Source organism: Erythranthe guttata, chromosome 3 (assembly GCF_056151865.1).
Source record: "Erythranthe guttata isolate IM_541 chromosome 3, IM_541, whole genome shotgun sequence".
Lineage (NCBI taxonomy): Eukaryota > Viridiplantae > Streptophyta > Magnoliopsida > Lamiales > Phrymaceae > Erythranthe > Erythranthe guttata.
In genome coordinates, this window is record NC_142535.1 from 2077619 (window position 1) to 2149093 (window position 71475).

Genomic DNA, 71475 nt, shown 5'->3' on the forward strand with positions numbered 1-71475 from the left:
TTACCGCGCCCGCTAGACGAGATGGCGGCTCCCCACGCGCGCGTGTCGTCTACGCGCTGCCAGATTCTTTTTTTTTTTTACCCCCGCGCGCCCCGAGGAGAAGGTTTTTTTACCCCCGCGCGCGTGGGCCGATTTCACCTCGCTTCACCAAATCGCGCTGCCAGATTCGTCTACACATGTGAACTACGCCGGGGGTTGATCCGGCGGAAACCCCTCCGACGCTCAAGTCAGACGTGCTGATCATAGAATTAGTCCAGAGAATACGTATTGTAGTATTGCTCAGTTAATAGGACGTACCTTATGGAATGAGTTCAAATGTGTATTTATAGCTTAAATGAGATTGTTGGGCTCAAACCTTGCTTGAAGGTAATTGGGCCTCAGTAATAGTGGTCTTCGATATTGGGCTCGTGGCCCAGTAGGTAAATAATTTGTAGGCCCATTGGGTTGGGCCAATTAGGCATATCAAGCCTATATGTGGAAAATTTATAATTCAGTCCCCTAACTTAAGGAAGATTAGTGTTTTTTTTCTGAAAGTTGAAGGGACTGAAGTAAAAATGTTGAAAACTTTATTTTGTGGCGTTATTTCAAAAAGAAAATTAAAGAGTATTTTTGTCTTTTCATGTAAAAAACAATCCCCAGTTGTATATACAGCAAGTGTATCACAAGATCAGCATTTAAATTAAAGCATAATATCAATACAAAGGGCGAAAAAATTGTACAAATAGACCAGAATATTTTGAAGTAAGCCCCAAGTATCATTGTTAAATACATTGTCCATATAATAATACACTAGTGCACTTGCAAATTGCAATATATTATAACTTGTCCAACTTGGAGACCAAGGCTTGTTAAGTTATACATAATACAATACCACACATAATCTTCCTCACATCATATCAACATTCATTTACTTTTCATTAGTGAAAAAAAAGAAAACTATGAGAAAATTATCCACCAAAAAAGAACCCATTGTCAAAAGGCATGAAAAAATGACCAGACTACCCCCCCGGAATTCGCCATCTCCGCATCACGTGACCAATTTGGGTTGTACCAAGTCGTGGCTACGTGAGACAAGCCGATGCAAAGCCAATGGAGATAAACTCCGATTATTATGGCCTCAACTTCACCAGTTAGCCGACTCACCCTACAATCCATCCGTAGCTAATCACCACCTCCAAGAATTGGTTATCGACATTTCTACTAGTCGCATCCTTCCGTCAAGAAACGCCAAAATTCCATCTAAATTTTCTCCAATAAATTTTGTCCCGGGTAGATGTGTTGCGTTAGTTCCATATCATATAAACCCTAGTGCTCCTCGTTTGGAGTTGAGTGATGTTTCTGGCCCGACCCTCATGCTATACCGTATGAATCAAGTCAAAGACAAAATAGGGTCGACCAGGTATGAGTATAGTTTGACCAAATACGAGTGCAACACAGTTGACCCTTTTGATGTCAAGAGAAAATGCATGAAATTCACTAGCATCATTAAATTTGAAGGCGTAGTTTTTGCGTTAAGTTTGCAGGGGGCTCTTGCAATTATGCAAGAAATCGACTCACGTCTCACAATCACGGCCATGAGCTCGACCAGAGGTGTTCCATCGGTAAATTCGAGGTTTTTCAAGGATTATTTACTTGATTTGAATGGTGAAATATTGTTGATTTTCTTAATAAATCAAAAAACAACTAGAGAGGTGGACAAAGTCGAGGTTTTTCGTCTTTGTTTTCCCGATCTTAAGTGGATTAAGGTTTCAAGGATTCAAGGCAAGACACTGTTCTTGAATCGTATTTATGTGAATTCAATACAAAATGATAGCATGAAAGATTGTATTTATGTCACTCAGGGCTCAAATAATTGCTGGTGGAAATATGATATGGGGCGCGACTGCATCTCACCCGCGTAATTCGAAAAGTATTCCGAATTGGAATTCTTCCCTTTATTGAAGAATATATTACTTCCTCTGTTTCACAATAACTGTCCATTTATAAAATTATTTTTTGTTTCATATTATCTGTCACTTTACATTTCCAATACTGCATTAATTGTGTAACTATCTCCAACACTCTCTCACATTAATTATAGGCAAGGTCATTTTAGTATAAGAACATATATTTTTCTAAAATTAAGCAACATTTATTGAGATCCTTAATCCTTGTGTATAAGCTAAAAACGACAATTATAAAAGAACGGAGGAAGTACTTTGTTATCTACATATTAGAATCGGTTGTATCCTAGTTTGATCAAAGTCAACTGTTTTTACCCAAGTTTAATTTATTATTATTGAATGTAATTGTTATATACACTAGCATTTTTTCCCCGTGCAATGCACGGGATATTATATCAAAAGTGAAAAAAATAATTAATTTAATACATAATAAGAAAATATAGTACACTGACATAGTAAAATTTAATAATTCAAAAAGAAAACATAGTAAAATTTAATAATATAGTATTATTCATATTTTATATAACATTAGTTTTCTTAAATCTAACATATATATTAAGATTTATAATCCAACTATATATATATATATTAAGATTTAACAAATTGAATTTCTATCTTTATTGATGAAAAATAGATGATTGATAACTGTTGAAAATTACAGTTAGAAAATTAGTAGAGAAAAAAATATTAAAAATAAATAATTACAGAAGTATCATTAGGGTAGGATTCTTCACAATTTAGTTTTAATTTTGATAATTATTAAAAATTATAGTTAGAAATTAGTAGAGAAAAAATATTAAAAATAAATAATTACATAAATACCATTAGGGTTTTTAGGGTTGCATTTATATATATATATATATATATATATATATATATATATATATATATATATATATATATATATATATATATATATATAAAAGATGTCTCAACGTCTCATTAGCATAACGAATAGCATGGGGGAAAATACAGTTTTCATCCTTCAAGTTTGCGCTGATTTCACATTAGGTTCTCAATGTTCATAAAAAATACATTTGGTCCCTCATATTTCAAAAATTCAACACTTTTTAGTTTTTTTTGTCGATTTCCGTTAGTACTAACGGAATCAAGCTTGTGCCCATCAATGCACTAAATGACTAATTAACGGTAAATTAACGGAAATGACCAAAAGTGTTAAATTATTGTAACATGAGGGACCAAATGTGTTTTTTTTGTGAACATGGAGACCAAATATGAAATCGGTGCAAACATGAGGAATGTAAACTGTAATTTTCCGAATAGAAAGTTGACCAAATAAATTCTAAAAATGCTTTCCATACTAACCCTCCAACCATCAATGATCTTTGTCTTGAAAGTAAGATCCACACATTATTCCGTGACACATTATTGCCACAAGAAAATGTCTGGTTCATTAATAAGAGTTTCAAAATTACGTTCAAAGTCAAACCAATATTAGTAAAATTAAAATAACATTTAACATTTCAGTATTAGAAACATGGATAGTCTATAAGACACCGGAATATATTGATAACACATAAAAATCCAAAAAAAAGAACAAAGAAATCAAAATTGAAAATAAAGTCTATGTGGGCTCTATAATAATTATTTCTATCTGAATGGAAAATAAAATAAATTCATGTAGTGGCCTTTCAATAATTATAACGTGACACCCATTTGTGACCAGGTCCATGTGTGACATGTACGTGTGCAATTATGTCAACTTCAAATATTATAATGTTTGTAAAATGATCATTTTTTTTTTGTCGAATGTATTGATTGGTTGGTAGTTCTCTAGCTCTTTTTTGTTTAGTACTGTGTTAGGCTCAATTTGGATGGAACGATTTGATTTAGGCAATGATCGATCTGAAATGACTTTAATATGAAGTAATGAAAAATTAGGATTAACTATAATTTCATGTTAATTCTATTATTACATTTGTCATTATCAATGTTATGTCAAAATTGTTTTTAGGGCAAATTTCGAGAAACCCCACTAGGTAAGGTCTAATTTCGAAAATTCTCTCATGTTTGCATGGTTGCGAAAATTTCTTTGAGATATGTTGTCGTCTAAAAGTCCTTCTACGGTGTTACTTCTAACGAAATCTTTTTGATTCCATTGAATATTGCTCTGAAAATGTCATCTTTGCCCTTGGGGGTAACTGTAAGCATAGTATTTATTTAGAGGGTAAATTGTAATATATTTAAAAAGTCGTGGTTATTTATAATTATAGAACTATAATGTATTTCTTCAACTTACAATTATAAAAAATAGAAAACATATACCAAAATGAACTAAATATATCTTGGAACATTAAAACTTTTTATTAGTTTTGTATTTCTTTATGTTTATATTTTATAAATTTTTATTCAATAAAATTGATTTTACATAGTTTGGAAATGTTCTTGTATTTTTTTATTTTAGGTTACAAATATTTTAATTATTTTTTAGTAATCAATTTTAATCAAATGAAGTGCAAAAGAATCTATATTCAATATCAGTAAATCATTAAAAGAAAAATAGCAACCCAATACGATCAGAGAAGTCATCGTTTTTACTTCATTCTTCCGAGGGTTATTAGGGTATTGTCAAGATATAAACTTTTTCGTCAAAACTGACATCGTAGGGGGTTGTGTAAGACGGCAACATATCTTGGGGGGTTTGGTATACCTCAGGGGATTTCTAGTAATTTACCCTCTATTTTTCAAATTTTTATAACAGAAGGGTGAAACAGACAACAAATATTTTATGTGAATGTAAACGGTCAAACACTGGTTAGTTAGAGATGAATTTTCGTAATTACACAAACATGAGGAAGATTTTCAGTATTAGACTTCACCTCGGTGATTGTTGTAATCTGTCCTTATTTTTAACGTGAAATTTTTTGAGCATTGTAAAACTATTATAGTTCAACATATATCCATAAGTTTAGATTAGATGATGTTGTTCTGTTGGAGGCTTGGAGCTTCTCCTATTGTGTTGAGAAAAAAATGGGGAACTTATAATTAATGTGGGCTTAATTATTCTTTGCACCCCTGAAAATAGTTTTGTGGCATTTGCACTCTTAAAAAACTAATAACAGTTTACATCCTTGAAATAAAATAAATCGTGTATAATGCACCAAAAGTGATTTTTTAAGGCTGATGAAGGTAATTTAATATTGACTTAATCCCTCTTTGCACCCTTGAAATATAGTTTTCTGACATTTTACACCCTGAAAAAATAAATGTATTTTACACGCTAGAAACACAGTATATCATGGATACCCAGAATAATTATTTAAAGCTAATATCTATATAATTTTTAGTGATATTTTTATAGAATGCCAAGTGTCAAATAAAAAATCATTTAATTTTTTTTAATATCATGCATACCCAGTATAAGAAAATAATTTTTTTTGCACCCATGAAATGAAAAACAAAAACCAACAAAATACGAAATTGTTCTCATTAAATTTTTATTTTAATGAAGGAACTCGCAGCCAACCATATAGGTGCCATGAACACTAGGTAAACCGGCACTTTTGTATATCAACTTGCGAATCATAAAAGAGACATAAACTAAACTAGGCAAACCATGTGTGACAAGAAGCTCGACTTAGCGACTGTTAGCAAAGGAATTCGAACTTGAGTCAATGGACGCAAACTTACTTGCTCTAACCGCTAGACATCCCTTGGGGACCTAGTTTAAAATATTCAATGCAATTGTGTATTGTAAATGATTTATTATATTTTGAGGGCAGAAAGTACTGTTAAGTTTATTCATGTGTGCAAAGTGGAATTAAGCCAGTTAATATGAATATTTTTATGGGGCAATTTGCTATAGGTCCCTCTATATTATAATTTATGTGTATAAATCCAAGTCAAAATCTTCACATTTTAATAAATTAATAATATTTATTCTGTCAAAAATACCCTTAATCAAATCAAATCAAATCCCCTAAAAACCTCTCTATCAAAATAAATTCCCAGACATCTCTCTTGCAAATATTTAAAAAAAAAAAAAAAAAAAACTAGTAAAAAAAAAATACTATTTATTTTACAAACTCATACCCTAAAAACGACACCGCCTCCGTGTCGCCGGAATTTGCATTATTGAGTTACAAAAAAAATGATTACCTATGACTTCTCCAAATACAAACATCAAACTGAAGAAAAAATTCAAAACGAGAAACGATATGTAACATGAAATTGCAAAATGCAAAATGAAAACAACTAAGGAAAAAAAAAACTGAGGTACTCACCCCAAATCCCTTGCCACCAGGCGCCAGTACTAACTCCGTCACAAATCCTAGAGTCGCCGCCGCCGTAATGAACCCAATCAATTGAGTGCAACCAGTCAAAGCTCTCGGCGAGGATAGTAGGGACCGAGACGGAGATATTGTTGGGGATGAAGCAGAAGGTGGATTCCGAACGCCGGTGAAGAGTTGCATCAAAATCTCGTGGATCAGTTGCCGTAGACCCACCACCCAAGATCGGGGCGAGAATCTCCTGAATTGCCTTCCATCGTAACAACTGAAGAAGTAAAAATTAAATACGAACAACAAATAAGGTCTCCAAAATAGCAAACGAACACAAGCAACATGTACCACAATCAAAAAACAAACGAAAAATAATTGTTTATAGTTTGTTGAAGGTTCTACCTATGGCAGGATTCAAAAGGAAAGAAAAAAATCGGAATAGAGAAAGAGAAGAGAGTAAGAAATTGATCAGAATTTTTATTCGAAAAGATGCTTATCGAAAAAAAAAATATAAGGGAAGAGAGATAGGATGGAGGCACGAGATAGAGAGAGATGAGAGATTAGATATAAGGGAAGAAAGAGACGTGAGATTGGAGAGAGAGGGAGAGTAATATATGTCAATGTACTAATTATTTTATTTTATTTATATTATTTTATTTTGTCAAAGGACCTAGACTTATATTCATCTAACAGTTAGGATCTCCACCTATATAAGTCCAGAATAAGGGGTGTTTGAGCCAATTTTCACTATTTTTATTTATGTTATACATGAAGCTATTTATTTATTTATTCATTTATTTATTTTTAAACTAACTACACTCTAAAGTGTTTAAATATTTCAACTAATTAATCATGAAACTTTTCAACTCGGTTTATCGCACTTATATAATACAAAAATAGAAAAATTCTATGCATTACATACCAAACATTTTCCTTGACAAAGTCAATTGTGTTTGAAAATTAGTAAGATTTATAACTTGTTTAAAATCAATTTGTTATATTATATAAAATATACTAAAACATCATATAATGCTAACTAGTAAATTTAAACTCAACTGGTTCTGGAGGTGGTAAGTTAGTGCAAGGTCCTAGGATCGAATTCTGGCAGCCGCAATGTGGGAATTTCAACTCCAAATGAGGGTTGGTTCCTTGTGGGCACCAGGTCCGGGTCCGCTACCTTAACGGGCCGTTGAGTTACCATGATTTACATCATCCATCAATCCTTGTCGGGCCAAAGGATGGGGGCCCTTGGGGCGAGGGATTCGCCTTTTAGTAAATTTATACTTTGCGCAGAACTTGACCCAGACTTTTATATAGTAACATATTTAAAACTTAGGGTAAATTACAACCATCTCTGAGGTATGGTCAAATTACGAAAACCCCCCTTCTGTTTGGATAATTAAAATCAACCTCAACTATAAGTTTTCTACACATCCACCTTTGCGGTTTCAAATTTAGTGGAATCTTCGAGATTATGTGGAATATTATCACTTTTGTACCCGTTTTATCCTATTTGAACTCCACATTTTGAAGCAAGATGATCATAATATGTGTTTTTTGGCTTGTATATATCAAATTGTGGTGCATCAGAAACTGTATTATTACACAAAACGAGTACAAACTAGAGCACATTCCACAAAATCTAGATGATTATGTTGAATTTGATACCATAAGGGTGAAGGTGTAAGAAAAAATCATAGTTGAGGGGTAGATGTAATTAATCAAACAAGAGGAGTTTTTTTTGTAAATTAACCTTACCTCACGGGTGGTTGTAATTTACCCTAAAACTTAATATATTTCGAACTATATTAAATTACACACACGCTGACACTCTTGTTCCTAGCAATTTTTTGAAGTTTCGCTCTAAAATCATTTATTAGGCAAATTACGGACAACTCTGAGGTAATACTAAATTATAAAAAAAAATCTCATGTTAGGGTAATTACAACTATACCCCTCAACTATGAATCTTCTTATACGTCTACCCTTATAGTGTCAAATTCAACATAATGTTCCAGATTTCGTGGAATGTTCTCTAATTTGTACTCATTTTGTGCAAAAGTGCACCACAATCTAATAATTACAAGCCAAGAGACATATCTTATGATCATCTTGTTTCAAAATGTGAAGCTCGAATTGGATAAAACGAATATAAATTAGAGAATATTCCACATAATTTAGAATATTCCAGTAAATTTAACACCGCAAGGGTTTAACATATAAAAACATTAATAGTTGAGGGGTAGTTGTAACCACTCAAACGGGAGAGAATATTTTTCACAATTTGACATTATCTAAGGTGTATATCACCGCAGTTGTCCCCACTGGAATTAACAGCGGAAATACTAGTTCTAGACGGCAGAAAAAATCAATCAAGCAAGCACGCCTCAAATCGGTTATCTTTTTTAAATATTTTTTTTACATTTTTTTAAAATGTTAATATATTTTCAGTTTTACCGGTACCAAACCAAAAACACCGAATTAATTCGGTTAATAACCGTATTGAACCAAATAGTTGGTTCGGTAATTAGTACAAATTTTCGAAATACCGAAATTTCAGTTTACCAAAATTCAGGTACGGGTATTACCGAGTGAACACCCATGTATCCTAGCATTTTGTTTGAAGTTTTACTCTCAAATCATTTCAACAAGAGATATATATACATATGCTAAACTTGTCCGAACATTTTGACTAAACTGCAAATACACAAAAATACAAGGGTGTCAATGCAATTTTCCGAGTCAAATTTCTCCAGCTCCAAACCTCGAATTGTTCTACGAGAAACAGTAAAACATGTCTCAATCAAAACCATTAATGAATTCTCCAACCAGATTCAGGTAAAAGAATCTCACTCCGACCTCTTCTCATTTCCATTTTTAATGATTAATTTATTTCTCTATCTCCAAACAAAAATTAATAATTCATTTATTACCACCGCCCCTTTCAGTTTGTCAAAACCCCTTCTGTAATAAACTACCAACCTTAATAATTTCTGCCCGAATCTTCAAAATCCAAAAAAAACCCATCAAAGTTGAAATCTTTGCCAGTTTTTGATCTGGGTTCTTGGAGATATTTGCAGCTGAGAAAGAATATTCCCTTTTTTTGGTTTAATTTTAAGTGGGTGTTTCTTGATTTCTCAATCACCGGTCAAATGATGTTTTTTTTTCTAGGTTCTTGATCTGGGATCTTTATGTATATATGGTCTTACTTATTGAATTTTTAAGGTGACTTTTCGAAGTTTTTTTCGTGGTTTTGATTTGTGGGGTTTTTCAAGAATTGTGAGGTGTTATAATTTATAGATTGTAGTATATATTCTATATACAAATATCGAGAATTTTTCGATATGGCTACGGATGAATTGGTTGAACTGAAATTCAGGCTTGCAGATGGTAGTGATATTGGACCAAGCAAGTATAATTCTAGTGCAACTGTTTCTTCTCTTAAGGAAAAAATTATTGCACAATGGCCCAAAGGTTATGATGATTCCATTTTTTTTTTTTTTTTTTTTGATGTATTATATATTTCTTGTGTTTATGTTGATTTTTTGATTAATTTGTGTATGTTATGCAATAGTTTTATTATATAGCAATAGACGCAGAAACTCTTTATGTACTCATTGATTTTTGATCTAGCCCAACCGCACAACCCTCATCGAGTTTCGTTCTTCAAAAAAAAAAAAAGAAATCGACTTGTTTGTGATTGTTTTTTTTTTTAAGCACTCAATATTAGTTTCATTGTGTGCTCACTTCTTTTAGTTGTGATGAGTTTAAAATCTGTCGTGTAGTTTTCAGACGGTTTCGTTTTGCTTATTTATTGTTGTTCGTTATCTATTATTTTCGTGAACCAATCAGTCAATTGTTCAGAATTTACGGCTATTTTTAGATTATAAGTTTTTTTCTATCCTTTCAAATGCAAACAAAACTATTACTTGGATAACAATGCTCTTTAATCTACGTAGGCCTCGTTTGGTTAGGCAAATTAGCGATGATTAACTGAATAATTGAACTTTGCTTGATGTTTGGTATTACTCAATAACTTTTCGGGTCAACCCGTAAAAGATTATATTATCATGGTTTATGTAGCCTTCTAGGGAGCTTTTTTTATTACACATTATCTTATCTTGACTAATCCTATTCTGGCAACCAAGCGAGGCCTAAGACGATATGTTATCTTGCTTGAATTCTCTCTTTTCAATTATGTTATTATCCTACAATCTTTTCTACATATTCTGATGGAGATTTTTTTTGTTGTTCCTATATTGATTGCAGAGAAAGAAAACGGGCCAAAATCGATAAACGATATAAAATTGATAAATGCCGGAAGGATTCTTGAAAATAACAAAACAGTGGCTGAATCGAGACTCCCTCTCAGTGAAATTCCTGGAGGTGTTATCACAATGCTTGTCGTTGTTCGTCCTCCGGTTCCCGACAAAAATAGTGGTAAACCCGAGAAATCTTGAACTGCAGTACTGTTTAATTTATTATGGTCTCGTTTGGTTGGTAAGATAATTCGTGATAAATTAAATTAATTAGCTCTTATTATTTGATGGTTGGTTAGTGAAATAACTTGCTGGGGTTTATTGCATTCGGCACCTCCTGTATTTTTTTCTAACTGTTAACAAACCCCTCGTGTCACTGAGTTGTGTGCTTAAAAAGAATACAATTTAAGGGGGGGTTTTGATAATAAACTAATATGGGAGATTTTTAACAATTTGATGTAACAGAGGGGTACTAAATGCAATAAACTCTAACTTGTTGGGGTGTCCCGCAATTATGGAAAAATGAGCTCTTACTTATCTTCAAATTATACAATTGGCATCTTGCAAGATTGCATAAGCTTATCTTGGCTAATCAAAATAATTTGTAAATTAACAATTGAATCTTCCTTAATATTTGGTCTCATCTTTGGAAATATTATTATCCCTCGCCTTCAATTTATTGGGGTTTTTTTTTTGGGTAAATCACGGCCAACTCCTTGAGGTAAGGTCAAATTACGAAAAAAACCTTATTGTTTTGATAATTACAACCACGACCTCAACTATGTATTGTCTTACACATCCACCCTTTAGAGCAACTCCAATGCTAAATACCAAAATTGAATTATCAAATATTATTTGATATTTGAGTTAATATTTTACTATTGTTTAAAATTCATCTACTCCAACCCTGGTTATCAAATTAATTATCACTTGGAAGTTTATGGGTGATTTTATTTGTAATTGCCTCGTGTCCACTTTTGATTGGATGTTTAGATAGTTACACTTCTGATAACTCAATTTCCAGCAAGTATTTTTACATCCTAAAAGTTGAATTATCAAAATAGAACCCTAATTTGATAACCCCATTGGAGTTAAAAATTTCTATTTTTTGGTGTATAAATAGTGGTTAATGGTTTGAATACCATGTTTGATAACCCCATACGGTGTCAAATTTACCTACTGAAGGAGGGGGTTTTTTCGTAAGACAATACATAGTTGAAGGTTGGTTGTAATTACCCGAATAGGAGGGGTTTTCTCATAATCTGACCTTACCTCAGGGGTGGCTGTGATTTACCCTTGTTTTTTTTATCTGATTTACACCCTTCAGCATTACATTTCTAATATTTCGGAATTTGACCTTACCTCAAGGGTTGGCCATAAGTTACCCATAAAAACAAACCAATAAATTGAAGGCAAATCAATACACAGTTGAGGGGTGGTTGTAATTACCAAAACACGAGGGGTTTTTTCGTAATTTGACCTTACCTACGGGTGGCTTTAATTTACCCTTGCTTTTTTTAGATTTACACCCTTCAACATTACATTTCGAAAGGTCTTAGATATTTCAGAAATTCTCTTAGTTACGAATCTATATACGCGGGAGTTTATTTATTAATTTTGAAAATGCAATATTGTCGCAGATAAATTGCAAGATAATTCCAAGACGAAAGGGGGATGCTGTTGCTCCATCTTATAGCATATTCCGTCAATAATCTGCTGCTTCGAAAAAATTCTTTTTTTATTTTCTTTTTCTGCTTCGCCGTATGTTTGCATTACACGTGGTTGCATATACAAGATTCATTGTTTTGTTCTTGTGGGGTGATATGATTGTGGATGAATTATCGAAAGTCAAAATCGAGAAGAGCGTTCGATGTCCAAATCAAGGAGCAAAGAACGAGAAGAAAAAAAAAATCAAATGGATAGCGCTGCATATGTCAAGGAATCCTGTTTGTTTTTACAGTAATTATGTGTGTGTGAATCTTTTAAGGTTTATTGTTGTGTATGTATAATGTATGTATGATGCAATTTGGTGTAAGTTTGTTTACATTACATACAGATTGGAAATCTTTTAATACATTCATTCTAGTGGGATATTGGCTTGGCTTAGAGTTTGAATCTCTTCCAATGCATGTGTTATAATTTGTTATTTTTTATTTTCTTTTTGTAAAAATATATCTCCAAACAGTGGGCTTCACTTCACGTGCCACATACTTATTTTCATCAACTTTAACTCTATAAAAATAGATTCCACTTTTATCACACTCTTAAATGAAATTAAATTGCTCGAATGGGTATATTTTGTTTCTCCCTAAAACAGTTCTCCAAATATTTGCCCAAAAATAAAAATCAGCTCTCCAGATATTAAACTATAATAAAATATTCATTATTAATATAAAAGAATTCAATAAAATTTCATAAAAATTATATTAAATTAATAAAATTAACATAATTAATATGATTCTGAAATTATGTTATTTTAACTCGTTGTTTAAAGTATATAATCATGTTGTGATTTGTATTAGTTTATTTATTTTTGTCTATTTTATGTAATATATAAAAGATAATTAAAAAAAGGGAGCCTTTAGCAATAAATCCCTCAGACCGCTAAGAAATAGAGATAAACCCAACTATAAATTCATCATTTGCAACACCCAGTGGCGAGTCCAGGAATTCGGTTAAGGGGGGCTTCAATTTTCGGGGGTTCAGGGGCAACGCCCCCGAGATTTTTTTGGGATTTTTTTGAAAATAGGAAAAGGAAAAACGGAAAAAAAAACAAATTGTAGAGTTTTTTTTTGTATTAATTTGGATTTTGGGTCGGCTAATTAATAAAATTTGGGACTTTTTTGTATTAATTTAAATTTTGGGTAGGCTAATTAATAAAATATGGGGCTTCTTTTGCATTAAATGAAATTTTAGGTGGGCTAGTAAATAAAATTTGGGTGGGCAAAATAGAAATATGGTATAATATAGGGGGCACATTAAAAAAAAATGAGGGTGGGCTTGAGTCCACCCTTGCCCAAGGGTGGACTCGCCCCTGACAACACCCCCTAGCTTTTTTTATCTACAATACCCCTCATTTACCTACTGCACCAGTAATTATGTGTACTGCATTTAGCAATTTTGGACTGCATTTTATCAATTTCGAACTGCATAGCATTTTTTTTATTATATTTTTTTTAACAAAAAATTTAAGTTGTTCCCGATAAGTTTACTACATCGAATATAACTATAGTCTAATATGACTATATGTGACTATATCAACTGTAGTTATATTCTTTCTTTATATTGCCTGTTTTTTACATTTTAAACTTAAAAATTTCGATTATATAGTGTAATACAGTCATATTTACCAAATTATATAAAAAACGAAGATTGCCTATTATTTACGAAAACAATCCAATCAACATCCACACACAAAAAAAATCACAACTTGTTATTATAAGTCAACTTAAAAACAAAAGATAGAACATATTTGAATATGACTTCAATCATATTCAACAATAGTCATATTCAAATATGACTACAGTCATGTTACTGTTGCTGCTCAAATTTGAAACTGTATGTTCAGATCTGCAGAAAAAAAAACTAAAAATAAATAAATAAAATCGAAAACAAACAGAAAAAATGACAAAACTTAAATATGACTATATATGTGACCACATATGACCATGTATGTATATGACTATAAAACTGATTCTACTCATTTGGCTTGCAACTTGCTCCACTTTCATTAATGTAATAATGTTCAAACTGCATCTTCTCAACAAAAAAAAAATCCTAATTAACAACAATTGGAATATCAAAATCAGACACAAATGGTCCGACCAAATTTTAAATGGAAAATCTCTCAAAGTGAAGAGTAAAAAATGAAAAATAAAAATAAAAATTCACCAAATTGTGACTTCTTTCACGATTAATATCCGAAGTTAAGAGGCACTAAGTTCAATCTCGTCCGTATAGAATATAAAAATATATGCTCGGAATACTCTATCCAAATTTAGGCCACATCCAACGGTTCAATTGCACGAAAAACGCGCCCAATCTAGCTGCCCTGAATTATTCAGTAACAAAAAACAGTAGCAACTATTTTAAGATCCAATCTGTAGTAGAGAAGTCTGATTCCTATCTACACCTTTCAGAACATATATTGATGTGTTAATAATGCTATATAAAAAAATCAGTCCGATCTAACGGTTAGATCTTCTGATATGGCTTCTGGTACGAAAATTGTTACGTCTCAAAAAAATGATTTTTCTTCTCTTTTTTCGTCTACTCTTTGGAAGGAGAATCGGAAGCCGGCGTCGGCGCCGCGTGCGGAATAGTGGTCTCCATCGGTAAGTGGTGGTTTGATGGACAACGTGGATGTGAGAAACGGAGAAGAATGAGTGGGAGGAGAGAATGCCAAATAATATGACAAATAAAAAATAGAAGACAAAAAATGAAATAGGATTTAAGGTTGTGTTTTGTGAGGGTATTTTTGTGTTCTGACAAAAGTTCAGGGGGGTCTCACTAATTAAAAGTGAGATTTGAATGAGAGAAAAAGTGTTTAAAGTCAATTGGGTTTCAAAATATTTTCGAATTAAGGAGGATATTGCATATTATCCCTTAAAAAAATATGAGATATTAACTAGTAACATAAACTTTCAATACATATTAATAACACAAAATATTACAAAAGACTTGAACAAGATTATTGAAACATCCCTCCGACTAATAGAAGACATCAATAAAAATTACGAGAAAGCTAGTAGACAAATTATTAGGCCCCGTAAAAGTTGACTTATTTTTTCGTGCACGAATTATAATTTCTCTTTGTTGTTCAACGATCCAAGTTTGTTGTTCAACAATCCAAAGTTAATTACCATCTGTAGGAGTTGAATTGGATTCATCATCGTTACTTTTTTCTCAAATCGTTTTCGTTCTTGTTCTTTCATTGTGCAATTCTCATTTGCTCGGGTTTCTTTTGAGCTTGTTGCTTTCATTTTAGCTTATAACCTGTTTTGTTCTATTGCATTTTTTCTAATGCCATCTTCTTGAAACCAACTTGATGCTTCTTATCTCATATAAGAATTTTTTTTTTGCAAATAAGTCCATGCCAGTAAAATAATTCTTCTTTCTACCACTATTTGCACATTGTTTTACCAAGAGGACGTGCTAGACCAGTTGAACCATCGTTAGATCTTCCATCTTCAACGTCAAGAATAACAAAGGTTGGAGTCCAACTGAGGGTGGATTGCTCACTTGACGAAGTCTAGGTATTGCAGGAATCTCTAATATCATCATCATCAAAATTTATTTATGTCCTCTTAAATGAGACATAGTTTTTTTTTTCTTTTCGTGTAGATCATGGGTATTATTGTTTCATTTCGATGTGTCTTAAGAACAAGTCAACAAGTCTCCCACGTAAAAATATGATTCTCTTTCTTGTAATAGAATTGTTTTTATGTTGACATCTGTAGATAAAGATTCAAATACTTATTTAAAATTATATATATATATATCTTAAACAGGCACCGGGATCGTTGCCGCAGTAGCCACCATAAGCACCACAGACATTTATTCATCCAAAAGTAAATCACTCTTTCATGTCCTCAACGTGATTTTGAAACTTGGTATATGTATATTCTTTGAGAAATTGATTTTCTAGACAATATCTTTTTGAACCCCTAATTTTGTAACACTGTCTTCCAGACATATCCGATCATGGGGAACAATTTGTGAATAATAGGTAAGTAATTCCAATGTTAAATTTTTTTTTTCCGTTGCATGCATGATGCATATATGAGATATATTATTTATTTAATTAGTTCTCAAAAAGCAAGACGTACATCATTTCTAATAGTATAGGAAGAATAGAAGGAAGAGAAGAAGAGAAATATTATTATGTAATAGAATAGAAACCCCCATTATGTTATGGGTTGATTACATGGAATATATATAGAGAAATATTGCAAGGTAATAGAGTTTGACTAGGTAACTAAATCCTAACTAATCTAGGTAACCGAATCATACTAGAGTCCTAATATCAGGAGAGTTCTATAATACAATATTCTCTAACACGCCCCCGCAGTCGAAACGTGACGAACGTGAAGACTGGGCAATCACTTGCTAGCACGCTCCCGCAGTCGGAACGAAGAAACTCCAAAAGTGAAGACTGGACAGAAGTCGCGAAACACAACGCTAGAGAATTCCTCTGTTGAAATATCTGCCCAATTTAAAATAATAATAATAATAATAATAATAATAATAACGGGTGAGAGAAAAAATAAGCAATTTTTTTTTTTTTTTTTTTTTTTTTTTTTTAATCGAGATAGAGAGAAGAGATGAGAGAGGGGGGAAGAAGATTGGGTGGTGTTCGCCGGCCATGGAGAAGAGAAGAGGCGGCGGCTAGGTTTTAGACCATGGAGAAGAAAAGAGGAAGAAGATAGATAGATAGAGTACCACCACCGGGAGGGAGATAATTGATTTGGTGGTCGCCGGCCATCGAGAAGAAGAGAGGCGGCGGCGGCTAGGTTTTAAGCCATGGAGAAAAAGAAGAAGAAGAAAATATAGGAAGAAGAAGAAGAAGAAGAGATAGAGAAGATGCACCACCGAGAGAGGGAGAAAATTCGGTTTGGTGGTCGCCGGCCATTGAGAAGAAGAGAAGCGGCGGCTAGGTTTTAGGCCATGGAGAAGAAGAAGAAGAAGAAGAAGAAGAAGAAGAAGAAGAAGAAGAAGAAGAAGAAGAAGAAGAAGAAGATAGAAAAGGATGCACCACCGGGGGAGGGAGAAGAAAAATTGGGTGGTGTTCATGGAAAAGATAGAAAAAAAAAATAAAGAAAAATATTGGGTGGTCACCGCCATGGAGAAGAAAGGCGGCTAGGTTTTCACCGCCATGGAGAAGAAAGGCGGCTAGGTTAAAAAAAACCTAAACCTGGTGCTCTGATACCATATAGGAAGAATAGAAGGAAGAGAAGAAGAGAAATATTATTACGTAATAGAATAGAAACCCCCATTATGTTATGGGTTGATTACATGGAATATATATAGAGAAATATTGCAAGGTAATAGAGTTTGACTAGGTAACTAAATCCTAACTAATCTAGGTAACCGAATCATACTAGAGTCCTAATATCAGGAGAGTTCTATAATACAATATTCTCTAACAAATAGAATTGTTCTAAGGAACAGTCCAACAACATTTATATTTCCCATCTGCAGCAATATTTAAAAAAAGTTTGTTCATTTACACGAGATTTTATATTTCATGTTTTTATTGTTGTTTCTTAGAGGAAGAATCGAAGAACCAGTACACACATATGCTTTTACCATGTAAGTATGCAAAGAATGTATTTTTGGTGTTTTAATATTCAACATTTTCAGCATTCTTGGAAAAGACATTCTTGGCTTTTTTTGGCTCAAAATCACTTTTTAATGTGTTTGCAATATCAACTTTTGCTTCTAATTCTCTAAAAATAAGTTATTTTAAGCTAAAATATAAAAAGAACATCCATGGAGCAACTTCTCTTAAAATAAGTTGCTGGAATTGATTTTTTATGGAATTTGCAAACACACCAAACTTCTAGAAATAAACACTTGTCTCTAAATTAACTTAGAATCACAAACTTCGGGTTTTCTAGAAGTTTCTGCAAACTACCTTAATATGACAAGGTTTGCATTGTAAACTAATTTGCGACAAAGATTACTATTACTACCCTTTATATTTTTATTTGATTTTCAGTGTTGATGTTGGTGTTTTATTTTATTTCCACTATACATATTGTCACGACACGTGCAATGCACGTGCAGGTGCCTAGTATATATATATGAAGCAATTGAAACATAATTTTTGTTCTATTTACTGACATTATCTTCTGCATTTTTTTGGTTATTGGAGTTCGTTCAATCAGATTGACATATGAAGAAAATTTACTGATGCTTGTTTGAATGATTGACCGCCGATTCATTAGCCCATTTGAGTTCTATCAGGATCGTCTTTTAAAAAATTTATAAATTTCGCGCTAATATGGTCCCTCAACTTGCCTCTTCATTGATCTGTAACTACAGATGCATCTTCTGAAATATGTAATCAAGTTTTGCATAAAGCTTCATCTTCTTTCGCACTTCAGGTTGGTTGTCCCCTTTGCACACGTCCTTCAGAACTCTTTACTTGATGTATTTGGATTATGCATTTGCTCTTAAGTTGGACATTGAGATGCACTTTCAAAAACAAAATGATTGTATGCAAAATAAGAAAATAGTTGAGATGTGAATTCATAGAGTGAGAATTAAATGTTTGAGAATCATTTTGTAGTAGTGACTGAAAATTATATAGTGGATTCATATAAGAATTAAAATTATTCTACGGATCTATAATATCACTATAAAATAAAGTGAATTGGTGAGTTATAACATTAATATATAACTACTATTCAACATATTGGAGCAAATTTAATTGTTTGTTGATATTTCATACCTTGTCATTTGAAGAAATTATAAGGCACTTCCCCAAAAACAATATCATAACATGCATTTTTCCAAAACAAAAAAAAAAAAAAAAAACAATTAATTGTTTATTTTCATGTGTTGTCATCCTAAGAGATTATTTAAGAGAATTTTACCAAAAAAAAAAAAGAATATTATAACATTATGCTAAAAGAAAAAAAAAATAATTACTTGATGACATATCTTGTCATTCGAATAGATTGTTCAATTTGGCATTTTCTCAAAAAACAATATCATAATATTTTGTTAAAAACAAAAAAAAAACAAAAATAATTGTTTGACGACATTGTCATCTTGTCATCTGAACATTCATGACATTTTTCTCGAAAAATAATATCATAACATTCTGCTCAAACAAAAAAAAAGAATTAATTGTTCATTGGAACATCTTGTCAGATGAAAAGATTATTCATGGCATGTTTTCCAAATTTTTGAAGTACCGAAATTTCGGTTTATCGAAATTTCAGTACCCTATTACTGAATGAACACCGCTAGTTGCTATTACTCAAACAACACTGTTAGAATCTAATTGGATTCTAATAAACAAGGGATGAGTAAAGACTTGTGCAACAAGTCCTTATGTACCGTGAAACACAAAAGGGAAGTCTCCTTGTTTACTCTAATTCTTTAATTTGTCATTAATTGTTTCTTTTATATAGGAAACTATCTTATTAATTAAAAAGATTTATTCTTAACTTAATGACTTGTGTAGAAGTGTTGTGAAAGAAGAATTCATTCTTGCCATATATTACACACATACGTGTGATTGTGAAAGAGAAACAGATTTCTTTTATATATTGATATTTTTCTTATTTGTCATTAATTAAGTATTATTTATTATAAGGAGTCTTCTATTAGGAATAAAAGTCAAGAATTCCTCTTACGTATTGTCATCTATTTCCATGCATTAGTATTTTGTTAATTGTGGAAATTAGGTTAGATAAGGAATAAATATTTAGTTTTCTATATTATTAAATTCCTTTTCCTTCTTGACCATGACTTTTTAACCTAATTATTTTTCTTGTACAGGAAGATTCAATCACATATAAAAGGGACGACATTACAACGTGATTGCGTGCGGCTTTTTTGGAGAGAAAGATTTTCTCTTTTCTGTGTCGCTCTTCAAGCGTTTTTTTTTATCGAGAGAAAAATTCACAGAGAAATTATTATTTGTTCTCGTTTTTATTGCTCCATCGTGATATGTGATTTTCATAGAAATATATCGACTTCAAGGCTTTGTGGTGAAGACATCAAGATTCAAGGAGTATCACCAGTTTGCTTCTTCTATACAAAAAGAAGATCGGTTCTTCGGGAGAGGGGCTTAAACAGATCTCGGGAGGAGATCGATCCGCCGACTGAGGGATTCAGCGTTGAAGGGAGTTCAACCGTGCGGAGCAAGAGACGTGCTGCAAATTGAAGATTTATAATTCAGCGTAGTATACAAGAACGGCGTCAACAAAGAGGGAGTCTTTGTATTTTGATTAAGTCCTATTATTGTATTCGTAAAACTAAAAATTAGTAAATTTTATTTGCAGGTCCCCGTGGATGTAGGGTACAATTGTATCCGAACCACATTAAAATTTGTGTCTCGTTTATTTCTGTTTTTACGAACTGCTTCACGAACTGTTGCAACTCTTCACGCAACAGTAACGAAAAACTGAATCTGACACAAATAATTTATATCTGCACAAAATAAATTCTAACAAACACGAACATATGCTTGCTTATGGAAATGTGTAAAAGCTCCATTTGCTCCTGTTATTTGACAAATCTCTTCCTTTCTGAGTGGGGCATCGCCACTCCCTTTGGCAACATCTACTAATTTCATAACTTAATTTGAGAAACAAAGGCATCGCCACTCCCTTTGGCAACATCTTAAGTTTGAAAGCCATGTTTCGAACAAGAGGTTTCGAGATTCCAATTAAAATTATTTAAAAAAAAAAACAAAAAAAAAAGCTTGAAAGGGTTGCAAACATATTTAATAACATTACAACTAACTATGATAAGAGTTATTTGCCAAGTAGAAAATATGGCACCACTTGCAATAGTTATTTACAATGAGAACTACACATTTTTGGTACTTAGCCCATTTCATGTGACTAGTACAACATGCTCTTTAACCAACATCTACTTCTTGAGCTTCATAAGAATTTAAAAAAAAAATTAAAAATTAAAAAAAAAAATAAAAAAGAAAGAAACCCGCGAAAATGGAAGACAAAATATGTTCCTATGAAGTATGGTCCACAATATTAGCAGAGGACGATCGATTTAAGGTTATTTTCTTGGATATTCGGACATTCTTTAACATCATATCGAGTTTCTCTCTCTCACCTTCCACCTCAGCAAATCGGAGGCTGAGCTGAGAGAAACGGTTATGCATTTCTCTCAGTTCCGCCTCCACGTCAGCATTCCTTCCCTTTAGTTCCAACATTTCTTTTATCAACTCATTTATGTCTCTAAAACTCTTCAAAACCGCCTCCTCGTCACTATGTTGTTTCAAGAAAGAACTAAAAAAACAACAAACAATTAAGTGTTAAGATTTTTCAGACAATTGAAATTATTACAGATATTGTGAAGTGCTTTACCTCTGGAATTGGATGTTTGATTTATTTTTCGATTTTAATGCTTCTGCGAGTTCAATTTCCAATGCAAGTACCCTTTCTAATGCATTGCCACCACTCGAGATCTCGTCGAACAATGGAAACATGTTTCTTAACTCTTCGTTTGCCTTTTTAAAGGACAACAAATAAAACATAGGTAAGAATCTGAATCGTCGATATTTGAATATTAATTATTAATTGAACGAAACATTAATGAGCTCACTTTTTGCAGTTCCGTGATTCCCGTTTGTGGAACTTGACGATCCGGGCCCACATCATGGCCTATGTTGAAGACTATATTTTCGTTTTTCATCTTTTCCAACTTCAAGAAACGAAGACGAAAAAATTCCGTAAGAATTCCATTAGACATAATAAATCAGAATTTAATCATTTCAAATGGACTCCATCCTTCCCATATTAGCTGTCAATTTTGTTTGTTGAGCACAGATTAAGAAAAAACATAACATAGAAAATTACTAATATACCCATGCCATTAATTTTTTTTCAATTAATTAAGAGAGATAAATGCAAAATTGAAAAAGTGCAATTAATGATTCATTGGAGGGAATATTGTTTATTGAATTCTGAATTCAACACCCATGTATTTACTCTAATTGTAAAAAAGACTCCTTTATTATTAATATTAGCCAAAAAACCCCTATGATTCAATTTTTTTTTAGCAAACTACCCCTAAAAACTCACCATTTAGGAGGGTGTATGCTAAAAAAACGCATCATAGGGGGGGTTTTTGCTAATATTAATAACACGAGGAGTCTTTTAGCAATTTGATATGTAACAGGGGTATTAGAAATATATCGACAACAATATTAGACTCTTTCAAGATTTAGACACACATACATACCTCTTCATGTAAATGTTCCAAGCTGAATCTCAATTTTTGCGCACCCAAATGTTCGTTGTTAATAATTGAATTATTGCCGTTGCTCTGTGGGGAATCTTCCGTGACAAGTAACTCGGGTATTGGGTCCGTGCCTATAGGTGCCGTTTCCTGCATGATGGCAAACCATAACATGTGTAAGAATTTTCCTTAGAAAACTGTCTATTCATATTTACGTAAGAAACATCTATCTATCGAACCACAAGTTCGATTTAGTACGGAAAGTTTAGATTATCAATATTAATGCATGGTTCCTATTCTTGGAATACAATTATCAATATCTAAAAAAAACGGTCGTAAAACGGGACTTTTCGGCATGAGGATAACTTGTCAAGCTAGTTAAAATCCCGATTTCGATTAATCTTCAGCAGTTTATTCAGACACTCAACTGATTCATAGGCTAAACAAAATCAACAGAATCGCCTAAAAAATGTCGAATTGAAGAATTACCTGTGCAGACTCGTCTGTATCATCAATTTCACCATCTTGAATCGATTTTAATTTTCCTGTTTTAACGTCACGCGTTAATTCATCCTTCTCCAAATCCACAGAAGATTTCAAAATCTCCAATCTACCCTTCACCGAGCTAAGTTCAACAGCAAGCCTCGATTTCTCCTCCTCAAATTCTCGCAAAGAATCCGCAACTTTTTCTTTTTCTTCCTTACAACATTCTAAGCTCAGCAAAGCGCATTCCAGCTCAGCCTTTGTCCTGTCGTAAGCGTTGCTCTTCTCACGCTTCTCCAAAATCGCCGCCTTCAACTCTTCTTCCAAATTCGACATTCTAAGCGCCAGCTCGTCGCTCTTCTTCAAGCTCACAGCTTCCGATTTTTTCCTGCTCTCGATTTCGTCAATAGCATCCTGCAGCTTCAAAAGCATCTCTTCCCCGTGTTTTTTCGACATAGAAAGCTGCTGGTTCAGTTCTTGGACCGTACTTTGACACTGCTCTTTAATGAAAGCAATCCTCAACGAATCTTGTACTTCCGGTTCTCGTTTTTCGCGAGCTGTAAGAGATTCGGCCTTGTCTTTGAGTTCCTTCAAATGAATCGATAAGTTCTTGAATTCTTCGGTTTTCAGAACCTGTTCAGACAGCTTATGCGAAAGCTCGTCTTTTTGCTCCTCCAAAGAAGCTATGTTCGAAAACTGTTCGTCGACTTTGTCTTTGAGTAATATAGCTAAAATTTCGAGTTCCTCTTTCGAAGCAGTCAGCCCGTTTATTTCTTCCTCCATAGCTTTTATCCCTTTTTTCAGCCGTTCTATCTCAGAATCTCGTAAAATGGTATCCGAGGAAAAACGGGTTTCCATTATTTTTAGGTTTTCCTTGCAATTTTCAAGTTCGTCACTGATCGAAATAGCGGAAACCGAAAGAAGCTTGTTTTGAGCTTCGGAAGCTTCTAAATCGGATCTTAAGCTTTCGAGACTTGTTGATAAGATAGCTTCTGTCTCAAGAAACCTTGCCTGAAGATCCTCGGTTAAGGTTTCGTAATGGTTTGCAAGATAAACCAGTTTAACATCAGCTAAAAGCGAATACTCGTGCATCTCTAACAACTGGCTTTCGAAACTAGCTCGATCGGAATTATTTCTCTCTTCGAACGCATTTAGCTGACTCAAAAGATGGGATTTTTCCAATTCAAGATTCGATGCCAGTTCCTTAACATGCATCAATTCGGCTTTTTGCTGTTCAGAAGCTTCTAAATAAGATCTTAGCTTTTCGAGACTTATCAATAAGTTAGTTTTTTCTTCAAGATGGTGATTTAGGGCAGCCTCTGTACTGTGAAACCTTGTCTGAAGATCTTTGACGCACTCTTGTGAGGATACGTGCTTATGCATGAGTTCCTCGATTAGGGTTTCGTAATGGTTTGCAAGATAAACAAGTTTAACATCAGCTGAAAGAGAGTACTCATGCATCTCTAATAACCCAGTTTCGAAACTAGCTCGATCGAAATTTTGCTGGCTCAAAAGACGAGATTTTTCCAATTCAAGATCCGATGCCAGTTCCCTAACGTGGATCAATTCGGCTTTTTGCTGTTCGAAATCGAACAAATTATCCTGATGTTTGTCTGAGTGAAAAGTCAGATCTCTTACTTTTCGTTCCAGTTCATCTTTGCAAGCTTTCACCACATGCAACTCATCGTTCAAAACTTTCGAAGTCTCGTTCAGACAACTAATTGCATACGAAAGCTTGTTCGATTCCTCGGTTTTGTCATGTAAGCACATCGCAAGTTCTTGCTTATCATGCATTAGCTCGGTAATGGTTAAATCTTTCGTCCGAAGTTCTTCTGCCAGAGAGTCCAAACCCGAGATTTCTCGAGCAAGGTGACCGTTATTATTACACGTCAATTCTTGCATTTGATCTTCCAAACGAGCGAAATCAGACAAAAGTACTATGTTCTGCTCGAAATAATTCTCTTCGTATTCAGAACCTAACTGAATTTTGTCGGCCACCGATTCAAGCTGAACTTGAAATTTGTCCACAAGGGCATTCGACAAATCGAGTTTAGTCACCATCTCTTGCATGGCACTTCTGAAACTCTCCTTCATCGTCAGAGTATCTGACCTGGCGGCCCTCATCGCCACGTCAGCAACGTCTCTCTCACTTTTCAGATTTCGATTCTCTTCCATTAGTTGACGAGTTTTCACTACAGCGTTATCCTGCATTTCCTCTAACTGCAAAAGGGCATCTTTTATTCCCACACTCTCCAAATCGGAATCGTTGTGAGATGCTAATAAATCTCTCAACTTTTCTTGAACAAAATCGATAGTTCCCTCGAGATTTTCCTTGGAAGAAACCAATTCATCTGATTCAGCTTTAAGGGCCGTTATAGTTTCCTTCAAAAGTGACGCTTCATTAGCAAGTTTCTCGTTTTCGAATGCCTCGTTTTTCAATCGAAGCGACAGCTCAGCATTCTCAGCCAAACAAGCCACAACGGTGCTCTCCGAATCCTTCTCCTTCTGACCAAGACGATAATTTTCCTTCGAAATATCCGCCAACTTCTCCTCCAAGATCCGATTCTGCGAAACGCTACTATATTTGTACTCGTTGAGTTCGTGAATATCGTCCTTCGCCTTCTGCAACCTCACCATCAACTCGTTTTGAGAAGCGGTCGAGAGTTTCAACTCTTCCACAAGTTCGTCAATTTTCTCCTTCATATTTCTGATTTCAAAATCGGCTTCGATCAACGGTTCTTGAAGTGCTCTAGAGTATATATCCAAGTTCAAATTCATCGAATACATTTCGATGAGTTCTTCTTCAGCCCTTCGATAAAGCTCCTCGTGCATGGAGAAAGATCTTTTCTTTTTCGCTTCATAATCTTCTTGATTCTGAATAGGTACAGCTTGTTTGATGAGGCTTTCGTTAGTCTCGAACATGGAAGTAACCTGTGAGGAAAGCACATCGAGGTCTTTTTGTAATTTATCCACCGCTATCGAGTAATTTAGACGAGCCCTTTTCAGAGCAGCTTCCGAAATTGTAGCCCTTTTCTCGAGCTCTTCGTTAATGGCTTCCAAATCACGTTTCTCTTCGACGAATCGAAGCATTTGCTGACTTATATCTTGGCTGAGTTTTTCAGTTTCGGATTTAGTGACCGATAAATTGTAGAGGCAAGTGGCGTGCTCTTTGGTCACGTGCTGTAATTCACCGAGCATGCGCTTTTGATTTTCTTCCAGCTCGTGAATTAGTGCTTCGTAGTACAGTTCCATTTGATCCATTTTTCTTGTAAGAGATTCCTTTTCGACTTTCGCGTCGTCCAATTCTCTTACAAGATCGAAGATTTGAGCTTTCATTGCATCGATGGGATCAAAGATTTCCGGCTGACACAAATCGAGACCGAGCCCGTTTTCAGACACAAAACGATCGTCCTTAAAAGATGCGGTGTTTCGATTTTCGGTCGTTTTCTTAATCCGGGTTATTTCGTTCTTGAAATCCAGACATTCTGATTTCAAGACAGAAACCTCGTTCGCCAGCTGTTCGGACGAAGACGCCTCGGCCGCCAGCTGGCGTGAGAGCTTTTGCGTTTCGGAGCCTAATTCGTCAGCTAGGGTCTGCAGAGAGTCGACTTCGAGTTTGAGGTTGAAAAATGAAGATTCGGATAATTCCAAACTTGCTCTAAGTCGACTGTTCTCTTCGAAAGCCGTTGCTAATTCGTTGTTATTGTCTGTTGTGGATTTATCTGAACCAACACTCCCTTGGGCCGTGTTTGGATGATCGGGTGTACCTCTTTTGACTTTATGTGGACTAGAAGTTGTACTTTTGGAATCAACTTCATGCTTCTCCGCAGAGAAACTTCCGGAAGTATTCGATGAGCCATCGAATCCAGTAGCCGAGCCTCCATATTCTTCGCTCGGGTTCACTTCTTCTTCGAGCGAAGAGACCTCGTTAGCATCTGATTTAAATTTAATATGTGCACCCACCTATTTAGAAAAAAAAAAAAAAAACATCTTTAACTATGTTTATATTCAAATTTGAAATTCAAATCAATCATTAAGGCTCCGTTTGGATCAAGAAAAAAAATGCTAAGTACAAAGATGAAAGGACTAGGTAAAATGCTTTTCCAACGTAATCAATTTCATTACCATTTTTCTTAGAAACCGAACATACTAACGATTTTCAATTTCTTTTTGTTTTCATTTGCTTTTGCATTTTCTTTTTTCGTTCATTTCAAAATTCATGAACCAAACAGAGCCTTAAAAAAGAGCAACGTCGTTCGATTCTAATGGATAGAGATAATAAGACCTCGTCGATGGTGACCTCTTCAGGATATTGTATTTTGGCAGGGGCACTATCGGCATGTAATCCCTTTTCTCTGAGTTCTCTCTGCTGCTCAAATTCCCTGCATGAAGTAAAAATTATTTTTTCGATAAATATAATAATAATTGCGTAGAAAATCGAGGGCAGCATTGAAGAATAATGTTTCGGTACCTAAATCCAGTTTTTGAGGTAAGGAGCTGAATGGTAACCTGGAAACATATGAATTCAGTCAATTAAAAAAATCGAAACGTAACAACATTAAAAGCGTCGATAAGATACCAAAATGAAATGGGGGAAAAAGAAAACGAAATAAATGATTAATCGATTTTTTAATTTCACTTACATGTAAAATAGTTCCGAAATTGCATCCGTGAAGAGGAAGTGATACATCAGAAGGCTTTAGACCATCAACATAATCGGCAAGATTTACGGAAGCTTCACCGAGGATGCTTGCCCTCGAAGATCCCTGCAATAAAAATCGAAGTCGAACGAGATTTATTTAAAAACGACGAAACATTTATTACAACTGAAAATGCTAGAAATAGCAACATTTTGGATATTTCTTTACGAGGGTTTTCATTTTCGCATGCTAATAAATAGTCGATACGTGGGAAATTAAGATAGAAAGAAAGTACCATGGCCACGACAATTTTGTAGAGCTTCTCATCGTAAAGTTTGGTTCTAGAATCTTGAAGAAGCCTCGTCGTTTCGTAAATAGGATCGGACCATTTACATGTTCCATTTCTTACGTTTGCTTTTGTTGTCTTAGCTGTAGCTTTCCCTGTATCGGCAGGTATGAACGATATAAACAACTTCTCCCATCCACTTTGTGGAATCTGAAAACATCAAACCGTAAAAAAAAAAAAAAAAAAAAAAAAAAAAAAAAAAAAAGACATACCGTTAAGACATAGCATAAATAACCTAGTACTCAGAATTTATTACAAAAACAAAAACAAAAGAAATCTTACATGCGTTGCATGGAATTGGAGGCGAAAGACGACTTTGACTTTATTCTTCTCGAGCTTCCACTTAGAAACCCTCGACATTATTCCACACCTCGTTTAAGCATCATCTATCCACTGGGTATTTAGAAACACTGCTGAATAGAATATCAAACACTTTCAAAACCTAAGCGCGAAACTGAATTTATAATCAAATCAATGAAATAAAGAATTAAAAAAAGAAGATCACGTAAGTGGACAAGTCAGAAACATAGTACTAATAACGATTTTTCCTTTTCGTTTTTTTTCTTTTCAAGCATACAAGCTAATGTGAATCAAATAAAACGGGAATTCGAATCAATGATGCGATCGATACACAGATTGCTCATTCGGAGTTAAATAACTGTAGTCACAAGGGTTTAAAGAAAAGGTTCTTGGGTTTCGGGTTTTCAGGGTTTACGGGGTCTCGATTTCGGGTTTACGGATCTTGAAAATGGACAGCAGCAGGAAATTCATATCGGAACAGGAAAAAAAAAATCATTTAAGTGGACAAGTCACAAACAGAGTACCAATAACTATTTTCCTTTTCATTTTAAGCATACAAGCTAATGTGAATCAAATAAACGGGAATTCGAATCAATGATGCGATCGATACATTGATTGCTCATTCGGGGTTAAATAACTGTAGTCACAAGGGTTTGAAGAAAGGTTTTTGGGCTTCGGGTTTTCGGGGTTTCGGGTTTACGGATCTTGAAAATGGGCAACAGCAGGAAATTCATATAGGAAAAGGAAAAGAAATTAAAGAAAACATAGTTTACACATAAATGGAGCTAAAAGCAGCAAAATACCTTTTCTTGAAAATACAATGAGAGCTCTCCATAGATTTGATTAAGCCAACATAAAGACGGAAACTTTAATCGAAAAAAAAAAACCCGAAAAGCTTCGAATTAATGAACCCCACAACAATAATCCCACAACATTTTCTTGCACAACAGCAACACCAAAGATTCAATCTTGAAAAATTAAAAAAACAAGAATCAATAAATAAATCAAAGAAAAAAAAAGTGAAAAACACAGCAGCAAAACAATGTCACTCTTCAGTTACTTTTTTCAAGAACAGTAGCTCATTAAATTAATTGCAGAAAAGGGTTTACTCCCACTTCTCTTACAATGGTGGAATTTCAGACAGAGAAAAAAAAAAAAAAAAAAAAAAAAAAAGAGCTAGCGCGTCACTTTCACGAGCACAATCATAATCATTAAAAAAAAAAGGGGAAAAAATTCAACAGCCCTTCTGAGATGTTGAATTGTCTGCGTACCTAATTATGGATCTGAGGTGGGCATCTTCAAATGCAAGTGAAAATGAAATTCCGAAAAATTAAAATAAATAAAAATTAATAAATAAAAAGGGAATCTTTGTGTGAGAAGAGATGTTTTTGAACAGTGTCGATACTGTCTGAGTGGCGGTGGCCTAAAATTAGCAAGAACTCAAAATGCAGGAATTTCTTGAAAGTAATTTCTTTTATTTTTTTCTTTTACTAATTTAAAAAAAATAAAATTGATTAATTAAGTGAATAAAGTAGAGATTGGGGATAAAAAAAGGAGGGAAAATTCCTGACAAAAGCCTGTAATGGAACTAAATAATTTTGGAGTTTTTGATGGTAAGAATTTCTTGGTGGCTTACAGCTTTTGGAATTTATACACTTTGTTTGGAAATATTACGAATTTACAAGAATGCCCCTGCGATTTTGATTTTGTGTGGAGCTGATGAGGGTATTTTTGTCTTTTGAAGTGGCGCTAGTGTTGACTTCTCGTGCCAGATCTACCGAGAGTCAAGACTATACCTCTCTATCTTCCTTTTTTTCATATTTATTAATTTGATTTTATAAGGAGATATATTAATTACTGGGGAAAATAAATTCAAATATTAGTTTAATAAGTTGAACTTTTATAAATTAATGCAGTGGGGATTTGGAAAATTCTATTAATTTAGCAGATTATTAAATTATCGAGTTAATAATTGAACATATTTTCTCTATATATAGTAGATACTATTATTTAAGCGAAGTTATTAATTTATCGAGTATTAATTTATTGAGATTCTACTGTATATATTTCGAACACATTATATAGTTTTAGTTGAAACTTTTGTTAAATCCACTAATATGTAAGATTATCATGATTAAAAGGATCTATCAATATGGATGAAAATTATGATAAAATTTTCAAATCTAAAATAATAAATGTAGGACGACTTTTAATAAACGTGGAATATTTTATTAATTTTAAGTTTCAACCATTTCTACCTATTTAATATTTATTTTCTCTTCTATACTAATTCTAAATAAAAAAATCTTACAATACCATATTGTAGGATAGCTATATAAAAACAGTGATTTACAACTATTAGAAAACTGTAAAATAGCTATATAAAAACAGTGATTTACAAATAACAAATTTACAAAAAATAAAAATAACTACAAATGACAAAATCAACTATAAATTGTATAAATCAACACGTACAGAATATCGAAAACAATTATAAAACTATCGAAAACTACTGTAAAGTTATCGACAATAATTACAAGAAAATAAAAATAGCAAAACCCGAAATCAACTACAAAGTAATGGAAACAAGTGTAAAGAAAATTGAAAAACATCATAGCGAATATGATATAAAGAAAATCACAATAAACAAGAAAAAAAATATACACTTTTTGCTTGAATTGAACGGCACCAGATCTGAACTTGGTCGCGAAGCGTTTTGCATCGTCGGGTTTGTTGGAATGACGAGATCCGAAATATGCACTTGTAACCGTGCTTCCCATCGATGACGTTGTTTGATTTCCGTGTTGGATTCAAGCCGGTTGTGGAGGAGCGGCGACGAGGGCGGCGGCGGCGTTGGAGGAGCTGGTTGTGCATGGAGGAGAACGACGATGTCAAAGCCTTAGGCCGACGATGTGGAAGAGGTGGGGGGCGGCGGTGGCGACACAAAGGTGGAATGGGATGGAGGTGGCGGCTGCAGAGAGAAAAAAAGAGAAAATGATAAGTGAAAGAGAAGAAACGTGAAATAGTGTTTTATTTAAGATATCACAAATTTAAAGAAATTTAATTATTTAGGGATATATTAATCATGTCAACTCCAATTTTAATTAAAAAAAGTTTTTTTTTTTTTAATAAATAGGGGGTCTCACTAATAATGAAAAGAGAGATATATCCACCTTAATACAAGTAAATGATTTTGGGGGTTTTCACTAATTATCTTTTTTTTTTTTTTGTGTGTGGTTTGGTTTCTAATTACACTTTGGTTTCCATCTTTGGCCTTATTCCACTTTTGGCCCCTATGTTTGGAGTTATTCAATTTTTGGTCCCCATGTTTGGCCTTATTCCACTTTTGGTCCCCATTGTTCCAAAGTTATCAAAGTTCACCTCAAAGGTTCAATTTTAAATACTTTCGGTCCCCGCTGTCACATGCCCATTAGCATGTAACGGAAAACACTATTTTGGGGAGAGCACTAGTCTTGGGGAGAGCACTCATCTTGGGGTGGGCTTACTACTTAGATGCTTTCAGCAGTTATCCGCTCCGCACTTGGCTACCCAACGTTTACCGTGGGCACGATAACTGGTACACCAGAGGTGTGTCCTTCCCGGTACTCTCGTACGGAGAAATTGGTAGACACGCTGCTCTTAGGAAACAGTGCTATAGCATCTCGGTTCGAGTCCGAGTGGCGGCATGTCATCTCCTAAAAAAAGTAAATAGATCCTATAATGAAAATAATGAAAATGAATTGATGAATTCAATTCCAAATTTCAATTTTATAATTAAGGGAGTCCTTGTTTTTATGATATTTTCAACCTTAGAGCATATATTAATTCATATTTCTTTTTCAATCGTTTCTATTCTAATGACAATTCATTTGATAACCTTTTTTGCTGATGAAATTGTAAAACTATATGATTCATCCGAAAAGGGCATGATAATTTCTTTTTTGAAATTGAATTTTTTTTGCGGCCGGAAAATAATTAAAAATGTAAAATATAATTAATTTTTTAACAGTAAAAAATTAACTATAAAAATTATTGTTAATAATTAGAAACTCTCTAACACCATAAAAACAAATCCTGACCCCTTAAAACTCCTCAAAAACCAAATCACAAAAAAAAAAACATATCCCAAACCGAAAAATTAAATTAATTAAAATATTTTTGGGGCTGGAAAATAATTAGAAATTAAAAAAACTTATAGTTATTTTTTTTAATAATATTAAGTATAAATGAAATTTCTAATTATTTTCCAGCCCCAAAAATATTTTAATAATTTTTTTTCTTCAGTTTGGGATTTTTCTTTTTAGTGGTTTAATTTTTAAGAAATTTTAAGGTTGGGTTTTTTTTTTTTAAATAATTTGTTTATTTAATTTTTTTGATTATTAAAAAATTAATTATAAGTAGTATATTAAAAAAAAATTATTCTCCAGCCCCCAAAAAAAATTCAATTTCAATTTTATCTCAAAATAGTGTTTCCGTTACTTGCTAAGGGGCATGTGACGACGGGGACCGAAAGTGTTTAAAATTAAACTTAGAGATGAGCTTTGTTCACTTTGGAACAACGATGACCAAAAGTGGAATCGTGCCAAACAGCCGGGACCAAAAGTGTAAATTCTCCCCAAACATAATTATATATTTTACCAAAATTGAGTGGGAAGAATAGAATTTTAGAATCCAGCCAAACGTAACGTGGTAATAGTCTAGGTGGGTAGTCTTTGGACATTTTAGGTTGGCTTTTGCAAAACGTGAGGTCAGCAATTATGTCATGGTAATAGATTTGCTTTATTTTTGACGTTTGAAGGTTTGAATTTTAAATGAAGCCAAGTACATCAATACCATAAAACATTATTTAAATAAAAAATAACTCTTTCATCGGAACTCCAAATAATCTGATTCAGGCAGCATTGGAAAGCTTCAGGCTACAACTTTTTAAGTTTTGATATTCTACAAATTCGGTGGGGAACACCGATAAAATCTACTTAGAAGTCATCACCGCGGTGATGAAAATATGTTACCGCGGTATTGGAAAAGAAAACTCCCAAGTTAGCTATGGTTGTCACAACCACCTTAGTGGAAACTTGTTACCGTGGTGATGGATCTTGATAGGCGAAAACGCAAATGGTTTTGATATAGGCACATCCGAATAAAAGAAATGAGAACCGAATTTGATATAAATAACTCAACTTTATGCAAATAGCGGATAATAAGGTAGAGCAAGTCGTGCTGATAACATGTTATAAATCTACTAAAAAAAAAATTCAAGCAAAACAATAATATGGAAGATCAAACATAAGGAGAATAAAACATTTTCTACTTATTATTTCTTGTACTCTCAAGTGTCTTAAATTCATTACAATGCCATCTATTTATAGTTCTCAAAGAGCATATTGAATACATAAAGTATTAATGAAACCGTCTTAAACTATTACATTTTCCTTCTTTTTCTTTTTTTTTTTTAGAAAACTATTATGTTTTCACATCCACACTAAATGCATATTGAATGCATTCATAACATCAAAGATGTAATTGCTCATTTTTTTTTTTATTATTTTGGGTCAACATGAAACTATTTAATTAATTATAACTAATGTTACTGAACATTAACTTATTGATGTATGATGTCTAAGAGGAAACAATTTTGCCAATAAATTATCATTAAATCTAGAAATCATACCCAAATAAATGAGATAAAAAAGAACAAAAAAAAACTTTATAACAAAGCAAACATCAAAAAATACTGTTAGAGTTGGTACATAATAGCGAACACCACCAACCATCTTAATATTATCCAATTACGAAGAGTTGGTACATAACATGTACTGTTAGAGTAAAAGACTAGGGTTCGAATCATGTAGGTCACCTACTCTCCCAATTTGTAACTTGCATGATTTGAATTTTGAAAAGAAAAATCCAAGAAAATTAAACATCATTTAATCATATACTCCTTTTATGCTTTTTTTTTTACTTTTTTTTTTCTTTTAATCAAATCATACCATTCAAGTTTGCCTCCCATATTCACCACCATCAATCATCAGGTACAAGTGAGACTAAACTTTCTGTGTAGACCTCCGTTGCACGAACACGATGATCAAAGTCAACGGTGCGTTGTTGCCTGGCGCAGTTGTCTTTCTTATTGTAAATTAAAAAATCCAATCCGTACGTAAACAGAACCTCGCCACTTGGCAAAACAAACAACGGGGTTACGAGATTATAAGCTTTCGGCAATAAAGGCTCGCAAGAAATGGATGGATACGAAATAGCGACGTATTTAGACCAAGAATCTTCGACCCCATACTCATTCCAAATCCAGATGTCGAACCTAATAATTGGAGCATAGTCGGAAAACACACAAAGACATCCTTCGAGAACTGCCAATGTCGGCTTGTAATAACCCTCCATACAACTAGGTTGTTTCACGGTTCCAAAAGTCTCACTCTTCAAATCGAAACAAACACCTTCCCATTTCGAATTCCTTTTAATATCGGTTATCCAGTGAAACTTCCCACTCACAAACTTGGCTGAACCAAACATGTATACATCCTTAAAGAACAAATTACGTCCCCAAGAATCAGCCTTTAAGCTATACACTCTTGCGATACTCGAACCAATCACTAATATCATATAACTAACGGCATAAACCTTGTAATCACCACTACTCTCATCGAATCCAAAGCCGTATGCACGAATAGAACCGACATTCTTCGGGCATGTCGTTCCGGTAAAGAAGTCGGGCAATTCCTTGAACTCTCTTGTCGAAGGATTCAACAAGAAAAACCGACATGCGTCGACTAGAACGCAGATCAAACCGTTGCATGAATCCACGATAACTATATCTCTCGAAATATTCAACGGAAAGAAATTGAAAAAAGAGGCGCGAGTGACCGGTTCGGTGAACAAGGATGACAGAGAACATGCCTTTAGTCTGCCTTTACAGATTGAGATGATTCTTTTGTCGGCGAAAGATTCGATCTTTTTCGAGCGTTGGAGATGGGTTTTGATGAATTGTTTGCTGGAGATCAATGAACGCCATGATGGGGAAACACACTTAAATCTCAAGAGAGATTTTACCGGGAGTCTGTATAATATTTCTTCGGTGATTTCTTGGGGAAGATGAGTGCTTCGCTCAGCATTGCCGGTCTCCATATGCGGCGGCGGCTGTGGTTTATGATTAGGGTTTAGTTTGGGTTTGAGGTCTGTGTCGTATGAGAGAATTTTGATTAGGAAATCCAAACACAATTTCTTTTATCTTCTACGCCTGTTTTTTTTTTTTGGCAAATTACGGCAACCCCTGAAGTATGGTCAAATTACAAAGAAACTCTCTTGTAATTATAGTCAGGTTTTACATAAAATTTATGTTATTTGGTTATTTACCAAGCCAAATCGTATATTTAGTTTGGTAAACGGTATGACATATTGGTGTTACGAGATTTCGGTTCGGTTTTCTCGAATTAACATCCCTAAATTTTTACCTCCGGATGAGTCTTTTCATTAGATTATACATAGTTGAGGATGTGGCTATAATTACCCAAACATGATGGGGTTTTCATAATTTGACCATAACCTCATGTGTGACCGTAATTTAACTTTTATATATATATATATATATATATATATATATATATATATATATATATATATATATATATTTATTTAGAAGACCAACACAAATTCTTTTTTATCATAGATATAGCATTCCTCACACATTTAAATAACGCAATATACCATTCCAAACCCTAATTCTATTATTTTTTTTTCTCTCTCTCGTTCCCCTCTCTTCTTTCTTCCCGTCTTCTACCTTCTCCGGGTTTTTTTCTCTTCGTTTGGCGGTTATACAGCGATCCGCCATCGAGGACATCGCCGGCGAAGTTTTTGGGGTGAGGCGGTCATTAATATATAGAGCTCCTCTCTAAAAACACTAGAAAAAAAAGTTTAATAATATGACTCTCGTAATGGAATTATATTTTTCTTCAAGAGATTATAAATTATTGAATCAATATCTTATAAATAAAAGTAAGATTGTTCCTGGTAAACTATAGAAAATATTTTACAAATGATTATGCGCACAAAATTCAAACCACAAAGGGGTTAAGTGCTATTCACTTTATATAAAAATAAAATAAAATAAATCTAATTGGTTTTGAAGAAGGCACGGTGTTTGGATGAATTTTCTTGAACATCGATAGAGAAAAGCAGCCACCACCAGAAGCAGAAGCAGAAGCACTTCTCCTGCAGCTTTTCTCCTCAGCTTTTTCATGAGATGAATTCATCGGCTTTTCGGAAACATTATCCATTTTGTTCATCTTCTCCTTGTACACCTTTCGGATCATGTAAGCTTCGGCAAGCCCCACAGAAGCTGTTGAAATGGCTCTACCTTTTTTTCTAATTTATAAATCAAATTAATGTGCTGATCAAAGAATTAAGCTGTTGCAAATATAATAGATAAGTTGGAATGAACTTTTTTAAAAGCTGAAGCTGGATTGCTATATATATATATATATAGAGAGAGAGAGAGAGAGAGAGAGAGAGAGAGAGAGAGAGAGAGAGAGAGAGAGAGAGAGAGAGAGAGAGAGAGAGATTTTTTTGTGAACTTGGGGAGCAAGAAATGTGGTCGTAATGGATGACCTCTGCTGTATGTATTCTTGGGTTCAACTTTTTCTTCTTACTAGGAATTGTGTTTTGACTAGGCTTCCTATTTTTATTTTTATTTTTGATAAATAACTTGGCTTCCTAATTAGTGGGCAAAATTGAAATATTTAAAGTTTTATTATTTTACATTTAGGTTAAATAGCACTTAACCTTGAATGTGGTTATAAGATTTTGCAGATCACTTATTTGTGTTCGTAATATCAACACATAACACCCTTGTGGTTTATGGGGCTACTTCCGTCAGTTTTTCGGTCAAACTTGACCGCGTGTATCAAACTTCTTCAATGGGGTCATCTGCAAAAATGAAAGGAAAATGAAAGCACAAGTGGGTCATTTGCAAAAATTTACTTTGATGTTTGACACACACATTTAAATTTGACGGAAAAACTAACGTAAGCTATTCCACATAAACCACAAGGGAATTATGTTCTGATATTACGAGTATAAGGGGATATCTGCAAAATCTTATAACCATAAGGGGGTTTAAGTGCTATTTACCCTTACATTTATAGAGCGCTGACATAAATATTCTTACCTATTTGGTTTGATAGAGAAAGTAGGCACATTCTTTTAGCCTTCTTTTCAATTTCAAATTCTTTTGGACTAGGGACTAATTAAATTAGAACAGGGCAAAATACAATTTTCATCCCTTAAGTTAGCAATGATTTCATAATTGGTTCCTCATATTCATTAAAAACATATTTGGTCCCCCGTATTTCAAAAATTCAACAATTTTAATCATGTACGCCAATTTTTCATTAGTACTAACGGAATCAAGCGTGTAACCATCAATGCTTTAATTGACGGACTTTCGATAAATTAATGAAATGATAAAAAAATGTTAAATTATTTTTCATGAATATTGGGAACCAAATATAAAATTTGTGCAAACTTTGAAGGATGAAAGCTGTTATTCTCCCAATTAGATAGTGGTGCTTTGTGCTTTACAAAAAAGAAAAAAAAAATGAAGCATTGGAACAACATAAGGGAAGGCAATTCTTTCGTAGCTGATTATTTTGGAGAAACAAAGAACATGATTTTTGAAAGGAAAAAAAAAACGACGATGTCTAAGAATTTGTCGAAAAAATAGTCGATCAACTAAAATATCTTAGTCGAGTAAGCAAAAAAATGAAAAAAAAAACATGTAAATCATGTCTAAAGGATAGATAAAATTTGATTTTTTTTTTAAATCAGAATTAAAATGCTTACAAAAATAATTATATATTTTAAGAAAATTGAGTGGGAAGAATATAATTTTAGAATCCAGCCAAACACAACGTGGTAATAGTCTAGGTGCTATTGTTTGGACAATTTTGGATGGCTTTTGCAAAAAGTGAGGTCAGCAATTATGTCATGGTAGCTTTACTTTTGACGTTTGAGGGTTTGGATTTAGCCAACAATTATTAATTAAACAGTTACACTGAGATTTTACACACCTGGTTTAATAGTTTTCATATTTTCATTTGCTATGTTGTATAGTGTATACTCATAAAAAATATGTTAACACCAAACCTTGTTTGGTTGGGGAGATTAGTCAGGATTAATTAAATAATTGGATTTTGTTTAATGTTTGATATCTCCAATAATTTGTCGGTCGATCCGCAAATATTATGTCATCATGCCTTATCTTGTTTTTTAGACATGTTTTTTATTGGATCTTCCGAGGTCCAATAAAGGAATTGAGTTTCATTAGATTATTTAATTTTATCTTGGTTAATCTTATTTTGGCAACCAAACGAGACTTTAGTATACAAATAAGTGCATGATTTGCAGTCTATTTCATTACTTTTTTGGATGTTGATTATTACTTGTTTTGTGGTTATGTCTATTAAGTTTATATAACTTTGGTGTTGGTATTTCTATAGGTAAACATACGCCGATGGATGAATAATGCCGGAAATATATCAGTTCGGATGCAAAACCAAAACTTGGAGATGAAAATTGAATTACTATTTTGGGAGTGTTTTCCATTGTAATTATAAATCTTTCATCCGAACTCCAAATAACATGATTCTAGCAGCATTGAAAAGCTTCAAAGGACAAAGGACTACAACTTTCATGTTTTGACGTTCTACAAATTTGGAACATGGATAAAATCTACTTAGAAGTCATCACCGTGGTGATGAAAATATGTTGTCGCGGTATTGGAAAAGAAAATGCCCAAGTTGGTTATGGGTGTGATTACCACCGTACTGGAATTCTGTTACCGCGGTTATGGATCCTATTGGGCGAAAACGTGAAATTTCAAGCCCCATTAGATTTTTCTTTCTTCTTTGTCAAGAAAATACTACAAAAAGGATTTCCCTACATGACTAAGGACCTGAGCAACCGACATTTGCTATGAAGGTTGGCTTGTCCGGCATGTTGGATTTTACAGAATGACTTGCCTGCCCATTTGGGATTGAGTTGTTCTTATCTTATGAGAAAAAAACTAAAAAAATGTCATATTCTTCAGTAGCAAAGTCGTGATGTAGGGGCTCTTGATCCCCATTATTGGATGCGAATGCGCGGAGAATCGAGGGTCTAGGAGTTAGATCTCTAGTTTGGCATGAGCGTGGTGCGTGTGTGTCTAAGGTTCAATAATCATAGCGAGTTTGCTTCACATCTTGTTAGAAGCGGAAGTTTAAGTTTCAAAGTTTAAAGTTGGGTTTTAGCTACTACGAACACCCCAGGTAGATTCCCAACTTATAAGCATTTCTGAGCAGTCAAACCATGTCAGCATATCGCTATGTTACTAGCATCTACTATTTAGTCAATCAGGTCTAAAATTAAAGTGGTAACCGAACAAGTCATTCTTACAACAAAGATGGAACATCTCCGCATTAGTATGATATTGTCTATATGGACCAAGATCAGACTCAAACGGTTTTGCTATTGCATTTTCCCACAAAGCCTCACCCTAATATACACCATTAGCTTAAGCAAGAGTTGAATGATATTTAGTACAATTTCAACCCTACAATTACACAATCCTAAGAAGTATATTACCCAATTCAAGAATTGTAACAACAAATCACAAACATAAGATAATTATCACGTTAATTACATTATCGATCACGGACAATATAATCCTATTCAATCAAACTTATCAATATTCCCAAACGAGACTATGGAGGTTTACGCCGTTTACATTGAGGTTATACATATACCTTATAGTACTAATCTATTATTTCGATCTAAAAAGAAAATCAAAAGAACAAACATTCTCTAACTAATTATTAGCAGAGATTCAAAATCGTTACAAACTAATCAGAGACTCGAACCGGTTTTCAAGAATCGGAAGACGACACTGTGTTTGGATGAATTTTCTTGAACATGAACAACGAGAAGCAGCCGCCACCAGAAGCAGAAGCAGCACTACTCCTGCAGCTTTCACAGTAGCTTTCCGCTTTTTCTCGATCAGATGATGATTTCAGCTTTTTCGAACCATGATCGATTTTGTTCATCTTTTCGTTGTGGAGCTTCCTAATCACGTAAGCTTCCGTGAGATAGGCGGTCGACATGGCTTGGCTTTGTTCACTAATGAATCACTATATATCAGGAATAAAATTAAAATAAGTTTATGTTTGAAAGTGCTTATAATAAGTTGTGAAGCTGCAGAAGTTGGATGCTATGTATATATATATACATATATTAGAGCAAGAAAATATATTAATTGGTCCATAATGGATGACGCAACCGGAATTAATATTCTTGGAAGCTGCTTCAGCTTTTCCTTGTTAGGAGTTGTGTTTTGACTACCACTATTAAGTTGTAGAAATAAAAGCTTTTTAAGTCAATAATAGTGGAAATGAGGTCTACACTTGCATCACAATAAAAACGTGTTTTTATTTTATAAATATTTTTCTTTGTATATACTATATACTATATAGTGATTTAAAAAAATCCTATAATAATTCATAAAGGAGTTCTAAAAGGGTTTTGAAACCGGGACCAGAACCAGCCGGCTGAACCGGTTAAACAGCGACCCATTGCCTTATCCGGTTCAGTTTGACCGGTTGAACCGTAATATCGGAATCCAAGTGCAAATCGGGATTTTTTACCCAAAATTTGTGTTTTTTTTAGACATAACTAAATAAAATGGCCAAAACGACGTATTTTTACTGCCCGGCGGTTGGAAAAAAAATAAAATCATAATAATTTTTTTAATTCTAAGACATGTTATTATATATTATAATTTCTATAATATTTGAAATGATTCCCTGTGACATGTGGGTGTTGATATGTTGTGAATGTAAAAGAAAATAAGTTTGATTTACGTTTCAATTGGAATGAGTAATGAGTTAATGTGCGTGTAATAAAATATGTTTTATTTACTATAAAAATTATGTATAAATAATTATAAAATAAAAAATTAAAAAATCGGTTGAACCCCAGTTAAATCAGTCCAATCGTGACCCAGTAGCTTATCCGGATCAATTTTCGATCCGGTTTTCAAAACATTTTCTAATTGAGAATTCAATGTTAAGTCAATTCATTCCGTATTACTGCGTTTACTACTTTGTTAATTGTTAAAAAGCTACTGGCTGCCACTTAATTTAGTTTGATTTACATTTATATTAGGGTAAATTACAACCACTCTTGAGATATGGTCAAATTACGAAAAAATCCCTCTTGTTTGGGTAATTACAATCATCCCCTCAATTATAAATATTTTTACACGTCCACCCTTGCGACTTCAAATTTAGTGGAATCTTCTAGATTATATGGAATATTCTCAATTTTGTAGCCGTTTTATCCCATTTGAGCTCCACATTTTGAAGCAAAATGATTATAAGGTGTGTTTTTTGACTTGTATATATCAGATTGTAGTGCATCAGACACTGTATTTTTGTACAAAACGAGTACAAACTAGAGAACATTCACGGAATCTAGATGATTATCACTACCAAAAAACATGGCTTTTGTAACGGAAAACTTGTGACACACTAAATCTGTCACAATTAGTGATCGAATTAGTGTCAAATTTGTGACTGCTTTCATTACAAAAACTCTGCAATTGATTGTGACGAGTACATGACCAATTTTGCGACGAATTTTGTGACAACCAAACTTTTGTCACATTTCAGTCACATCTTGTTTGACAGAAATTAGTTTTGTCACAAATCAGTGACATATTTTATGACGAAAAATAGTGTAGTCACATATCGGTCATAATATTTTTAAAGAAGCAATAGTTTGACTAATATTGATCACAAATTCGTCACAATCCCGTTTCCATCACAAATTTGTCACATAGATTTCAGTCATAAATCCGTCCCATGTCACGATTCGTCATTGATCCGTCGTTACTGCATCGCCGTCACACATCTGTCATACACAACTCCGTCATAAATCTGTCATATTTTAAATTTTGTCATTTATCTGTCACTATCTTTATTCAATCACAAATCCGTCACATGTAATTCAGTAACGAATCTGTCACATTTTAAGTTTCGTCATTAATTCATCACTTTTGATATCCTGGTCACAAATTCGACACATATGTTTATTGATTAAAAATAATTACATTTTGATTTTGATTTATTAATCATTTATACTTATTTTGATCTTTGTAAAACAATTTAATGGTGACTAAAACTGATTATAATATATTAAAAAACATAATAATATAACAAATTGAACTATTCCAATGCTAATATTGTAAATATATTTTAGATATTGTTCAAAATTCATACTATTCCTCTTTAATTCTGTAATGCACTGGGACAATACTTCAACCTTTAACTATTAAGATATTTTTTAATTATTTATTGGCTAGGCGAGGTGATAAAAAATCACTTAAAATAATCTAGGAACACAACAATTCGGAGCAATATTTTCAGAACCGGATCGGCTATAAAACCGGACGACCACTTGGGTCACGGGTTTATAGGGTCGAACCGGTTTAACCTGATTTTTGATTTTCTTTTAATATGCTATTATTTTATTAATTTTAATGTTTTAAAAATATTATTTTCTGTATATTTTTAATATCCCACTTATAATTTTCACTTTTATCGACTTCACTTTACTTTTTACTATATTTTATTGCTTATACTCTATATTTTTTATTTTTTATTCTTCAAATGCAGCAATCGACCACTCCTATTCGATTACCCATGATCATATCCGACAATCCTTCGACCACTCATGACTAGATTCGGCCACCCACTACTAATTCTATGAAGGTTCGCTCAAATCTAGCCATAAATAACCAACGGTGATTCGAGACGTTTTGACTGAAAATCGGGTTCCTTGACTTACTCGTCGGTTCTCGGGTTTTACTCGATCGAACCGGATTTTGGTCATTTGACTCCGGTTTTCGATTTTTCCGGTTTCAAATGTTAGACCGAACCGTTTTATTGCCGGGTCACGGTCGAACCGGTCCGGTTCGGTTCTAACAACATTGGTTCGGAAAATTGTTTAATTTTGTTTATTATTTTGCTTCAAAAAATATTTGTTATTTGATTTTAAATTACTTTCGACCGAGTTTGTAAGATACACAATTTTGAAATTTGATCCATTTTTGTTAATAAGTAACTTCATTGATTAATTAACTTACATATGTAACATATTGTATATTTTTATGGGGATTTTCGTAATTTACCCTAAAAATAAATAATAAAAAATGCATTGTTTCAATCATATGTCAATATTTTACTATTTTGAAAAAAGAACTTGATGAATTAAAAAATGAAGCCTACAATTAAATAAAATTATCGGCTTAAATTAATTAATTGTACTTTGATTTGTAGTATATTATGTAATATTAATGTTGTCAGAATCGGATCGGACACAAAACGGGATAAGCATTCGGGTTACGATTGGACCGATTCAACCCGGTTGTTTTAGTTTTTTAAATTTTTAATTATATTATAAATTTTAATATTTAAAATTATAATTTATATACATTTTTTTTAATCTTTACACTTTCTTCCCCTTTATTATTTTTTTTATATACTCTTACCTTTATTTTATTCACTTTTTTAATATTTTCTTTTAATTTTTAATATTTTTTTATGCCCTTTTCTTTTCTCTAAATTTTCCTCTCGTCATTGCGGCCGGCTTCTCCTTCCCTTCATTTCTGTTTCTTTCCCAAGAAATTCAGCACCTATCCCCTCTCTTTTACTCACAATTAATTAATTGTTACTTCTATTTTTTTTTCTTCTTCCCTCTCTATCTCTTCCTTATCTAATTTGTTTTCTTCTTATTCATCTTTTTTCTCCATCCATATTCAGCCATCTGTTCGACCCACGACCAAACCCGTCGGATTCCGGCAATCCACGGCCAGATCCGCAAATCCCGGCAACACACGGCCTACTCCACCCAGATCCAGCCACCCCAGACGAACTCTGGCCAAATCCCGCCACCAACAGCCTCCGATATGAAAACCCGGGTCATTGACCGATTTTCGGGTTCATCGGTTTCAGCCGGTCAGAGGGTGTTTTTGACATTTGACTCCACGCTCCCACTACCATAAATTAATACCGTGGACACTGTCAACAAGCACCAGAAAACATCAACAAAACACCCGGTGACAAGGTTAGGGTTTCTGGATTTACGGGTTTTTTTTAAACTCCAACTCCGTTTCAAACATGAAACCATCGACAGCGGTAGACTGGGAATCAATTATTGTGATTGGGCATGGCGCACCGACCGACCACCAGCGATTTTGCGATTAGGCCCATAGCTCTCTACTAGCATCGGTGGTTTCTACCATCTATAGCAACAACGGCATCAGTGATTTGGCATCAGTGATTTTAGGTACTTATCTAATTTCTTCTACCGGCAATTTAAGTGGGTAGTTTCTGATTTTGTACTTTACTACATATCTGTGTCTACATGAATTCTGAGTTTTGGATGCAAATGTATATTGAAATGTTATAACTAATTCCCCAGATCTGCGGTTAGGCCGTATATAAACAATTATTGTTCGAGATTAACGTATTTTTATCTTCTCTAGTTGTTAGAGGTCGCACTACTTTTATTTTTTTTAATAGTGTTTTCAAGGTCTTATTAACTCTAAGGTATTGTGCCTTTAGCAGTCTAGGACTTTTTTCCATCTAAGTAGTGAGATTTGCTTTTAAGGTTGGTTTTAGTCATGGCCAATGCATTTGAGTTGTGCTTTTACATTTAGCAGAATTTTCATTTTTCTCTTCTAATGATCTTGAGATATCAATGCCCTATCCAAATATTATTCAATTGCTTCTAGACTAATGTGCCGAAGGTGTTATACTACTGCAAGTTTTCAAATTAGATTTAATCTTTTACTAAGTTGAAATGAATGTTTCAATAAAACTTTGTCCATACAAGTCCTTGAAAAGTTAAGATTGCAGGTTTGCTTCTAGTGTTCAGACAAATATGATTTTGCATAAAAGTTTGTCTTTTTTTTCGGATTTTTTTGTAGTAAAGAGCTAGAATGAAGATCTTAGTGGTCGGATTTTTGTATTTTGCCCCTTCCTTACCTAGTGCTTACGATTTTGGGGGTTAATCATAATGTTTCCTCTAAATAATATTGATGCAAGATGCATTTCTTGTTTTTCAAATTCCAATAGCACCAAGAACTCATCACAAACTCTGCATGGCTCATGCATAATCGTGGACGACAAGAGTATTTTTGTTTCCTATTGTGATAGATTACACATCAGTAAGTATAGAGGAATAATTATAAATTCTTTTTCCATAATCATGAAATCTGCACATTGGAATTTACTGATTGTTAAATAAATTTCTTTGCTCGCAGGGTCTCGTGTAAATTTTGTTCGAGTTCAAATTTGAGGGCTCAATGCAGCAACGGTCTGATCGAAACCAGCTTTCTGCATCAACAAGCTCGAGCACGTAACTGAGAAGGATATTGATCTCGAACATTGTTACAGAAGAAATATCTTTTTTAACTTGTATCGAATTGAAAAATTAGGTGGCTTCCTTCAATTTTAATGCAAAACTCTTTCGAGTTTTCTTTCGGTCTATGTATTATATGTTTTGACTATTGTGGAATCATATGTAAATTTGGTCTTCTAAGAATTTTCTGTGAGAATTTACTTGGTATTTTCTACTTTTTGTTAGTTTTGTTTTGTAGTAGATTGTGTGTTGATTATCAAGAATTTTGAAGTTGAATGAAGTTTTGAAATATTCATATAACAAATATAAAAAAACTAAAATAGCTTTGAATAGCGAATAGCGAAACTTCCTGAATCAATAACCAGTGATCGAATTGTGACCGAAAGATAATTAAATATTTGTAACATATTTGTGACGACGAGATACTTGTGATGGAATTGTGACCGAAAGATTATTAAATATTTGTAACATATTTGTGACGAGATACTTGTGATGGAATTTTGTGACGGAAGTTTTGAATGAATTATTTGTGACCGATGTTCTTGATGGAATATTTGTGACGGACGTTTTTTTGTGACGATGTTGTCACGGACAAGTGATGTAAATTCTCAGTGATTTGTGACACATTAATGACCAATAAAAAGGTTTGTGACGAAATCCGTCACAATACTTGGAGACCCTAGATTACGTATTTGTGACGAATTTGTTTTTAATTGCGACAGACGCATCTGTCATAAACATTGTGACGGACAAGAAAAATCAGTCACAAATTTATTTTGTGACGAGGGTGTTTCTGACAGAACAATTCGGTCACAAATTTGTGATAAAAGGGCTTTTGTGACAGATTTTCTTACATTTCGTGACTGAATCATCCGTCACAAAAGCCATTTTTTTTGGTAGTGTATGTTGAATTTGACACCATAAGGGTGGAGGTGTAAGAAAATTCGTAGTTGAGGAGTAGATATAATTATCCAAACATGAGGTTTTTTTTTTGTAATTTGACCATATCTCAGGGGTGATTGTAATTTACCCTTTATATTATGATGCGAGACAATCTATGTAGCACGGATGCGGAAACGATAATACGAAAAAAACGGGAAAACGACATGTCCAAAAAATGGGGATACGGGAGCTTGTAGAAAATGTGTAAATGTTAAAAGTAAAGGGGCATGCTTATAAATATGCTATATAAACTAGGGCTGGCAATCGGGCCGTGTGAGCCGAGCCTGGGTCGGCTCAAGCTCATATACCATCGGGCCTCATTATTATAGGCTCAAGCTCAAATATCATCGGGCCTCGTGCCTATAGGCTCAAACTCGGCTCACGCATTTTTTCGGGCTTCGGGTTTATATCGGGCTTATATCGAGCAATAAACAAATTACATATTTTACAACTTTGCGTTCGACATATTAAAGAAAAACAAAAAAAAAAACTTCGCAGTCTAAGCGAAAAATCTAAACTATTCATTGAAAATCAAAATAAGCTTAAAATATAAATAAATAAATAAATAATCATAGTCTGTCCATTAAAACAAATAAAAATAAATAAAGCTTAATATTGCAAATATTTAATCCTTAAATAATTATACTAAAAAATGCATCCGAGGCCAAAATGAAAAAAAAAAATCATAAAATAAAATAACTAGAAGCAATTCTAAATGTCCTTAACTCTTTTCGAAAATCTTGAGACCTAAAATAAGAAAAAGGACAACGAATATATATATATATATATATATATATATATATATATATATATATATATATATATATATATATATATATATATATATATATATATATATATATATATATATATATATATATATATATATATATATATAGTCGGGCTTTATTCGGGTCGAGCCATGGTAAGCTCAGACTCGGCTCATAGTTTAATCAGGTTTAATAAAACGGCTCAAACTCGGCCCGGCTCACAATTAATGGGGCTCGGCTCAAATAAAATCGGGCCGAGCTATCGGGCTTCGGGTAGGCCCGGATCAATTGCCGGTCCTAATATAAACATATATAAGTTTTTATTTAGGGTTTATTAGGGAAAACCCCCTTGTTCATATTTTCTAATGAGGTAGATCCAATTTTTTTTCCCCTTTTTGAGATACACCCAATTTTGCCAACTTGGCAAAATATATTATATAATTTCCCTTTAATACCCCTGTTTTATTATTAAACGGCATTTATTTCCTTTAATACGTGATTTGAGATTTGCTGATACGTTGCCTAAAATCACGGAATAAATTTACGTGAGATCATTGGCCGTTATATCAAATCGTGTATAATATTTTTTGAAGATTCTCTTCATCGTTCCAGCGGGTTTTATCGTCATTGAAGATTTCTGCACCGTCGTGGAAATAGGATCGATTTTTGAGCGTTTGTTGTTGGACGTTGTTAAGCGGGTATGAATGCGTTATTCGTTTTTATTTTTTGCTCAATGTCCATGATTGTCTTGTACGGTGGTTAGAAATTTTTAAGAGTTGTGTTGATACTTGATTCTATTAAGTAGAACGTTTTTTAACAAAATTATTCCGTCATATATATATCGTTTTTTTTTTTGCCGATGATGTTTGTTTGGAAGAGGATTGACAGAGTTAGAAGAGGATGGTTCACGCAGATCGGACCAGAGTTGTTTTATATGAGCTTCGTAGTTGGTTTATGCAATAATCGGAATAATTGTCCGCTTTGGTCGAGTTCATGTTTTTATCCCGGTCGATAGTTGGTTTATTTGTTTATAACAGCCGATTTAAGTGTGCTGGGTAGTACATTAAAATATAGTTCGTAGTCTTTTTTAATTTAGCGTATGAATTTTGCATTTTAAGTTTATTTTTGATGATATTAATGTATTATCATTCAAATGTATTTGCAGTCTATTTAATTATTTTTTAGTATTCTGCATTTTTTATTTTGTTTCATGATTTTAGGTTTTTTCGATGGCGAATTTCGTACGGATTTTGTTGAGGTTTGGTGGGTTGGTTGCTATAAAGAGGTGTTTACGATGTAATGGCTCGGTAACTTCGGTTAAGTGTTAAACCGTTGTAATACAGTAGTATACTATTATGAATACCGTATGATACTACCATTATCATTTTATTATACTATTATGAGATTATTAATGTACTAGAGTTTCTTAACTCGACATATTGGTTTGATTGTGTTATGATGTGATTTATGTATTTTATCAAAACCCTAGATTGAAATTATGAGATTATTAATGTACTATTTTATTGGTTATGTGGAATACTTTACGTTGGTGTTGTTCTCAATGTTCTTGTCATTTCAGTGGTATATTGTTTGTAACACAATTTCATATCAATACTATAACCGTAATATACTATCACAGCAGATTAATGTACTATATTGAAATTATTAATATACTATGTGGTTGAATAATACGGGATCCATACTCTATTAACGAGATCCATAGTCGAATTAGATCAATAAGATAGTCTATTACATGATATAAGGAAAATTACCTTAATTGATTAGTATAACAAACATATTATTCAGTTTCCATATATATTATTATTTTTTCATATATATTATTATTTACCCTAATCGTTTTCATATAATAAGGAAAATTACCCTAATTGATTAGTATTTCAAACAAACATATTATTCAGTTTCCATATATATTATTATTTTTCCAATAGTCAATTAATTAAACCCATAGTCGAATTAGATACATGAGATAGTCTATTAAAATATATGAGATAGTCTATTAATTTTAAAAAGGTAAAGTAACGGGATTTGTGGGATTTGATTGAGGGTAATTATGTAATTACGAAAAGCTTGGGCTTTTATCGAAATGGCAAATTTAAATTTGGGTCTACCCCTATTATTTGAATGTTTAAGGGGGTTATATCTAATAGACCCTTTTATTTATATATAATTTTTTTAAAATTTATCTTCGTACAAATATATTCAAAATAAATTTTACTATCGATTTGCAATTGATTGTTTAATCATGTAATACTTAGAGAAGCAACAAAAATATTTGAAAATTTGTTATTCAAACACGTTTCTAACTCTTTTGAAATTATAAAACAACCCATAAAATATCCAACAAGTGGTTCTCGAGCGTCGGACACGAAATACGTCCGAAATACGGAAACGTTAATCAACTGAAGTTTCCATGCTACATAGAAGATAATCCAGGTGAAGTTTTATCCAATAAGTGCATATTCCTTTCTAAAATAAAAAAATAAATTAAATAAAAAAGAGAGAAAAACAAAAGGACCTAATCGGCAATTAAAAAACCACTTAGTGAAATCATTTTGATAATAATCGAAAAATTAATAATATAGAAATCCGACTCTGCCCTTTGATCAAATCAGATTGTCTTCTTCTTCAAAAAAAAATCCCCAATTCGTAACTCAGAAAATGAAATTGAAAATGGTAGCCGTTGCCTCCATAGCCAATTCGATGAAGAATCTAAAGCTTCAAAATACAGCTCCACATTTATTCAGATTCCAGAGCATTCGAACCCTCCTTCTCCAGTCAGCAGCTTCCGAGTCTGTCAAATTGCACCAACTCACCGATTCCGATTCTGGTAATTGTTTACACTTTCTGCTGCACTGTGATTTCATCATTTTTATCGTTTAATTTATTGTTCTAGATTCGTCGCCTGTTTTGCGTTTAGGGTTTTAATCTTGTATTGAATTGAGTCTTCATGAAATTGGGAAGTGAAACATAAACATAAATATTTAATCAAATGGCCTACCCGAAAAACTTTGTTTGAGCTTACTTTTCGATTTATCGGAGTTGAATTATTTTTTTGCTTGTAATTAATTAGTCACTGGCGATCAGCTTTCTGTGCAATGAGTTTAGCTGTAATTGCTTCGTTGCGTCGTTATAAATTGCAATTTCTTAGCTTATCATGCGGAGTTTTAACCAATCGGCCATATATTCGAAGAAAATTCTTACTGGGACGAATTTTTAAATTAAAATATTAAGCAATTGATCGATAGTTATACTTCAATGTGACTAACTCTGTTCGGTTGGATACTGAAAATTTCACTAACGCTAACTAGCTTAAATAGAAGTTGCGTGAAGTCAATGAAGATGCAGACAATTGTGTGTGTGTGTGTGTGAAATATAGCTGGATGAGTTTGAAATTTAGGTTTTTATTTTTATTTTCGGGTTTCTTTTGGAATTTCTTGCCATATGCTTTTGTTTTGCTACCACTTGAACTATGTACTACGTATAGGAATTTTGGAGGTTACTTTGGAGCGGCCTGAGACGAAGAATGCTATCGGAAAGGATATGCTGAGGGGATTGCAGCATACATTTGAAGCTGTTTATAAAGACCATACGGCAAAAGTGTTGATGATCAACAGTTTAGTCCCGAGAGTGTTCTGTGCAGGTGCAGATTTGAAGGTAAGACATTCCTTCGATTATTGGCCCATGCCCTTGTATCGTGGGCCCATGCTATTGTATCGTGAATTTTACAAGATATGAATAGAAGAAGAATTGCATAACTATTGTACCCGTTTAAAGAATATAGTTAATGTTACCTTTCGATCCCGGAGAATTAATCTTAGTCCTGAGATGTATGTTAAGGCCTCGTTTGGTCGGGGAAATTAGCCATGATTAACTAAATAATGGGACTTTGTTTGATGTTTGATGTTTGGTATCCCTAATAACTTGCTGGGTCGACGCGCAAATAATATGTTATCATGCCTTATCTTGCCTTTTAGGCATGTTTTTTATTGGATCTTCCAAGATCCAATAATACAATTTGGTTTCATTAGATTATTTAATTTTGTCTTGGTTAATCTTATCTTGGCAACCAAACGAGGCCTAATAGTTTTGTTGTGCCAAAAGTGAACATTCTTTAAGTTTTATAGATTAAAACTTGTGAAAAATTCAAATGCAAGATCTGCAATTCGTGATATTATTTCCCCCCCTTTAGAAAGCAATCCTACGTAAAACAATAATGATTTTCCGAAGATACAAGGACTCGAGCTAAATGTTGAAACTCACAGATAGATACATGGATATAAAAAATGCAAGTGATTTTTGCATATCATCCTACTCGAGGCCTCCTCTGTATAACTTTTTTGCCTGTTCGGTCTTATACTATTAAGTTCTATCTGCCAATATTTCGTTTCTTGTTGTCTCACGAAGTTCACTTATGTTTCATCGCTGGTATTTTTCAAAATCTGAACGAGCTATAGGCTACAGCCTACATTCTTATTAAGACGTTATCAGATAAATGTAACTTATATTTATATGCAGTTGCCGTAATGTATTTTTACTGGAGCTTTCTGCATTAATTTCCGTAATGTATATCAGATGTCAATTTAAGAGTTATTATAAACTTGCCCGGTGACGCATCTTTTGGAATAATGACTCGTAGGAAAGGATAACAATGAACCCGTCGGAAGTTCAGAGTTTCGTGAACTCGCTACGCTCCACATTTTCCTATTTGGAGGTTTATACTTATCCTTATCGACATTTTATCCTTAGAGTGAAACTTGTTTCCTCTATGCTTAGATTACTTTGGCTTCTCTCTTCACCTCCTTCATTATCTATTTAATATTTATTACTACTTCAAATTAAGAAAATAATTTACGATGTTCAGGACCTTCATATTCCTACAATAGCTGTCATCGAAGGCGCGGCATTGGGTGGTGGTCTTGAAATGGCGTTATCATGTGATCTTCGGATATGTGGTCAGTTAATATCTTTGTGCCAAAAGATATAGTGATCTTTAGTCTGCTGCCATGTCGTGTTCCTTTGCTTTATACTTTCAAGATGAATGGCACAGGGGAAGATGCTGTGCTCGGATTACCAGAAACGGGACTTGCTATTATACCTGGGTATGATATATATATATATATATATATATATATATATATATATATATATATATATATATATATATATATATGTGTGTGTGTGTGTGTGTGTGTGTGTATATATGGAAAATTACAGTTTGCATCCCTCAAGTTTGCACAGATTTCACATTTGGTCCCCATGTTCACAAAAAAACACATTTGGTCCCTCACGTTTCAACTTTCAACAATTTAACAGTTTTGGTCATTTCCGTCAATTTACCGTTAGTCCGTCATTAAGGCAGTGATGGGCACATACTTGGTTCCGTTAGTTTTAACGGAAAATTGACAGAATGGACTTAAAATGTTGAATTTCTGAAACATTGAGGACCAAATGTGAAATCAGTGCAAATTTGAGGGATGAAAACTGTATTTTTCCCTATATATATACATATATATGTTATATGTATATGCATTAAGTAATTTGTGAAGAAATGCATGTACAGGGCCGGGGGAACACAAAGGCTACCTAGATTGGTGGGAAAGTCGACAGCAAAGGAACTTATATTTACGGGTAGAAAAATTGGTAGTAAGGATGCTTTATCCATGGGTATGTCTAATTAGAGATTTATCAATTTTTTTTTAATGTTTTTTTAATATATATCTTCAAATGTCGAATCTCATCGAGTGGTCTGAAATTGTTATTAGCATGCCGCTGCTTTATGCATGCTGAAGATAGGTTTCTTTACAGGACTTGTTAATTACTGTGTGCCAGCTGGCGAGGCTCGCGCGAAAGCTCTTCAAATCGCGAGGGATATAAATCAGAAGGTAAATGGTCAACTGCATAAATACATTCTTTCATGCATATGTTTTAACGTAAATTAATGTGATATAGCCTAGTTTTTGCTATTTATATGCATGTTGTTTATTCTCCCTTTGTTACGCATGTAATCGATTTTTTTATAAAAGGGACCTTTGGCAATACGTATGGCTAAACGAGCCATTGATCGAGGGTTGGAGGTAGATATGGCATCAGCTTTAGAATTGGAAGAAGACTGCTACGCGCAGGTCTTACATACGAAGGACCGATTGGAAGGTTTGGAAGCATTTGCAGAAAAGCGAAAGCCTAATTATACAGGCGAATAATTCATTGAAGTTTTGGGTATATATGAAAATGCTCAATTCAATCGAAGAAATCCGCCTAGAACATCAATATCAACATTCGTAGTTGTTCTTCGGATCCGAAAATTAAATAAATACATGGTACCCGCTTTCGTTGTTTGTTGTACACTTGGTTAATTTCGTTTTGGAAAATTGCGCATTTTTTGTGCAAGTATATATTGATAGTATGTTTCATATGCGCCGTAATCTTTTCCCCCTTATTGTTTTGTCGTCTCTAATCAAGAAAAAATAACCACACCAAACAACATTATCAAGAAAATGGATATATATAATTAACAAAATATTCAAAGATGCTTTTATTTATCGGTCCGAAAACTGGAAGTACGTTCCTCCAATTCCAAGATGCAAACATGGTCGATGTAATTTCTCTCATGATCAATCAGCCTATGATTCTCGAAACAATTTACCTGTTATAAAGGAGCATGATCAATGATTTCGAGTCGAGAAAATTTGACGTTAAAATTTTGAAATTCATAACAACAAATTCATTGATCGATAATCAAATAAATTTTAATTTGTAATATATTTCTAAACCTCAACTCTTATCGGTTTGAGTTTTTCATTTTTGAGTTATAGTAGCAGTTAATTTCAAATCCATGTCAGATTCGTAAGATCTATCCGCAAAATTCAAACCGTTTCATCCAAACGCAACTTATATATAACATCCCAATATATTATCAACCACATATCTCTATTGTCCATTTATAGTTATGTAGAAGAATGAATACATATACATATATATAGAAGTAGACTTTGGTAATATTCAATGTCATGAAATTTTAAGAATTTTTCTTTTCAAATTTATCAGCCAGTTAGACCTCAAAAAAGTTTTGATAAAAAAAAAGGATTGAACGACTAACCTTTTGAAGATTCAATGAAATTCCCGTCGTTACAGTGAAGAACAAACATTAAGAATTAATGAACGTCCACGGCTAACATGTTTGCGGTCCCACTCCTCTTTTAATTTGTTTGCACAATTCGCAATCATAGGGTTGCAGTCAACGATGCCGATGGTTTGGAAAGATGTACCAAATGTGAGAGGGATCTCTTTTAGCTTGTAGCAATGTTTGATTTGAAGGAACGAAACAACCGGGAGGCACGGATTCGTTGTCACAAACTTCCATTGCACCAAATCAGTGTCTTCGATCTCGAGAAATACTAGACTTTGGAATTCGTCCTCACGAACCTCCCACTTCGGGCCTCGAAAGGCATAGCACTGCAATGTCAGAGAATTAAGATTTGGCAATGAGGAAATCTTTCTCATTTCTTCCCATGGATATCCGAAACTACCCTTCAAAGTTAACGTTGTAAGACTTGATGGGAAGTCTGAAAGAGGAGCAAGTGGGGCAATGACAACATCGGTCATCAATACAGGATTCTCAATCTTACAGACTAGTTCTTCTAGTTCATGGAGATGGGAAATGTGATCAAAGCAGTTCAATGGCTCGATAGCATCATAAGCTAGTTCGATTATAATCGATAGCCTCTTCAGATTAGGAATTTTTTCAAGAACGACTTTCGTGCAGCTTTGAGGACTCACACCTAAGAGTGTTAAGAGGTTTGGTAGGCCGATCGATCCTTCACAAGGATGTGGTAGGTCTCTCCGCCCGGTATGAAGAGACTTCAACTCTTTCATATTCCATATCTCAATAGGCAGATACGATAGATTCCCACCAAATTTTACAATTCTTAGATGTTGCTCAACAATCAAGTGTTGAAGGTTCCAAAGTTTGGAAATGGAAGTCGGTAAGTTTCCATCATAAGCGAGACTAAGGTATCTTAGTTGAACTAGTTTCAGCACTTCCATTGGGAACTCATAGAATCTGATTCGAGCTTCCAATACCCTGAGCAACCATAAATGTTCCAAACACAGTGGTACCGGATATTGATGATAATAGCCGGTACAGAGGATGGAGCGTACCGTTGATGCTGATGCCATTGAGTTGTGCGCATCCTCGATGGCAAGTAGAATACTATTTCGAATGCTCAATCGACGCTGGTACTTTATACCTTCTTCTGGTAAGGCATCAGCAAGACAAGTTAAGGCATAGAACAACTTGTTCTTGGAAGCTTCTTTGTTACATAGGTACCAAAAGGATGAATGAAGGTAATATCCGCGTGTTTCTATGTTGTACATGATAACATATTTCGTACAAAGCCCAAACAAATAAGAACGAGTACTAAAATTTGTGTTAAGAAATCCTTCAGCACCCCACAAATCGATCAATTGGTATGCATGTACCGAACAATTTTGTGGAAAGGCTCCTATGTAGAGAAAACATGCTTTCAAATGTTGTTCCATGTAGTGGTAGCTTGGATATAGTACCTTTGACATTTGATCATATGCATCTTTGTAAACCGAATTTTGTTTCTCATCAGCTACTTTGTTCCAGTACTCTAAAGTCTTGTCAGCTTTGGAAAGGATGCTGGCAACTGTAACTATTGTAAGAGGAAGACCTTCACAATTCTCTGCAATTTTCTTTCCAGCTTTCTCCAGTTCACGAGAACAAGACATTTCATCAAACACCTTGTGACGAAGAAGATCCCAACTTTCTTTCTTATCAAGAAAGGGTATTCTAAAAGTACTCAAATGGTTAGTAGCACAATGAGCTACTTGTTGTATCCTAGTTGTAAGCAATATTCGACTTCCATTATTATGGTACGGAAATAAGTTCACCAACTCAATACATGGCTTTCTATACCATACATCATCCAACACGATCAAGTATCTCGAATCCATTAAACTTTCGTGCACCGTCCTTTTCAACTCGACTAATAATTCATCTCCCTTCGTAAGCATAATTTCATCAACGGCATCGGCATTCACTTGTGTTAGAATATCTACCAAGACATCCGCTAGTTGATATTTTGGGCCTATGGTCACGAACACACGCGTGGTGTAACGACTCGCAACTAATGGATGTTGATAGAGTTTCTTCGCAAGAGTAGTCTTACCAACGCCCGCCATCCCATAGAGAGACAAAATCATCGCTTCAGATTGTGAGGAATTAAGCCGATCTTTGATTTCTGTAAATAGATCAGATAATCCAACCATGTTGGACTCATCTCCACCTATATCGAGTCTCGACTCAACTTCATCTTCTTCGGGCGAAGGGTTGCATAACTCATGCATGTAAGCCTTCTTCATCTTGTCCACCGTTTCGATAAAGGAATCGATATCTTGCTTTATTTCTTGCAGGTCTACCGAGAACAACATTAATGGAGGATGGTCGTCGGTCTCTTCTTCAGATTGTGAATGGAACTGATTTGAGAGATGGGGTTCGATTACATCTTCAAATTGGTATACTGCATCTATGATTTCTGCCTCCAAAATTTTCACTATCTTCATGTTAACGGTGTTCATCCTTGTATTGAATTTCTCGAGAGTTTCTTTTAAGGAAAGAATCTCCTCGTACAAAAGATTAGTGATTTGTCGGGATGAATTTTGAACAATCGAAATATGACAAGAATTTAAAAGGCGCTCAATTGTCATCTCAACACAACAAACAGCACCGTAAGCCATCTTTGAATGCTCTCTCTCTCTCTCTCTCTCTCTCTCTCTCTCTCAAAGGAAAGAAAGTGGAAACTCTCTGAATAGTTTCATCCATATATATGTATATTTGTGGATATCCATTGACCAACAGTTTTGTCCCAATTTTTCAAAAATATCCAACTTCTGCTTCTCTCTCTCTCTCCCCCCTTTTTCATTTTCTAATAAACAAAAAAAACTAGGGTAAATTCTACTTCCCCATGTATTTTGGCTCGATATCACTTTACCCCCTTCTACTTTCAATTGCATTGATTTGCCCCCTTATTTTTTGGCTCGATATCACTTTACCCCCTTCTACTCTCAATTGCATCGATTTGCCCCCTTGTACTTGAAAAATTGTCTTAATGTGACCCTCGCCGTTAGTTTTCACACCTTTGACCTTAATACCGTTTAATCTAAGTTTGAAAATTACAAAAAAACCGCCCTCCCAGTTTAAATAATTATTAAAAAAATAAACAAATAAAAAATAAATTGTGGCTTGCGTCGTGGACTATGTTTTCTCGTTGTCTTGAATTTTTTATTATTTTATTTATTTATTTTTATTTATTTTTATTTTTATTTATTTTTAATTTTATTAATAATTATTTAAACTGAGAGGGGTGACTTTTAAGTAATTTTCAGATTTAGATCAGATGTTATTAAGGTCAAAGGTCTGAAACTAACGGCGAGGGCCACGTTGACAATGTTCAAGTACAAGGGGGTAAATCGATGCAAGTGAGAGTAGAATGAGGTAAAGTGATATCGAGCAAAGTACAAGGGAGTGGAATTGAGAGTAGAAGGGGTAAAGTGATATCGAGCCAAAGTATAAGAGGACAAATCGATGCAATTGAAAATAGAACGGGGTAAAGTGATATCAGCCAGAATACAAGTGAAAAAGAAAATGTATTCATTGTGGCTTTTTTGATGATTATATTCATTGGGGCTTAAATGCGAATTAAACGAATGAATTAATAATAGCATGAAAAGCCAACAATCTTTTACCTCGTATGATTCCAATAGCATGCGAAAAGTTATCCAAAACAAAAGAAAATATAAGCATGTGAAAGACCAATTATTATTATTATTATTATTATTATTATTATTATTATTATTATTATTATTATTATTATTATTATTATTATTATTATTATTATTATTATTATTATTATTATTAGTAAATGTATTATTATTATGTGCTCGGGTAGAAACTAGAGAACATTTCGAGGAATCTAGAAAATTATGTTGAATTTAACAGTGTAAGGATGGACGTGTAATATGATTGTAACAACAAATTCTTATCTGCGATATAAACAAACAAGAAAAATTAAACAAATATAATTTTATTGAATTAAAATGAATAAATTGCGGGTTACAATCTCTATTTTAATCTTCTGATTCTTCTCTCTGGAACAATATATACTTGACTTGAATTTTCGGAGTCGGGTCGTTGACTTGATCTTCTCCGGATTTGATTTTGGATTTGAATAACGTTTTCCAAGGGTCTTGCGACTTGAATCTCGGATCGAACGTTGAACTTTGACTAAATTTGACTTGAAGATCTTGAAATTCTTGATGGATTTGGCCCTTCAATCTTCCAATGATCTTGACTTGAATTGATTAACGTTAATCCGAAGGTTTGGCACCGTCACCGTTATCTCGGATCGAACGCTGGATTTGATGAAGAATGCCTTGAATTTGCTCAAGAACACCTCGAATTTGACAAAGAACACTTTGAATGTAGAGAGAGAATCTTACATCCTACGAATTTTTCTTCCAATCTTACATCCTACGAATTTTTCTTCCTTGCTTCTTGAATTGTAGAGAGAATTTTTTGCTCCTACGGTTTCTGCTCCTTCAGTTGTGTTTGGATTGTGAAGGGAGGGTCCCTATTTATAGTGGTAGAACATGAGTCATTGATGGGCTTCTTGATGACGTGGCGCGATTTGATTGGGCTGATTTAAATTGATATTTATCTCTTGTAACTTGAAAGAGAAGAAACAATTCTATTGGCAAATAATTAATAGATATTTATCTCTTTATAACTTGGGGGAGAAGAAATAATCCTATTGGTCAATATATATATTTAAAATCAATTATCTATTTAATTTAGGAATCAATATTAAATCCCTAAAATTAAAATAGAAAAATATTAATATACGCCCACTTTTCATGGCATATAATTTGATTTGATTTATATTCAAATATCTAATTACGAAACTGCCATTGAATTTGCATGAAACTCCTTGTCCCCATAATTGCATAATTGCCCCTTTGTTTTGGATAAAATTCTTTATCTACAATGATACATAATCAATGAGTGATTGTAATTATCCGGACAAAAGTTTTTTTTTTCTTCATAATTTAACCTTATCTCAAGGGCTGGTCGCAATTTTCCCTAATTATCATATATTGAGGAAAGGGAATAGTGCAACTCATGAAATTGTTAAACCCATCTGGTTAGGTCTTGTAACTCTAATGCTTTTAGATATTATAGAGAAAAATGTAAGTGAATGATTTGGGAATTGGGGCCATATTTAATTTATTTTGATTTTGTGCTCTGCTCCCTTATTTATACGTCATGTGAGAACCTGTAAGAGTCCAATAATTAAAGTACGTATAAGAATCACAAAAGATATTTAATAATGTGATAATGCCTTATCACAAGATTTTCAATCTTAATCTAATTCTAATTTCCATATAAAATAATATCTTCAATTAATGACAACATATAAACCAAGGAAACCACTTCTTCCTTTTTCTTCTAAAAACACACGACAACATGCATGACTTGTTGCCCAAGACTTTGAGAATATTAGAATCTAATTGTGGTTCTAACAATAAGAGACATGCACACAAGAAAGTATCGGGTTAAAATAAGAATAACTCGTTAGAAGAATAATTCCAATTATAAATCAATTAATGACAAATTAAAAGAATTAAAAGCTACAAGGACTCTTCCCTTCTTTAGCTCACGGTATATGCAAACTTATGGCACAAGTTTTATTTAATTCTTGTATAATTAGAATCCAAGGGATTCTAACAATCTCCCCATTTGTCGTTATTGATTATAATCATTTTCTCCCCCTGAGTAAAAAAACCTGAAAATAAAACAATCAGATGATAGACGGAAGCAATAAAACTAAGGATCATCCTCAGCATTAAAGGAACAGCCAACAACAAGAGTGGCATCAACTGCTGCAGTAGCAAGTGCCATAGTTTCAACAACTGTTCAATAGTAATGGCTTCGGCAGGTGGTTCACAATGGAGTCAGCTCCCCCCTGCATGTGTTTCTCCCTCTGTAGGTGGTCCTTGGGCAGCTCCCTTTGTAAATGACTTCATTCTTCCCCTTTGCTTACTTGGCTTGGTAGACTTTGAGGGCGGTGGAGGGCGACGTGGTAAATCATCCACGTGATAAAAGACTCAGCAAATAACGTCAGCATTAGCTCCTCCTTTTATATTCTTGTGAATACCTAAACCAATTAATGACAATAAACACAATATTAAAAATGTGAAATTACTTCTATTTTTGGAGATACGTGTTTAGGAGATTGATATGGAGAGATAATTTATTTCATCTCAAATTATCTAATAAGATAGCTAAGGAAAATATGTTTCTCATATTAATACACATCTCCATAGAATTCCACTTGGTGTTGTGGACTTAGAATCCCACCGAGATTCTAACACTCTCCCCCTTTGGCATTGATTGGTCAGAACATTTAATCCCCCTAAATATATGATATATGCATGAACAAGGATCAGAAAATTCAAAATAACATCTGCAAATATAAACTGTTGCAACAATTTATCAAACAGTTCAGCAGATAGTGTACAGTTGTTCAATTAAGCAAAGAACAACAAAAATTATACAGTAGCAGAATCAACTTCCCTTTACAGTGAATTCCTCCTTATTTGTCCTGTATTTTTGCACTATTCCAGCAACTGTCTGATGCACTGTCGCAACAGTTGTCGGAACTCCCCCTGTGTTCATGCCATCGTTACTATTCTTTTCTCCCCCTTTCTGGGCAATCACCATGCATGTGTTCATGCCATCGTTACTGTTCTTTTCTCCCCATTTCTGGGCAATCACCATGCATAGATAACGCAACATGGACTAATAATCTTGGTGATTCGAGCAAGCTGTTCAAACACTTAACAAAAAGATCAAAAATAGAGATAATTTTGAAAGTAAGTAAGAAAAGTCACCATACATGACGGGCACACAAAATCACAAACTCACAAACTCAATACCACACGATAATTGCAATGCGAAAATCAAAAGGATAGTGATATCAAATCCAGCATTAAATAACAAAGACTACAGGCTTTGCCAAACTTCATACGAAACGTGGAAATGTGAGTAGTAGGCCCAATAGATCCGGTTGCAAGAAAAAAACAAATTTAACCGGCACATAAACAAAAAACCCGTCGTGCTCTCTCTCTCTCTCGCTCTCTTTTTCTTTTCCTTAAATAATGCCTAATGCAAGACAAGAAGTAAACATGAAAAATAAACATGAGTGAAAAGACATATGTGAATAGGATACTGCATGGACAAACAAAACATATGGGATTTATCTTCACATTCACGATAAGCGCAATCCCCAAAAATCCGACTGCCGATGCAACCAATAAACTTAATAATCCCAAGTCAAACACAAAGATGCTCTTATTAGGTAGCGTACACACACGTCTAATGGTAGCTTTTTTCCATGAAAGTCATTTTAAAAACTAAAGGCCTAATCGGCAATTAAAAAACCACTTAGGGTGCATTTGGATGGAGGGATTTGGGAGAGGGATTTCAAATCCATAATAACAAATCCCTCGGACTTGTTTGGATTGAGGGATTTGGAGATGGATTTCAAATTCCCACCCCTCCTTTTTAGTTGATTTTTGAGCAATAATGATGGATTTCAAATGACTCCAAAATTGGAGTCATTTCAAATCCATTCCCCAAATCAAATCCCTCCCCAAATCCCTCCATCCAAATGGACCTTAGTGAAATCATTTTGATAATAGGGACTATTAGTGAGAACCCCCTCTAACATTATTTTAATAAGGATGGGTCCAGCTCCTTTTCCTTTATTAGTGAGAAACCCATTATTTTTATATTCTCAAATTTACCCTCCCACTATTCACTACTTATTATCCACTAGTTTGACATTTTTTTTATTTTTTTTTAATTTTAATTTTCGATTTTTTTTTATTTCTTCTTTAAAAAATATTTTTTTTTTAAAAAATACTTTTTTTTTTTTAATTTTTTTAATTTTTTTAATATTTTTCTTTAAATATTCATTTTCTATATTCATTTAGTTTTCAGTTAAAACAACTATATGCCAATAAAACGACTATTATTAAAATAATTAGTATTAAAACAATAATACATCAGTTTCACAATATATTAAGTTAATTATATATTATATTATTTCCATTGTAAGATTAACTAATTATTTAATCAAAACATCTCCAAAACAACTATTTGTTAAAATCAACTATTTATTCAAACAATAATATTGTTGTGCAAAAACAACTATATTGCTATACGAAAACAACTATATTGAGGGTCCATTTGGATGGAGGGATTTGAGGAGGGATTTGATTTGGGGAATGGATTTGAAATGACTCCAATTTTGGAGTCATTTGAAATCCATCACTATTGCTCCAAATTCAACTAAAAAGGAGGGGTGGGGATTTGAAATCCATCTCCAAATCCCTCAATCCAAACAAGTCCGAGGGATTTGTTATTATGGATTTGAAATCCCTCCCCCAAATCCCTCCATCCAAATGCACCCTGAATCAACTACAAATTATTGAAATCCACAAAAGCAAAAGCCAAAAAACACACCAAAATTCCAACAAAAACGACTATTATTGAAACCAACTACAACCGTAACGAATTAAAACAACTATAAAATTCGAAAACAACTATAATTTATCTAAATCAACTATAAAATAAAAAATGTCAATTTAGGAGAAATTATAATCAACTATAGTTGAATCCAGATCCTCAACATTACAGTCGCATATCCATCGAGAAAGGGCTATATCTTCACCGATCATGGGTTGAATCCGAAAGTTGTGAGGGTGATTTGTTCCATCGCCGCCGTCTCAACCACTCCCTAACTTCTACATGCCAATCACTCTCAGGTGAAGAAAGGACGCAAATCACTTGCGTCAACCGCCAATTACCACTCTGCCACATCAGATCGCCGCTACGGTTGCCTAAAATGGTTTAAGAGAAAATTAATATAAAAAATCAACTACACTCCACAATATATCGAAAATCAACTACAAACCACATTTTTATCGAAAATCATGAATACAGATCTGAACCGAATCTGAAAATTTGATCTAAAATTGGCTACATATAGGATGAATTAACAGCTTTGCTCCGATGAGTTCTCGAAACATAAGTTGTAGGTGTTTTTTATTACCGGTTTCATCATCGGCCTGAATGAATCGGCAAGAGCCGCGACTCGAGGCAATCGGAGAGATATTGTTGCCTATTGAATGACGGCTTCTGGTATTTGGAGAGACTAAAAAAGAGTATAGGATTAACGAGGGCACCGTCGGGCGATGATGACGACGGTGGACGGAGGGCATCGACGGCGGTGGTGGACGGAGGGCAGCGACGGCGGTGGTGGACTGAGGGCAGCGACGGCGGTGGTGGACTGAGGGTGGCGGTGGGCATATGAGATCTGGTTTGGAGTTGGAGATAGAAACGAGAGAGAGATAGTGGCTGCTGGAGAGAAAAGGGAGATGAAGAAGAGAAATAGGGTTTGGTGATTTTATATAATAATTAAGGGTAATATAGACACACCACTTAAAATTTTAATTTAAGTTAAATTAAAATATAAAATAAGGGGGTTTTCACTAATATGTAAAATGAGGTTATATCCATTCTAATATAGTCAAATGTATTGGGGGTTTTTCACTAATTATCCCTGGATAATAATCGAAAAATTAATAATATAGAAATCCGACTCTGCCCTTTGATCAAATCAGATTATCTTCTTAAAAAAAAAAATCCCCAATTCGTAACCCAGAAAATGAAATTGAAAATGGTAGCCGTTGCCTCCATAGCCAATTCGTTGAAGAATCTAAAGCTTCAAAACACAACTCCACATTTGTTCAGATTTCAGAGCATTCGAACCCTCCTTCTGCAGTCAGCAGCTTCCGAGTCTGTTAAATTGCACCAACTCACCGATTCCGATTCTGGTAATTGTTTACACTTTCTGCTGCGCTATGATTTCGTGATTTTTTCCGGAACTATTTCATCATTTTTATCGTTTAATTTATTGTTCTAGATTCGTCGGCTGTTTTGAATTGAGTCTTCATGAAATTGTGAAGTGAAACATAAACATTAATATTTAATCAAATGGCCTACCCGAAGAACTTAGTTTGAGCTTACTTTCCGATTTATCGGAGTTGAATTATTTTTTTGCTTGTAATTAATTAGTCACTGGCGATCAGCTTTCTGTGCAATGAGTTTATCTGTAATCGCTTCGTTTCCTCGTTATAAATTGCAATTCCTTAGCTGATCATTCGGAGTTTTAACCAATCGGCCATATATTCGAAGAATATTCGTACTAGGATGAATTTTTAAATTGAATTTTAAGCAATTGATCGATAGTTATACTTCAATGTAACCAACTCTTTTGTGTTGGATACTGAAAATTCCACTAACGCTAACTAGCTTAAATAGAAGTTGCGTAAAGTCAATGAAGATACAGACGTTTGTGTGTGTGTGTGTGTGTGTGTGTGTGTGTGTGTGTGTGTGTGTGTGTGTGTGTGTGTGTGTGTGTGTGTGTGTGTGTGTGTGTGTGTAATATAGGTTTTTATTTTCGGGTTTCTTTTGGAATTTCTTGCCTTAAGATATTGTTTTGCTACCATTTGAAATATGTTTTACGTATAGGAATTTTGGAGGTTACTTTGGAGCGGCCTGAAACGAAAAATGCTATTGGAAAGGATATGCTGAGGGGATTGCAGCATACATTTGAAGCTGTTTATAAAGACCATACGGCAAAAGTGTTGATGATCAACAGCTTAGTCCCCAGAGTGTTCTGCGCAGGTGCCGATTTGAAGGTAAAACATTCCTACAATTGTGGGCCCATGCCCTTTGTATCGTGAATTTTACAAGATAGGAATATAGTTAATCCCGGAGATTTAATCTTAGTCCTGAGATGCATGTTAAGGCCCCGTTTGGTTGGGAAGATTAGCCATGATTAACTAAATAATGGGACTTTGTTTGATGTTTGGTATCCCTAATAATTTGCCGGGTCGACCCGCAAATATTATGTTATCATGCCTTATCTTGCCTTTTAGGCATGTTTTTTATTGGATCTTCCAAGATCCAATACTACAATTGGGTTTCATTAGATTATTTAATTTTATCTTGGCAGCCAAACGAGGCCTAATAGTTTTGTTGTGCCAAAAGCGAACATTCTTTAAGTTTTATAGATTAAAACCTGTGAGAAATTCAAATTGAATCTGCGAATATTTCGTTTCATGTTGTCTCACGAAGTTCACTTATGTTTCTTATTAAGGCATTATCAGATAAATGTAACTTATATTTATATGCAGTTGCCCTTCTAAATATTCAAGATAAAAATATTTTTTTAATGGAGCTTTCTGCATTAATTTCCGTAATATATATCAGATGTCAATTTCAGAGTTATTATAAACTTGCCCGGTGACGCATCTTTTGGAATAATGACTTGTAGGAAAGGATAACAATGAACCCGTCTGAAGTTCAGAGTTTTGTGAACTCGCTACGCTCCACATTTTCCTATTTGGAGGTTTATACTTATCCTTATCGACATTTTATCCTTAAGAGTGAAACTTGTTTCCTCTATGCTTAGATTACTTTGGATTCTCTCTTCATTATCTATTTATTACTACTTCAAATTAAGAAAATAATTTACGATGTTCAGGACCTTCATATCCCTACAATAGCTGTCATCGAAGGCGCGGCACTGGGTGGTGGTCTTGAAATGGCGTTATCGTGTGATCTTCGGATATGTGGTCAGTAAATATCTTTGTGCCAAAAGATATAGTGATCTTTACTCTGCTGCCATGTCGTGTTCCTTTGCTTTATACTTTCAAGATGAATGGCACAGGGGAAGATGCTGTGCTCGGACTACCAGAAACGGGCCTTGCTATTATTCCTGGGTATGTTATATATATATATATATATATATATATATATATATACAGTTTGCATCCCTCAAGTTTGCACAGATTTCACATTTGGTCCCTCGTGTTTCAACAATTTAACAGTTTTGGTCCTTTCGGTCAATTTACTGTTAGTCCGTCAATTCAGGAAGTTTTGGCACACGCTTGTTTCCGTTAGTTTTAACGGAAAATTGACAGAATGGACTAAAAATGTTGAATTTTTGAAACATGAGGGACCAAATGTGTTTTTTTGTGAACATGAGGGACCAAATGTGAAATCAGTGCAAATTTGAGCGATTAAAACTGTATTTTTCCCTATATATATATACATATATATGTATATGCATTAACTAATTTGTGAAGAAATGCATGTACAGTGCTGGGGGAACGCAAAGGCTACCGAGATTAGTGGGAAAATCAACAGCAAAGGAACTTATATTTACGGGTAGAAAGATTGGTAGTAAGGATGCTTTATCCATGGGTATGTCTAATTGGAGTTTTTGAATTCTTTTTTTATTTTTATTTTTCATATATATATATCTTCAAATGTGAAATCTCGTATGAGTGGTTTCGAAATTGTTTTAGCATGCCGCTGGTTTATGCATGCTGAAGATAGGTTTCTTTTACAGGACTTGTTAATTACTGTGTGCCAGCTGGCGAGGCTCGCGCGAAAGCTCTTCAAATCGCGAGGGATATAAATCAGAAGGTAAATGGTCAACTGCATAAATACATTCTTTCATGCATATGTTTTAACGTAAATTAATGTGATATAGCCTAGTTTTTGCTATTTATATGCATGTTGTTTATTCTCCCTTTGTTACGCATGTAATCGATTTTCTTATTAAAGGGACCTTTGGCAATACGTATGGCGAAACGAGCCATTGATCGAGGGTTGGAGGTAGATATGGCATCAGCTTTAGAATTGGAAGAAGACTGCTACGCGCAGGTCTTGCATACAAAGGACCGCTTGGAAGGTTTGGAAGCATTTGCCGAAAAGCGAAAGCCTAACTATACAGGCGAATAATTCAATCGAAGTTTTGGGTATATACGAAAATACCCAATTCAATCGAAGAAAACGCCTAATTACCAGTGACTCCAACATTTCAGGACATGCTCAATTCAATCGAAGAAATCCACCTGGAACATCAATCTCAACATTCGTAGTTGTTCTTCGGATCCGAAAATTAAATAAATACATGGTACCCGCTTTCATTGTTTGTTCTACACTTTCTAATGCTCTTCCAAATACCACTAAGGAAATTGTTTATATTCTCTAAATTTCCAAGTTACATGAAATATTTATTTATCTACTCAAAAAGAAAATTAACATATACATATAACAAGAAAAACAATAAGGATGTATACTCTAACCGGGTGAATTTTGCATTTGAATTTTGAGAAAAATGGTAGTGTGAATGAGTTGGGAATTGGGATCATTTTAATTGATTTTGATTTGTGTTTGGTCTTCTACAAAAAGAAATGACGAAAAGCACTTCACCCCCTATAAATTTTTCATTTTCGCATTTCGCCCCTAAAATTCAAAAAAGAGATATTCCTCTGAAACAGTATTTTGGTTGCGTTTGCCCCATAAGACAATTTTTTAAGGGCATTGTGCAACAAAAACGGAGTCAAATTATAGAAATTTCATTTATAATCAATAATGCTATTAAGAAAGTCGATTCATTTTTAATCAATAGTGCTATTAAGAAAGTCGATACCCTTATTCCCATTATTCCTCTGATTGCGACATTGGCTAAAACTAAATTTTGTAACATACTAGGGCATCCCATTAGAAAGTCGGTTTGTGATGATTTATTAGATTTTAATATTATTGATCGATTTGGGCGTATATGCATAAATCTCTCTCATTATTATAGCGATCCTCAAAAAAAAAAAAAAAAAAGAGTTTATATCGAATAAAGTATATACTTCGACTTTCTTGTGCTAGAACTTTAGCTCGGAAACACAACAGTACTGTAAGTACTTTTTTGAAAAATTTAGGCTTAGAATTCTTGGAAGAATTTCTTATGTCGGAAGAAGACGTTCTTTTTTTTTTTGACTTTCCCCAAAGCTTCTACTTCGTGGGGAGTATATAGAAGTCGGATTTGGTTTACATTTTAAAGGGACAACGTGCAAAAAATAGTGTTTTTAAGGGGCAAGATGCAACATAAATAACATTTAAAGGGGCAACAAGCAACAAAAATACTCATTCCCGATGAATAGTCCATCGAAGTTTTGCTATCGGGAGAGCGTGCAACAAGAACAACATTTTGAAGGGGTACATTAACTTTTTAAAAACGTTAGGGGGTAAAGTGAAAATAATAGAAATTATAGGGGGTGATGTACAATTTTCCCAAATAGGAAATTAGATAATAACAAAGAAGAAAAGAAGAAATTTGTGTTTGGGATTTCCTAATAAAAACCATAGTCTGGATTCCTCATACTGACACAACAACCTCAAACCCTAGTCTGGTGCCTTTCCTCATACGGCCGAACTCATAAACCGCCGCCGCCACCGCCGCCACCGCCGCAAATGGAGACCGTCAAGGCTGGAAAAACCACCGATCATCTTCCCAAAGAAATCATGGAAGAAATCTTGTGCAGACTCCCGGTAAAAACTCTGTCGAGATTCAAGTGTGTTTCCCCATCATGGCGTTCATTGATCTCAAGCAAACAATTCATCAAAACCCATCTCCAACGCTCGAAAAAGATCGAATCTTTCGCCGACCAAAGAATCATCTTAGCCTGTAAAGGCAAACTAAAGGCATGTTCTCTGTCCTCCTTGTTGACCGAATCGGTCACTCGTGTCGATTCTTTCGATTTCTTTCCGATGAATAGTTCGAATGATATAGTTATCGTCGGTTCATGCAACGGTTTGATCTGCGTTCTGGTCGACAAATGTCGGTTTTTCTTGTTGAATCCTTCGACACGAGAGTCCAAGGAATTGCCCGACTTCTTTACCGGAGCGATGTTCCCGAAGGATCTCGGTTCTATTAGTGCATACGGATTTGGATTCGACGAGAGCACTGGCGATTACAAGATTTGCGCCGTTTGTTATAGTATGTTAGTGTTTGGTTTGAACGTCACTTTTCCGAGAACCGTAAGAGTGTATAGCTTAAAGGCCGATTCTTGGGGAGTTAGTAGTTTGTGCTATAAATGCGACACATGTTTGCATGGTGCAGCCAAGTTTATGAGTGGGAAGTTTCACTGGATAAGCGATTTTTTAACGGATCCGAAATGGGAAGTTGTTTGTTTCGATTTGAAGAGTGAGACTTTCGAAACCGTGAAACAACCTAGTTGTATGGAGGGTTATAAACATCCGAGCTTGGGAGTTCTCGAAGGATGTCTTTGTGTGTTTTCCAACTATTCTCCGACTGATATTATCGACGTCTCGATTTGGAATGAGTATGGGGTCGAAGATTCTTGGGCTAAATACGTCACTATTCCTTACCAATCCTTTACTAATTACGTAGCCCCGTTGTTTGTTTTGCCAACTGGCGAGGTTCTGTTTACATGCGGATCGGAATTTTTTATTTACAATAAGAGAGATAATTGCGTCAGGCGACAACACACCGTTGACTTTGACCGTGACCGTGATCGTGATCGTGAAGCGGAGGTCTACACAGAAAGTTTAGTCTCACTTGTACTTGAGGATTGATGGTGGTGAATATGGGAGGCAAACTTTAATGGTATGATTTGATTAAAAAAAAAACAAGAGTAGCATGAAAAAGGAGTATATGTAATATGATTAAATGATAGTTGTTTAAATTTCTTGGATTTTTCTTTTTCAAAATTCAAATTGTGTTACGAATTGAGAAAGTAGGTGACATGCATGATTCGAACCTTAGTCTTTTACTCCAACAGTAGATGTTAGGTACCAACTCGTCGTAATCGGATAATACTAAGATGGTATGTAGTGTTGGCTTTTAAAGTAGTTTTTGTTATAAGTATATTATCATATTGCTTTGGTATGAAGTTTTTTTTTTTCGGGAATTTATTGGAGTATGATTTCTTGATTTAATGATGATTTATGCAAAATTGTTTCCTCTTAGACATCATATATCAATAAGTTAATGTTTAGCAACATTAGTCATATTAAGTAATTATTTTCTCTTTGATTAGTTTGATAATTTTTTTTTTGTCGTTTCAAGTTAAAAACCCTATTTTAGCCTAATTTTCCCCAATTCATTATATCTCCTTTCATTTTTTGCCTCTTTCTTCTTCTTCCTCCTACTCCTCCTCTTATTTCCAAGCAAAATCCAAACACAGTTAAGAAAAAAAAATTACAAATGAAAAGAAGAAAGGAAGAAAGTTGTCTACTTAAACGTTAAGAAAATCCAATTTAAATCCCAAGACCATCATTCAATTACAACAACAATTAGACTCCGACAGTAACTCCGTGATCAGGTGAACCAATTTCAATATTAAGATTATCCAAGAATAATAAAAAACGATGGATTCATTGGTGCTTCAACAATTTTCGATTCTTTCGAACAATCCACTTTCCGCTGAACAATTATGCCAACTTGTCCGTTGGTAAAATCTAATCCACGCAAACACGAACCTTATTTGTACGACTAAATATGGTAAACTAATCCCGAATCATTCCCGCGTGAAAGATTCACATTGCCCAAACTAATAGCAGACACATCATCATAATTGTGCTTGGATTTTTGATTTTTTCAACTGGGTAATATCAGAATTGAGAAGAGAAAATGGGCAAAATTTGGGAAATTATACACGCATCGGGGACGTTGGCTAGAAGAGGAAAGAAATAAGGAAGAAGATTGTTGGAAGAGGAAAGGAGATAATGAATTAGGGAAAATTAGGCTAATATATATCTATATATATATATATATATATATATATATATATATATATATATATATATATATATATATATATATATATATATTAGACTTGAAAAGAAAAAAAAAAAAAAACCCTCTAAATCGCATGTGCAACACGCATGTGTCCAATTCTAGTCATTTTGGCCTGAAAATGGGCAACGTAACACAACTTATTGAATTTCAGTGGGATCGAAATTTTTTTTTTGTGGAGGTTGTAATCCGCAAAAACGGAAAAAAAATTAGGCAATTTAATGCTATTTACCCTAATAAGAAAAAAAATCATATGTGCATACTTTAAAGAACCAGAAGATTCTTTTACCCATGAATGTGTGTGC

At 33.9% G+C, this 71475-nt stretch overlaps 7 protein-coding genes and 1 long non-coding RNA gene across 15 annotated transcripts; 5 read left to right on the plus strand and 3 right to left on the minus strand.

Moving 5' to 3' along the window:
* The first annotated feature begins 8961 nt into the window (after positions 1-8961).
* MUB6 (membrane-anchored ubiquitin-fold protein 6 precursor) lies at positions 8962-12549 on the plus strand. Its single transcript, XM_012974386.2, has 3 exons — positions 8962-9658; positions 10454-10624; positions 12084-12549. The coding sequence occupies exons 1-3, from the start codon at positions 9529-9531 to the stop codon at positions 12137-12139; spliced, it is 357 nt and encodes a 118-aa protein (XP_012829840.1). The 5' UTR covers positions 8962-9528; the 3' UTR covers positions 12140-12549.
* Positions 12550-20884: 8335 nt separating this feature from the next.
* LOC105950991 (sporulation-specific protein) lies at positions 20885-29779 on the minus strand. 7 transcript variants are annotated; one of them, XM_088815386.1, is made up of 12 exons: positions 29427-29779; positions 28959-29123; positions 28138-28268; positions 27805-28005; positions 27513-27635; positions 27341-27378; positions 27155-27251; positions 22876-26832; positions 22390-22536; positions 21751-21849; positions 21513-21655; positions 20885-21434 (listed from the first exon to the last, which is right to left on the minus strand). In XM_088815386.1, the coding sequence occupies exons 3-12, from the start codon at positions 28213-28215 to the stop codon at positions 21155-21157; spliced, it is 5163 nt and encodes a 1720-aa protein (XP_088671512.1). In that variant the 5' UTR covers positions 28216-28268; positions 28959-29123; positions 29427-29779; the 3' UTR covers positions 20885-21154. The 7 variants fall into 7 exon arrangements, with proteins under 7 accessions (XP_088671512.1, XP_088671513.1, XP_088671515.1 ...); XM_088815387.1 differs by having other exon boundaries at positions 28138-28265; positions 29427-29770; XM_088815389.1 differs by having other exon boundaries at positions 28138-28265; positions 28942-29123; positions 29427-29770.
* Positions 29780-34002: 4223 nt separating this feature from the next.
* On the minus strand, positions 34003-35368 carry LOC105950990 (F-box/kelch-repeat protein At3g23880). The gene has a single exon (XM_012974382.2). It carries the CDS (start codon positions 35293-35295, stop codon positions 34177-34179), a length of 1119 nt encoding a protein of 372 aa, XP_012829836.1. The 5' UTR covers positions 35296-35368; the 3' UTR covers positions 34003-34176.
* Positions 35369-43818: 8450 nt separating this feature from the next.
* LOC148771494 (uncharacterized) lies at positions 43819-45821 on the plus strand. Of its 2 annotated transcripts, XR_016030207.1 has the most exons (4): positions 43819-44322; positions 44392-44544; positions 45336-45427; positions 45524-45821. It is a non-coding gene; the product is annotated as an uncharacterized LOC148771494 (long non-coding RNA). The 2 variants fall into 2 exon arrangements; XR_016030206.1 differs by lacking the exon at positions 43819-44322 and having other exon boundaries at positions 44329-44544.
* A 4090-nt stretch (positions 45822-49911) lies between these two features.
* Positions 49912-53766, plus strand: LOC105950989 (putative enoyl-CoA hydratase 2, mitochondrial). The gene is made up of 8 exons (XM_012974381.2): positions 49912-50181; positions 50839-51008; positions 51991-52065; positions 52216-52306; positions 52402-52453; positions 52915-53018; positions 53160-53236; positions 53378-53766. The coding sequence occupies exons 1-8, from the start codon at positions 50013-50015 to the stop codon at positions 53552-53554; spliced, it is 915 nt and encodes a 304-aa protein (XP_012829835.2). The 5' UTR covers positions 49912-50012; the 3' UTR covers positions 53555-53766.
* LOC105950985 (putative late blight resistance protein homolog R1A-10) lies at positions 53708-57218 on the minus strand. The gene is made up of 2 exons (XM_012974378.2): positions 54451-57218; positions 53708-53997 (listed from the first exon to the last, which is right to left on the minus strand). Exon 1 carries the CDS (start codon positions 57111-57113, stop codon positions 54480-54482), a length of 2634 nt encoding a protein of 877 aa, XP_012829832.2. The 5' UTR covers positions 57114-57218; the 3' UTR covers positions 53708-53997; positions 54451-54479.
* A 6851-nt stretch (positions 57219-64069) lies between these two features.
* Positions 64070-67512, plus strand: LOC148771495 (putative enoyl-CoA hydratase 2, mitochondrial). The gene is made up of 8 exons (XM_088815393.1): positions 64070-64334; positions 65032-65201; positions 65840-65914; positions 66050-66140; positions 66236-66287; positions 66668-66771; positions 66920-66996; positions 67138-67512. Exons 1-8 carry the CDS (start codon positions 64166-64168, stop codon positions 67312-67314), a joined length of 915 nt encoding a protein of 304 aa, XP_088671519.1. The 5' UTR covers positions 64070-64165; the 3' UTR covers positions 67315-67512.
* Positions 67513-68772: 1260 nt separating this feature from the next.
* Positions 68773-70083, plus strand: LOC105951018 (F-box/kelch-repeat protein At3g23880). Its single transcript, XM_012974411.2, has one exon. The coding sequence runs from the start codon at positions 68824-68826 to the stop codon at positions 69946-69948; it is 1125 nt and encodes a 374-aa protein (XP_012829865.2). The 5' UTR covers positions 68773-68823; the 3' UTR covers positions 69949-70083.
* Positions 70084-71475: the final 1392 nt, after the last annotated feature.

Excerpts from the sequence above, each read along its gene's own strand:
- MUB6 (XM_012974386.2), top strand. The coding sequence starts at position 9,529 with ATGGCTACGGATGAATTGGTTGAACTGAAATTCAGGCTTGCAGATGGT. Across the intron at positions 9,659-10,453 it reads TATTGCACAATGGCCCAAAG|AGAAAGAAAACGGGCCAAAA; the intron begins GTTATGATGATT and ends TATTGATTGCAG. Across the intron at positions 10,625-12,083 it reads GGTTCCCGACAAAAATAGTG|ATAAATTGCAAGATAATTCC; the intron begins GTAAACCCGAGA and ends ATATTGTCGCAG.
- LOC105950991 (XM_088815386.1), bottom strand. The coding sequence starts at position 28,215 with ATGTCGAGGGTTTCTAAGTGGAAGCTCGAGAAGAATAAAGTCAAAGTC. Across the intron at positions 28,006-28,137 it reads TCCAATTCCATGCAACGCAT|ATTCCACAAAGTGGATGGGA; the intron begins GTAAGATTTCTT and ends TGATGTTTTCAG. Across the intron at positions 27,252-27,340 it reads ACCTCAAAAACTGGATTTAG|GGAATTTGAGCAGCAGAGAG; the intron begins GTACCGAAACAT and ends TACTTCATGCAG.
- LOC105950990 (XM_012974382.2), bottom strand. The coding sequence starts at position 35,295 with ATGGAGACCGGCAATGCTGAGCGAAGCACTCATCTTCCCCAAGAAATC.
- LOC105950989 (XM_012974381.2), top strand. The coding sequence starts at position 50,013 with ATGAAATTGAAAATGGTAGCCGTTGCCTCCATAGCCAATTCGATGAAG. Across the intron at positions 51,009-51,990 it reads GTGCAGGTGCAGATTTGAAG|GAAAGGATAACAATGAACCC; the intron begins GTAAGACATTCC and ends AATGACTCGTAG. Across the intron at positions 52,454-52,914 it reads GGACTTGCTATTATACCTGG|GGCCGGGGGAACACAAAGGC; the intron begins GTATGATATATA and ends ATGCATGTACAG.
- LOC105950985 (XM_012974378.2), bottom strand. The coding sequence starts at position 57,113 with ATGGCTTACGGTGCTGTTTGTTGTGTTGAGATGACAATTGAGCGCCTT.
- LOC148771495 (XM_088815393.1), top strand. The coding sequence starts at position 64,166 with ATGAAATTGAAAATGGTAGCCGTTGCCTCCATAGCCAATTCGTTGAAG. Across the intron at positions 66,141-66,235 it reads GTGTGATCTTCGGATATGTG|GGGAAGATGCTGTGCTCGGA; the intron begins GTCAGTAAATAT and ends TGAATGGCACAG. Across the intron at positions 66,997-67,137 it reads CGAGGGATATAAATCAGAAG|GGACCTTTGGCAATACGTAT; the intron begins GTAAATGGTCAA and ends TTCTTATTAAAG.
- LOC105951018 (XM_012974411.2), top strand. The coding sequence starts at position 68,824 with ATGGAGACCGTCAAGGCTGGAAAAACCACCGATCATCTTCCCAAAGAA.